The sequence below is a fragment of the Acinonyx jubatus genome, chromosome X (genome assembly GCF_027475565.1).
Source record: "Acinonyx jubatus isolate Ajub_Pintada_27869175 chromosome X, VMU_Ajub_asm_v1.0, whole genome shotgun sequence".
Classification (NCBI taxonomy): domain Eukaryota; kingdom Metazoa; phylum Chordata; class Mammalia; order Carnivora; family Felidae; genus Acinonyx; species Acinonyx jubatus.
In genome coordinates, this window is record NC_069389.1 from 96,117,437 (window position 1) to 96,189,525 (window position 72,089).

The window sequence follows — 72,089 nt, forward strand, 5'->3', positions numbered from 1 at the left end:
CTTACTGCTTTTGACAGTCTTGATTCATAACTTCTAGCTCTTTCTCCAGATTTGGCTTCATACCATTGTTCCTACTGTTTTTACTATTATTTCTTAAGTCTGCACCCTTGGGTTGGCTATGCAGTGAGGACCTTGGACCCGTCAAGTCTCTGCAACCATGAGTTAGCGTCACTTGACCGATGTGCTCTCTAGCAGTGTGTCAGGGAAGAGTATCAGGCATAAATGTAGAGTATCAGACAATTGGTCACCGATTCTAAGAGAAGGATATCTTCTTACATTATTATGGGGGAGAAACATGTGTCTACCACACACCTAATTGGATCCAGTATAAAAGGATATTATAATACAGAATTCAGAAGGGTTGAAGAATCATAGATTATCCATAAAAGAGCTATAAGAGCTGAGATCTGGCTCTCTCCACATTAGTCAGGGGACCCAAACTCTGCTGCATGTTAATCCTTGAGAGCAGAAAAATATCCAAACTTTTTTTTTACAGAAATATTTAAATTTTTTTTAACATTTATTCATTTTTGAGAGACAGAAACAGAGCACAAGCAGGGTAGGGGCAGAGAGAGAGGGAGACACAGAATCTGAAGCAGGCTCTAGGCTCCAAGCTGTCAGCACAGAGCCCGACGCAGGGCTCGAACTCATGAACCGCGAGATCATGACCTGGGCTGAAGTCGGACGCTTAACTGACTGAGCCACGCAGTGCCCCGAAAAATGTCCAAACTCTTTAAAGAGTGAGGACTGTACAGAGAAGATAAGGCAACATGACAGGCGACTGTGGGGAATTACCTTGGACAGGAAGGAAGCACTTTCAGTGCTGCTGGGTGTTCACCACAACATGCTGCTGGTTCTTGACTGTGTCGCCACATAAGGCTGAGGCCATCTGGAAGGAGTAATGCATTTGCATCTGTGACAGAAAGTGACTCTGGAATGAAAGGCTTGCTGTGTTCCAACTGATGCTGTAGATGACAGCATCTCTCTCACTTCCTTTACTGCCTAAGGTTGTGGTATCTGCTAAGGAAGGCTGAGAATCTCTTTTTCCTTCTTCCTTCTCTTCTTGTGCAATTCAATGAAATTTCACTGAGTAATCTACTCTGGGCCAGGCCCTGCACTAGACACTGGGGAGTGATTGAAGGGTGGAAAAGACTTTGTTCTTATTCTTGGGAGCATTTTCAACACAGTCTTATTTCATTGCTGCCTTAGCCTATTTATTACTTTATGGAAATGTGAGTGCCTCAGTCTGCATTGGCTTCTGGGGATATTTGTATGTATGTATATATGTATTTATTTATATTTTTTAATATCATTTATTGTCAGATTGGCTAACATACAGTGGTTTTTGGGGTAGATTCCCATGGTTCATCGCTTCCATACAACACCCAGTGTCCTCCTCAATGCCCATCACTCATTTTCCCCTGTCCCCCATCCCCCATCTACCCTCAGTTTGTTCTCTGTATTTAGGAGTCTCGTATGGTTTACCTCCCTCCTTCTCTGTTTATAACTATTTTTTCCCCTTCCCTTCCCCCATGGCCTTCTGTTAAGTTTCTCAAGATTGGCTTCTGGGGATATTGAAGGAGCCTACATGGCATAGAGACTCAGGATTTTATGCTCAGGTTTCCATAGAGGAAGTGAGCTCTGAGGAGCCATGTATGAAAGGTATAGATTTGACTGAGGGAAACAGGGCATGCTCCTGTAAGAAAATCTTCCCTCTGCCAACCAGTATATAGTTGTATGTTCTTAGATTATTGGGCTTTGATAATGTATTGATAAATAATAATAATAATAATAATAATAATAATAATAGTAGTAAAAACAGTTAACAGTGGGTATTTACTTTTGTCAGGCACTGTATTTAGCATTCTACACGTATGGACTCATTAAATGTTTGCTTCAATCATATGAAGTGGGTGCTTTTATCATCCCCATCTTACAGATGAGGAAACAGAGGCACAGATGGATAGACTGGTTTTGCTATCTGTGGGTTTATATAAATAAAGCAGCACCTTTGGAGATAGACGTTTTCCTCTCAAGGGGGTGCCAGTCCAGTCGAGCTCTGCCTGGATTGAGGTTATACTTATTGCCTAAGAATGTCTGGCTACCATGTTGATTGTGTTGGCATGGATGATGTCCTGAGGGCTCTCTGAACCCTCTTAGGAAACCATGCTTCTTGTGCCTTTACTAGGAACTGCCTCTTGCTTAAGGGGCTATGAAAAGCCTTAGAAACATGTTGGTTGATTTTAAAATGTGATCAGACAGGTGAGGCTAATGTCAAATCTTAGGAAAGCAACTTGTTATAACTGACTTAACTTCATTTGAGAGATCTAGGACATTAGGATTTTGAAGTCATGGGTACTAACTCTGTAAACACTGAATAACTAAGCAAGTTTTCACCTAATCGTGCTTTGGAATTTTTTACCTGTCCAATTTCTCTGTCTAGTGAATTTGTTAACTGTTAATGTTGAGTGTTATGTATGTTATGTTATGCAACCATTGGCCAAATGGTATCCTTGAAAGCTTTCTTGGGGGGCATGGGGGCACTGAGTAACAAATCAAAACATTCTTGACATAGAACATTCCCTCTCTATCTTCCTCTTTCTATTTTCTCTCTCTTCTTTTTTTTCATAAAAAAGCCCTCATCCCAGTGCTATCCCCAAAATACACAGTCTGCCTTGCAAGTGGATAGAAACTCTGTTTCGATAGCCCCAATTCCCTCTTCAGTTGCAATGTGAACGGCAAGCTAGTTTTGCAAGTTGCGCCAATTATATATTGAAAAAAGAAACACCAGGTAAACTATTTTTAAAGTAGGACAGAAAAAATAATTGTATTAAATCTCTGCTGCTGGAAATGTAGTAAGTCAGCAAGTATGTATATTTCTCTTATATGCAAAGCTCTCTGAAATGCTACAGTGTAGGAGATGAGAGAAGAATAAGACAGTCTATGCCTTCCACCAGAGGCTTAACCTCAGTCTTCTCTGTTCCTCTCAAAATCGCCTCAATTGCCTGTTCTACTTCATTCTCACTGACAAGGTGGTAGTGTGGGCTGCTGTGCCACCAGAGCTGCTTTGCTGCCGCCTGTCTCCCAGCCCACTTCCATCTCATTTCAGCCTCTCTTGTACACCATTGCCACATTCATCTTCCTAAAGTCATGTCTCCTAAATTGTGCTTTTGGGGACCATTAGCCCTGATACATACTCCCTGTTAAAAAGAGGATTTTGTGCTAATGCAGGTTCAGAAACCAGGCAACATTCAAATCCCTCCTTGAAGATTCACAGGGTACCTATTAGCATGTTAAAGGATCTGAAAAGTCCTTAAATAAAGAAACATCTTTAACTTCCTTTAAACTCAATTGACCACAGAACTTCTTTTTCATGTAACATCAATTAGCATTACATATAACGCTTTTTCAGAAATGCCATCCTAAAACATCATTTTTTCATGCCATTTTCCCAATTTTAAAATCTCCAGTGCTTCTCTGTTTTCCCATGGGAGAGGGATATCTACCTTGTCAGCCTTATGTCAAGTACCTTTGCAACCTGATCCTAACTTAATTCAACTCAATTTCATCTTCTACTGCTTCCCTACTTGGGCCCTTTTCCCCCCAACTAGACTGCTCTGCTCATCATTCTGTGCTGATCCACTATTACAGTCCAGATGAGGAGGTAGGCCAAGAATGGTTGGGGACAGAGATGTGAGGCTTTCAGCAGCAGTCATTTGTGAGTAAGTTCTACTTGGAAGGCTCAGCAGCAGAAAGCTGGGAGTGGGACAGCCCAAGTAAGATGAAATGGAAGTAGAATCCAGGATGAGTAGGTGTGGGAATACCCATAGCTGAAAATGGCTTCTCATTTCAGATAGAATCATGAACATGCAGGGCAAGGCCAGATAGGCAGAGAAATGAACGTCAGGACAGGGAAGATTTCAAAAGTAAGTGCCAAAAAAATGAAAAGAAGCAGTGGTGAGATCAGGTCAACTATTTCTCATGTACAGAAACAGTAACATCAGAAATGAAGTGTGTGTGTGTGTGTACATGTGCCTTTGTTTAAGGCAGTGGTTGTTGATATTCTTGGAGAATCTGATGGAAGTTATGAGGCCTCTCTTCAGAAAAATGTACATACACACAGAATTTTGCATCAAATTGGGGGGGTTTTAAAGACTCTGAAATCCATGGGCCTAAGTTTAATAAATCCTTTTTATCTAATGTTTAGGGGAGAGAGACAAAGAGAGAGAGGGGGGCAGGGAGAGAGTGCCTTCCAAACAGAGGTCCTACCAGGCCAATCTCTTAGGTATAGTTTTCTCCTTTATGTCTTCAAAGCAGCCCCAATTACAAAAGCTAGCAGCATGGCATCAACCAAATTGTACTTCATTTTTGCTTATTGATTTACTCTGCTACCCCTTCTAGAACCGATTCACTGACCTGTTCTCCGTTACACTTTTTAACGTCCCAGGGAAATCCATACTCTGTGACCTTTCGATCTGTGAAACACACATATGCATTCACACTCACACACTCACACAGAGTTGCTTACATACCTCCATGTCCACTTAGTATCCTGGAGAGAAGGAAACACATGAAACAAAACAAGGTGGTGTATAAATCAGCTCCCCATCAGACTTTAAGGAGAGGGTTTTCTGTGTGTGTAGGGACAGGGTACAAATGAAGTTGCTGTGCTGAGGCAGTGATTAGGGTGGTGATACTTGCTTCAAGGAACAAGTGTGCTTGGAGTGGTACTCACAGTAAAGTGCGAGGCTTGAATTTCTTATCACTATTCTCCCAAAGCAATGGTTGTCAACCCTGGCAATGTATTAGAATCACTTGAAAAGCTTTAAAATTATGCCTCAAACCCCAGGGATTCTTATTTAATTGTTCTGAGGTATAGTCTGAGCACAATTATATTTTATAAACTGGAAAACATTTAACTTAAAAATGCTACTCTACATATATTAAAAATAGCTTTTATAAACATTTATAATGTATTCTCTAGCTACCTAGTTTCCTTTACCTAAAAGTATTTTATCTATTATCTATCTATGTATCTGTATCTATTATCTAATCATCTAAGGAAACTGTAAGTTTCACCTATAGAAAAGCCTGTATTCCATCACAAACATGTATGGCCAGATTCCTTGGATATCCCCCCTCTCTTTTTGGTAGAGATATTTTAGATTTTGCATTATGATACAAAAGTAGACAACAGTATAAAGAATCTCTGTGTTCCCATCACACAGCTTTAATAATTACTACTACTACTTAAAAAATTTTTTTTGAACGTTTTTATTTATTTTTGAGACAGAGACAGAGCATGAGCAGGAGAGGGGCAGAGAGAGAGGGAGACACAGAATCCGAAGCAGGCTCCAGGCTCTGAGCTGTCAGCACAGAGCCCGACGCAGGGCACGAACTCACGGACTGTGAGATCATGACCTGAGTAGAAGTCGGACGCCCAACCAACTGAGCCACCCAGGCGTCTCTACTACTACTAAATTTTAAAAGATTTTATTTTTAAGTAATCTTTTCACCCAACATGGGGTTCAAACTCACAACCCTGAGATCTAGAGCTGCACACTCCACCAACTGAGCCAGCCAGGCGCCCCTCAGCTTAAATAATTAATTAAAACAATTTTAAAAAATGTTTATTTATTTTTGAGAGAGAGAGAGAGAGAGAGAGAGAGAGAGAGAGAGAAAACAAACGAGTGGGGGAGGGGCAGAGAGAGAAAGAGGGAGACCCAGAATCTGAAACAGGCTCCAGGCTCTGAGCTGTCAGCACAGAACCCAGTGTGGGACTCAAACTCAGAAATGGCAAGATCATGACCTGGGCTGAAGTCAGACGCTTAACCAACTGAGCCACCCAGGTACCCTGTTAAATAATTATTAACCCATGGCCAATCTTGTTATATCAGTATCTCCACTACTCCCCATGTACTCGTGTCTTAGTCTGTTTGGGCTGCTGTAACAAAAATACAATAGACTGGGTGACTTAAACAACAAACATTTGTTCTTTACAATTATGGAGGCTGGACAAGTCCAAGATCAGGGCACTGGTAGATTCTGTGTCTGGTGAGAGCCCACCTCCTGGTTCATTAGATGAGTGTCTTCTCACTGTGGCCTCATATGACAGAGGGGAGATGGAGCTCTTTGTGGTCTCTCTTACAAGAGGGGGCTCCAGCCTCATGACCTAATTACCTCCCAAAGGCCCTACCTCCACATACCATCACACTGGTGATTAGGTTTCAAGATATGAACTATGATTTTTTGGGGGGGACAACTTGGAGATATATATATATTCATTCAGTTCTATTTTTAAAATAGGTTATTGAGGTATAATTTACCTTCCTTTACTGTAAGCATCTATAAGTTTTGAAAAACTAATACAGTTGTATAACCATCACTATGATCAGATATAGCACATTTGCATCACCCCAAAATATTCCCTTATGCCTCTTTTTAGTAAGTACTATCACATGGTAAGGATGTACCACAGTTTGTACATCCATCCATTGAAGGACTCTGGGGTTGTTACCAAATTTGACTATTACGAATAAAGCTGATATGAACATCTATGTACAGGTTTTTGTGGGAACATAAATTTTAATTTCTCTTGGATAAATATCTATAAGAGGTGGGGGGGGGGCCCTGGCTGGCTCAGTTGATATTGGGGTCATGAGTTCACACCCCACGCTGGGCGTAGAGCTTACTTTAAAAAAAATCTAAACGTGGGATTTCTGAGTCACATCGAAGGTGTTTAACTGTATTAAGCAACTATTGTCTTTATAAGTACTTGATATTGTCAGAGTTTATTATTTTTATTGTAGCCATTCTAACAGGCATGTGGTTTTATGTTGTATTTCCTTAATAACTAACTATGTTGAGCATCTTTGATGTGCTTATTTGCCACCTGTAGTGGGTTGAACAGTGTCCCCTCTGAAGTCATGTTCACCTGGAACCTGTGAATGTGACCTTACTTGGAAATAGGGTCTTTGCAGATGTTAATCAAGTTAGGATAAGGTCATACTGGATTAGGGTGAGCCCTAATCCAATGACTGTTAAGGATATCAGGATATCAGGATATGCCTCCTTAGGCATCACAATCCCAGACTTTAGCCTCTACTACAAAGCTGTAATCATCAAGACAGCATGGTATTGGCACAAAAACAGACACATAGACCAGTGGAATAGAATAGAGATTCCAGAATTGGACCCACAAAAGTATGGCCAACTAATGTTTGACAAAGCAAGAAAGAATATCCAATGGAAGAAAGACAGTCTCTTTAACAAATGGTGCTGGGAGAACTGGACAGCAACATGCATAAGAATGAAACTAGACCACTTTCTTGCACCATTCACAAAAATAAACTCAAAATGAATAAAGGACCTGAGTGTGAGACAGGAAACCATCAAAACCCTAGAGGAGAAAGCAGGAAAAAACCTCTCTGACCTCAGCCGCAGCAATTTCTTACTTGGCACATCTCCAGAGGCAAGGGAATTGAAAGCAAAAATGAACTATTGGGACCTCATGAAGATAAAAAATCTTCTGCACTGCAAAGGAAACAACCAACAAAACTAAAAGGCAACCGACGGAATAGGAAAAGATATTTGCAAATGACATATCAGACAAAGGGCTAGTATCCAAAATCTACAAAGAACTCACCAAACTCCACACCCAAAAAACAAATAATCCAGTGAAGAAATGGGCAGAAGACATGAATAGATACTTCTCTAAAGAAGGCATCCAGATGGCCAACAGGCACATGAAAAGATGCTCAACGTCACTCCTCATCAGGGAAATACAAATCAAAACCACACTGAGATTATCACCTTACGCCAGTGAGAGTGGCTAAAATGAACAAATCAGGAGACTATAGATGCTGGAGAGGATGTGGAGAAACGGGAACCCTCTTGCACTGTTGGTGGGAATGCAAACTGGTGCGGCCACTCTGGAAAACAGTGTGGAGGTTCCTCAAAAAATTAAAAATAGACCTACCCTATGACCCAGCAATAGCACTGCTAGGAATTTACCCAAGGGATACAGGAGTGCTGATGTATAGGGGCATTTGTACCCCAATGTTCATAGCAGCACTTTCAACAATAGCCAAATTATGGAAAGAGCCTAAATGTCCATCAACTGATGAATGGATAAAGAAGTTGTGGTTTATATACACGATGGAATACTACATGGCAATGAGAAAGAATGAAATACCGCCTTTTGTAGCAATGTGGATGGAACTGGAGAGTGTTATGCTAAGTGAAATAAGTCATACAGAGAAAGACAGATACCATATGTTTTCACTCTTATGTGGATCCTGAGAAACTTAGCAGAAACCCATGGGGGAGGGGAAGGAAAAAAAAAGTTAGAGATGTTGGGAGCCAAACCATAAGAGACTGAGAATAAACTGAGAATAAACTGAGGGTTGATGGGGGGTGGGAGGGAGGGGAAAGTGGGTGCTGGGCATGGAGGAGGGCACCTGTTGGGATGAGCACTGGGTGTTGTATGGAAACCAATTTGACAATAAATTTCATATTAAAAAAAAGGATATGCCTTCTTATAAAGATTAGGAGGGAAAAATTTGGTCACTTACAGTGGTCTGCCCTTATCTGTGGGAGATATGTTGAAAGACCCCCGGGGATGCCTGACACCATGGATAGAACCCCCATATATAGTATATTTTTTCCTATGCATAAATACCTGTGATAAAGGTTAATTTATAAAGTAAACACAGTAAGAGATTAACAACCATAGTAAAATAGACCATTTATAACAATATACTGTAATAAAAGTTATGTGAATATGTTCTCTCTCTCCCTCTCAAAATATCTTACTGTACTCCACTCCCCCTTCTTGTGATGATGTGAGATGATAAAATGCCTATGTGACGAGATGAGGGGATGGGAATGGCATAGGCCTTGTGACGTAGTGTTAGGCCACTACTGACCTTCTGGCGCTAGGTCAGATAGGGGAGCATCTGCCTCTGGACTGTGGTTGACCATGGGAAAACTGTGGAAAGCGAAACTGCAGATAAGGGGTGACTGTTCTTACATACACAGAGGGAGGACAGTCATGTAATGATGGAGGCAGAGGTTGGAGTTGTGCTGCCACAAGCCAAGGTAAGCCCAGGATCACCGGCAACCGCCAGGAGCTGGGGAGGTGCAAGGAAGGATCCTTCCCTAGAGCCTGCAGAGAGAGCATAGACCTGCAGATACCTTGATTTTTGGACCCCTATCCTCAAAAACTATGAGAGAATAAATTTTTGTTATTTAAGCCACCAGGTTTGTGTTGCTTTGTTATGGCAGCTCTGGAAAAGTAATATACCATCTGTGTATCCTCTTTGGTAAAATGTCTGTTCATGTCTTTTGGCCATTTAAAAATTGGATTGTTTGTTTTCTTATTGTTTATAGTTTTGTTCAACACTCTACTTTCAGATAGCAGGGAAACCTGTACATCTAACTTAATGTCTTTAATATAATCAAATACTTGTTCATGGATAAATTTCTGGTTGTCTCATAAATATCATATTTTTTTTCTGTTTGCTTGTTTGAGTCCAAATAAGGCCCATACACTGTAATTGTTTGATGTCTCTTGTACTTCTTTAAAATTTTTTTTAAAGTTTGTTTGTTTATTTACTTATTTATTTTGAGAGACACAGAGACAGCATGAGAAGGGGAGGGGCAGAGAGAGGGAGAGAGAGAATCCCAAGCTCGATGCAAGACTTGAACACATGAACCATGAGATCATGACCTGAGCTGAAGCCAAGAGTCAGATGCTTAACTGACTGAGCCACCCAGGCACCCCTCTTGTATTTCCTTTAATTTATAGGTTCCTCTCATATCTTTTTATTCTTTAGAGTGTATTTGTTGAAGAAACTGGGTTCTTTGTCCAGTAAAGTTTTCCACAGCCTGGATTTTGCTGAAAGCTTTCTTATGGTATTGTTTAACATGTTCCTCTGTCTTCTGTATTTCCTGTAAATTAGTAGTTGGATCTAGATGCTTACCCAGGTTCAGGTTCATTTTTTTTTAGCAACCACAATTATTAAATACTTGGATCAAGCCAGAAGCAATATTATTGCAAAAGGGCCCTCTACGTGTTTAATCAGTTCTAGTATTGTACTTGTAACCCAACAACTCACTAATATACAGAAACAGACATCATGAGGAGCAAGAACTATCACTCATCCATTTTGTAGAAGAGAAACTTGCAACTCCTGAACAACAGTGCTCACTTCACTGAATCTGTTCAGTCCCTTCTCATTCATCTTGAGTGAATCATGGGATGACTTAAGCTCAAATGCAACATATAAACATTTTCTTGCAAAAAAAGTACAAGTTAAAAACAAAATATTTGTATAATTTACTATTTAACACCATAAAAATTGCCTTAACTAATAAGCTCTTTCTCACTATATTGAGCAGGCTAATAGGACATCTTAGGGCATGATACAGACCCTCTTATCACACATGACTCACAGGTTAAAATCTTTAAATAAAACCACCATGTATGCTTCACTGACTTCCTGAAGTACACTATGGCTGCACTCAGGAAGCTGAAATCTATTTTCAAATCCTGGATAATGTCCCTTACCAACTTCTGGAAAGAAAGCTTTGGATTAGAAGCTCTATTTCCAGCCTGTAAGACAAGACTTTTTAAGTTTCTGGCAGCCTTAGTGGCCAGCTGTTTTCATGGGGGTTTTCCAGCCAGTGGATTTGTGAGTGTAGTGCTTTGTGTTACCCATCTTCTTGGACCCAGCACCAAAGTCTTGGGTTGCTTCTGTGTCTGTCTCTGCCATGCTCTAGTAACCAAGCTAAGAAAAAAAGTTGCTCTTCAACCAATACCTAACCTTTCCACTCTTACAATCAGTGTCTTTTAGAAAAGTTTGGTATGTATTTATATGGATACACACACATAGTGTGCATAGGTACACACGATACATAATTTAACGTTAATAATTTAACTTTTTAACAATATTTAAAAAATTTTATTTATTTACTTTTTGAGAGAAAGAGGGGAGGAGCAGAGAGAGTTGGAGAGAGAGAATCCCAAGCAGGCTCCTCACTGTTAGCACAGAGCCCAATGCAGGGCTTGATCCCATGAACTTGTGAGATCACTACCTGAGCTGAAACCAAGAGCCGGATGCTCAGTCAACTGAGCCACCCAGGCACCCCTAAATAACTTTTTAGAAACAGATAAGGACTTTTAAAACATAACTATGATGACATCATCACTTCTAACAAAACTGACAATAATGCATTAATGTGGTCTAATACCCAGTCCATATTCAAGTTTCCCTGGCTTTCTCAAAAAATGGCTATTTTGAATCAAGATCCAAACAAGAGCTACACAATTCATTTTACGGCCATGTTTCTTAGGTCTTTTTTATTCTATAACAATTTCCCCTCTTGCCTTTCTTCCCATGTATAATGGACCGAATGTTTGTGTTCCCCCCCCCCCACAATATTCATATGTTGAAGTCCTAGCCCCCAGTGTGATGGTGGGGCCTTTGGGAGGTGAGTAGATCATGAGGTTGGAGCCCTCCTGAATGGGATTAGTGCCCTTATAAAAGGGCCCTCAGAGAGCTTTCTTGCCCCTTCCTCTGTGTGAGGACACTGCAAGAAGATGGCAGTCTGCAACCAGTGGGCAGGCCTTCACCAGGAATCCAAGCACGCTGACACCCTGATCTCAGACTTCTGGCCTCCTGAGCTGGGAGAAAGAAGTTCCTGTTATTTATAAGCCCCGCATTCTATTATATTCTTTTAGAGCAGCCTGTACTAAGAAACCATACTATTGGAGAAATTGGGCCATTTGTTTCTCAGAGTGCCCCACTTTTCTGCATTTGGCTGATTACTGCCTTCTAGTACCATTTAACTTGTTCCCCTATCTCTTTTATTTCCTATACTGGGACTTGGATCTAGACGAGAAGATTGATTTGTTTCAGGTTCACTGCTTTTGGCAAAATACTTTCTACATGGTGCTGTGTGAATTCTATTGCATCAATCAGAAGGCACATCATATCTAGCTGTCTCACTTTTGGTGAAGAGATTTATTTTGTGGTGAGGTGTGGTTGGCCTATTCCTTGTTAAACTTTCAGCTAACAGGTTTGGCATTTATTGATGATTTTTGCCTTAATTATTTTTCCTTAGGAGTTGCAAAGTGGTGATTTTATAATCCTGTCATTTCTTTTGCAATGATTAGTGGAATTCTCCATAATGAAGAACTTTTCTTATCAACTTTTTACGGACCCTGAAGTACTGTTTGACCAGGAAATGAAGAATCAGTGCTTAATGGTTTAGACTTATTAATTTTTAATGTAATGAGTTGTTGCTCTAGAAACTTCCAGTGATGATCAATGAGTTTTTTCTTGAGTGTCATAATGAACTTACAGAATTTTATATATTTGACGTACTTAAGTCAGCTACAGTCATTTTTTAAATGCTCAGTTTGATCATCTTTGGCCAGGAGAAGCCCCTTTAAGTTAGCTCCTCAGTCCTTTTGGTGTATCCTCAGTAGTCTTTGATAGTGTCCTTGCTTTCTGGTGTGACAACATGCCCTAGGCTCATTTTGAAAATTCTCTACTCCATACCTGGAATCAGCCATTTCTCCAGGGAGCCATGGATCCTTTTAATGGGAAGTGCAATGGGCACAGGCAATTTTGTTTGTTTTTGAAATGGAATTTATTATTTTGTTTTTTTTGATGTTTATTTATTTTTGAGAGAGAAAGAGAGAGAGAGCATGAATGGGGAAGGGGCAGAGAGAGAGGGGGCAGAGGATCTGGAGCAGGCTCTGCATTGACAGCACCAAGCCCGATGTGGGGCTTGAACTCATGAACCATGAGATCATGACCTGACACAAAGTCAGACTCTTAACCAACTGAGTCATCTAGGTGCCCCGAAGGAGACTTTATTTTTTAGAGCAGTTTGTGGTTTACAGAAAAATTGAGCCAAAAGTATTTAGAATTCCCATATATCTCTTCTCCCCCTTTTCCAGTTTCCCCTATTAATATCTTGCGTTAGTGGGGTACATTTGCTACAACTGATGAACCAATATTGATACATATTATTCACTAAAATCCATAGTTTACATTAGGGCTCACTGTGTGTTTTATAGCTCTATGCATTTTGAAAAACGAGTATTTCATGTGTGCACCATTATAGTATCATACAGAGCATTTTCACTGCCCTAAAAATGCCCTCTGCTCCACCTGTTCATCCCTTCTCTCTGCTCCCTGAAATCCTGGTATGGTAAGCATTGATGTTTTCACTACCTCTGTAGTTCTGTCCATAAATATTTTTAAAAATTTCTATCAGATGAAGAAAATTCCTAAAAGACCAAACGTGAGGATGAAATGTTACCCAGAGGAGACAACTGAAAGACCCAAGTCCCTACAGAGGCAAGAACAGATGGAGTCTGGAAGGGATTAGCTTCTGATAGAAGCAGCTAAATAATCAGGAAGAATGTGGATAAGAGTTAAGATCAGAGGACAGCGGAGCCCGGGGGTGGGGGGTGGGGGTGGGGAGTGGGAATACTGCCCCAGGCAGAATTTCTACCACTGGTCTCCAGGTTTTGAGCCGGAGTGGGGAGGGGGGCACAGTTCCCAGATGCTCTCTGAACCTTCCTCTTGCACCTTTGTGTGCCTGGGGTTAAGGGACCTAGCCCTTTCTTTCTTTTACTCTCAGGTCTTCCTCTTCTTTTCTCCTCCTCTTGGAGTCCCCGACTCTTAGTCCAGCTCTACTACTCATCCATACGGTAGCTGTGAAGCCTAAGTGAGATAATACGTGTAACATGTCTTACACACAGAAAGCACTCAATAATAATCACATGTTGTTGTTGTTACTGAGTTAAGGCCTCAGGACATTCAGATCTTGAGGTCCTTTACCCTTTTATTTGTTCTCAGGTTTAATGAAGTACCAAGGCTTGAAGGATTTTAATTAGTGTCAATCTGTGACGAGGCCTCACCCAATTCCCTTACTTATATTTACCTCTGTACAGTAGCCCATCTTGGAGGACCCTTTTGCTTGGAGCCCAGGACAAATGACCACTGCCTTCCTTCTACCCTCTAGGTTTTGCAGAGGATCTTCAGAGTCCTGAAGGACTAGACATTCTACGACACTCTAGTCCATGGCTAGAGTGTGAGCGAACCTTCTCTTTTACAGGAAGAAGGTCAATAAGGCAGCTAGTCTTGCCAAATCACTTATAAAAGAGCTTCACAACTGGCTGAGTTGTATTGAAAGGCTGTCCTTTGGTATATGTATGGACAAAGCTGTGGTATTCTCGTACCCACTGAAAGTTCTCCATTCTAAATAGATACTCCATCCCTTAAGATCACCCAGCAGGGCTCGAGATGAGGGATGTGGATACTTGTCCCTTCACCATCACTTATTTAGACTTTGAGCAGGAGTAAAACTGGGGCAAAACTGAATTTTCTGTGATTTTTTTCTGTCTCTGAGAGAGTAACTTGCTTTGAGGAGATCCAGCCCCATGGTACAATTATAGCTCCTTGAGAAATGATGGCAGAACATCTGGTCTTGAGAGTTTGCCCAGTAGAGAAGACATGGAAATACCAAACATCATGAGTTCAGATAGGATGGGCTGTACTGCTGCTATTTCTACAGGCCATAGGCTCTGTGGACAGAAGTCACAAACCTACTACTCTTCAGAGCTCCAGGTCTGGACCTAGAACCAGACCTTTATCAGGTACCAACATAGGAAATAAAGAATAGCTGTTCTGCCTGTTTCCCTGCCTGGGTACCTTAGATGTTCAAAGGCAACATCTAGGTCATCTGAGTCCCTACAGGCAGTGATGAGATGCTCCTGTAGAAGTACTGTGTGCTGACAATGTCTCTGGGGCTGTTTCTGGAAGGGTGGGGCTTTGTGTCTGCCGAGTCAATCTTTGCCAACCACTTAATAAATAGGCTGATGCCATCAAGAAGAAAGGGTAGCTTCCTACCTGAGCTCTTGTGATAACTAGGGTTGGGAATGACAGAGTTAATGTGAACTCCTCCAGGAGCTGCCTTTAGCACAAGTAGCTCATGGAATGATGTCTGGGTCTGGCCAGTGAAAGCTGGGCAGGCTGGGTAGGAGGACCATTTTGGAGGGAAGCATGTGAGTAAAAGCATATTGAACTCCAGGTCAAGCTGGATGGGTGATACCCAAAGTGTTAGTGAGGTGGAGATCCAAAGTTAGGACTCCATTACTGGCCTCAGTGTGATGGGCTTCTAGGTCTGTAAGCTCTCCAGACTAGAGACTTTGTGTTGCTCCAAACTAGAGAGGAGTTAGAGCTGAAAACTGAGGGACCAGGCGACCAGGATTTAGAAATCTGCAGGGGAGGAAGCTAGGTAGGCTTGAACCTAATCTCTTTGGGCATTCTTCCAAGAAGCATTTCAATGGCCCAACTGGCATCCTGAAATCTAGGCCCTCTTCTGTTACCACCCCTCCTCCCTTTTCTGGACAACTAGTTATTTTGTAATTAATAACTGGTTAATTGCTTGGAAATATTTACTTGACTGAGCCGAGATTTAACTTGCTTCCAGGAAAGTATCTTAGGAGGGTCAGAAGCCTACAAGGGGTAGTTGGTTGCAAAATGGAAATTGGATGGAGAAGGATCCATCTCTATTATTATTATTATTATTATTATTATTATTATTATTATTTTAGTAATCTTTATGCCCAACATGCGGTTTGAACTCAAGACCCCAAGATCAAGAGTCTCATGCTTCTCTGAGCCAGCCAGGTGCCCCGGGATCTGTCTCTATTAATATCCGATTAGGTAGAATTATGAAGAGAGCTAAGAACTTAATTGTTCAGTATCATCAGAAAATCACTTATTTTTATTTTTTTTAATGTTTATTTATTTTTGAGAGAGAGAGCGCACAAGCTGGGGAGGGGCAGAGAGAGAGGGAGACACAGAATCTGAAGCAGGCCCCACGCTCCAAGCTGTCAGCACAGAGCCTGATGCGGGGCTCAAATTCACGAACTGCGAGATTGTGGCCTGAGCCAAAGTCGGATGCTTAACTGACTGAGCCACCCAGGTGCCCAGGAAGTCACTTATTTTAATCTCTCTTCAATAGTTAGCTATTAATTAAGTGGGAATAAAGAGGAGAATAATTGGAGATGGATTTGCTCAGACTATCTTGTGCCTTGTAGAGTCAGTATTCTTGGCTATTAATGAGATCTTGGGTAAAAGGGAGTAGGTGCAAAGGGAGGCAACCAGCTACAGGTGATGCCTGCCTAAGAGCGATATGATGGGCTAGATGGACTCCAAGGATTCTGCATCTTCTCCGAACTTTTTCAGCAGTCTTTTCCTCTGGGCTCTACAATAGGAGTCCCACCGCTGGGGTTATCTCACTATAGACGGAACCCCATGATTTCATATGTAATGATTAAGAGTATGGGTTTGGTGTCATATCTGAGCTAGAATCCCAGCATGGCCACTTACTACCTGTGTGACCTTGAGTAAGTTACATAATCTCTCTGTTTCCTCAGCAGCAAAATGGTAGCAATAATAATACTTAGATCGTTCAGAGAATTATATGAAATTAATGCACATGAAGCACTTAGTGTACTGCCTGATAAATAAAAGGTACTTAACAATGAATATTTCTTTAAAAAAATTTTTTTTAATGTTCATTTAGTTTTGAGAGAGAGAGAGAGAGAGAGAGGGAGGGAGGGAAGGAGGGAGACAGAGTGCAAGTCGGGGAGGGCAGAGAAAGAAGGAGACACGGAATCCAAAGCAGGCTCCAGGCTCTGAGCTATCAGTATGGAGCCCAATGAGGGGCTCCAACTCAGGAACCAAGAGATCATGACCTGAGCTGAAGTCTGAGGCTTAACCGACTGAGCCACCCAGGCGCACCATGAATATCTGTTTCTTTTCATGCTTTCCTATATCAGGAGTGTACGGTGGTGGGAAAATCCCAGTTGCTCTGATATTTTACACACATTTCTTCTGATAAGGCTGCTACCAGTGAATGCCTGATGAACCCCCAGGCCCTACTTACGGCCGTGGCCTGGAAGCCCCTCTGTCTCTGACAAGCCCATCTCTGCTTTTTGCAATATGGTGTAACAGTTTTAGGTGTGGGCTCTGGAGTTAGATCCGGGCTGGAATCCCAGCTCAACTACTTCCTGGCTGCATTACTTTGGACAAATTATTAAACTCTTCTATGTCTCAATTTCCTCACCTATAAAATAATATTAAGTTACCTGATGGGATCGTTGGGAGGATTCAATGAACTGATGCGTGTAAAGCACTCTGAACAATGTCTGGCACATGGTAAGTGCTCAAGAAGTGGTAGCTATATTATTATCTGTATTATTTTCTCCCTCCTGGCTCCCATTCTCTCAGTGACCTGAGGGGTGTCAAGAGTTCATCCGGCAAAATCATATAAGCTGACACTAAATGGTTTAAGTGTGCCCTCCTTCCACTACCATGAAACCAAAGGCACCATTAACCAGTTTGTCACAGGTTATGAGTCCTAAACTGTGCCATTTTAAAACATGGTTCCCAAATTTTCGGCACTTCTCCCATTGAGAGGTGATGTCTAGTACCCTCCCCTTGAATCTGGGTTCTGTGAATGCTTGGTCAATAGAATAAGGCAGAAGTGGCACTGTGCCAGTTTCTGGGCCTATGGCTCAAGAAACTGACAGCTTCCTCTTCCTGTCTCTAGGGCGTTTACTCTTGGAAACCAGTCATATGCTGGGAGGAAGGTCAAACAGCCCATAGAGAGGCTGCTGTGCAGAGGAACTGAGGCTGCTGGCCCTCAGCTCTGGCTAAGCTCTCAGTTGACAGCCAGCACCGGTTTGCCAGTCAGTGTGAGTGAGCCATCCTGGACCTAGATCCTCTAGCCCCCCATTGAGCTGCCCAACCTGACACCACATGAAGCAAAGATTAACCCACTTTGCCAAACCTTGTCCATTGTTGTGACCAGTATAAATGTTGTTGTGTTGAGCCACTAAGTTTGGGGTGGTTTGTCACATAGCAATAGATAATCAGAACACAGATTATGGGCAGCTGGCCAATAGGTGGGGGAGATCTTTTGGGGCAGGTGTTCCACATATTGTGAACCACATCATGCAAGTGGTAACTGGTTTATTCCAGGTGTAGGACTGGCCGTTGGCTGAATTATGGAATGGAATTGTTGTGGGATGTGGTTATTAAGTTTAATGCTTCAATCTTAAAAAATGGACCACAAACAAAATGTTTTTGACCAAAATTGTTGGACACTATGACACTAAATATTCATCTCCTCGCTGCCAAATATATTCCTCCCCCATACCCTATATCTGAGAAATGGTATCATGTCCTATCCAGTTACTCAAGTAAAACACCAAGGAGTCATCCTTGAATCCTGCCTTTCCCTGACCCCTCACATCCAGTTAGTTAGAAAATTCTATTGGTTCTATCTTCAGAATGTATCCTAAATCTGTTCACTTTTCTCCATCCCCACTGTTACTACTCTAGGCCAAATTATCCTTTTGTCTTACTTCAAGTAACCTGTATTGGACACAGACTTGTGTGCCTTCTCAGATTCTTTTTCTTTTCTTTTTTTTTCTGGTAGGCAACTTTTATTTATTTATTTATTTATTTATTTATTTATTTATTCATTCTTCTTATTTTTTTAATATGAAATTTATTGTCAACTTGTTTTCCATACAACACGCAGTGCTCATCCCAACAGGTACCCTCTTCCATGCCCAGCACCCACTTTCCCCTCCCTCCCACCCCCCATCAACCCTCAGTTTATTCTCAGTTTATTCTCAGTCTCTTATGGTTTGGCTCCCAACATCTCTAACTTTTTTTTTCCTTCCCCTCCCCCATGGTCTTATGTCAAGTTTCTCAGGATCCACATAAGAGTGAAAACATATGGTATCTGTCTTTCTCTGTATGACTTATTAAACTTAGCATAACACTCTCCAGTTCCATCCACATTGCTACCTAAGGCCGTATTTCATTCTTTCTCATTGCCAAGTAGTATTCCATTGTATACATAATCTCAGATTCTTTTCTAAGGTTCTGCCCACTTTCCACATTGTGCTGCTGCCATGAGCCACATGGTAGTCTAAATCGAGGTTCTGCTCTTGCATGACTCTCATGTCCTAAACACTGGGCTTATGGGTGCCAAGTTCTCACTCCACTCCCACACTTGGGTAAAATGCCATACCATGGGTATGGGGTCGAGACCAAATGACGAAACTTGGGAGTGAAGGGGAGTGAGTACCTTGTCAGATGAAACTTGACTAGTGGAAATGAGGAGGCATGAAGGATCCCAGCAGCTAAACGTGTGCTACTTTCTCCCTTCGTGTACAACACTGAAACGTGCATGCGCATTTTCTTTTCAGCCATTTCAGCATTTGTTCAGCCAGCAAACGTACCTGGCAAGTGACCTGCAGTTTTGTGAAGCAGTGTCCAGTGTGGTCATGCAGCCCCTCACACTGTTTTACATCTTTCTGTGCATTACTTACCTTTTCCCTTCCTCCTTGTTGCCTTAGGCTTGCACGACTCCCAAATGGTTAGTACGTGAATTTCTGACTCTGGCTCAGTTTTAGAAAAACCTGGCTAACACATTTGGTATTAGAAGTGGTTCCAGAAAGCAGACTATCAGGATGGGGTTTTGGAGTTGGATTGTTTACCCATCTAAAAGCAATAGGGACCCTGTATATGGTGTTAAGTGTATGGAAATAACCCCTGGCATGAAGTGACATTGCAATTACTTGAGCTTTCACCTGTGGTGTGTAGTGTTTTATTGGTACAATGTGGAGGTGCAGGGCAAGGTATGGGAGGTAAAGTGGCTCTGGCACTTAATCGATATACAAACAATGTTATTTATAAGGATCTTGGAGTACAATGACTGCTTTTGACTGCAGCAGAAGCTCTGCCTGTCTGGCAAACTTAATGGAGATTCTTATGTCCTGCAGATGCAGGACAGACTGGGCTAAAAATCAGGCTCAGGATCTGATAATAAGGGTGACAGAGATGCAAAAAAAAAAGACAAAATATATAACCTTGTAAGGTCTGGTTTTTAAAAATCTGGCAGGGAATGATTTGAACGTGGAGATCTGGGATGGTTATTTAGGTGGATGAATCCAAGTATTATGAGCCTTTCAGTTTCCTCCTGGATTTCTCTTGGTGGCAGAAGCATCCCTTTTCCCCTTGCCAGAGGAGAATAACTTCCCTTTTCATGGAGACCGTGTCATGATTTCACCTGAAGCAGTCGCCTTGTGAGATGATATTTTTTTTCCAAGATGTACCCCCACCGTCCTCATTCCCTCCAGGTCACTAACTGGAATCCTGTCTCAGCACAGCTTGGATACAGAAGTACACACCCTGTCCTGGAAACTTTTTATGTTCATTAATAGAAAGAATCAAAAGCAGTTCACAACCTCAGAAACATTATTTGCATGCAAGAAGCCAGATACACACAAAAATACATACCACATGATTCCATTGAAATGACTTCCAGGGGCGCTTGGGGGGCTCAGTCGGTTAAGCATCCAACTCTTGATTTTGGCCCAGGTCACGATCTCGTGGTTCATGGGATCAAGTCCAGCATCCAGCTCTGCACTGACAGTGTGGATGGAGCCTCTTGGGATTCTCTCTCTCCCTCTCTCTGTCCCTCTCCCACGTATGTACTTTCTCTCAAAGTAAATAAATAAACTTTAAATGACTTTCTAGAACATACAATACAAGTCTGTGGAGCAAGAAATCAGAAAGTGGTTGCCTCTGGTTGGGCATCAGGGGATTAGCTGGAAAGTAAAGGAGGGAACCCTCTGGGGTGATGGAAATGTTTTAAGTGGTGGTTACATAGGTAGGTACAACTGTCAAAACTAAGGTCTTTATATCTTTTGTATGTAAATTATATGTTAATAAAAAACTAAACAGTTTACCCTTATACGGCAAGGACACGCTCACTGTCTTACCTTGGGGCTAGTTTAATTCTCATGCTTTCTATAATAATGTATGTAGGAAACTTAAACATCTTCACACTCTGCAGAATATCACACTAGTCCACTTTATTGAAGAATATATTTACATCGTGAATTTCTATAGATTTGGGGGTCTGGGGCAGAACATCCTCTCTAAGGTAAAGGACAAAAGACTACTTTGCACTCCCTACCACTAAGAAAGTGGCACAGCACTGGTGGATCTCGTGGGATTTTGGATACAACACATGGGAACACTGCTCTGATCCATTTATTGGCTAACCTAGAAGCTGCCAGTTTCAAGTGAGGGCTCTGCCCTCTTGCCAGGGCAAGAGAGGGCTCTGCAGTAGGTCTAGCCCACATGATGAGCTGATGTAACTCCTGGATGATATGATGTCTCAGATCCAGTGGTGCTAGATTAAGTCTCTGGCAAACCCTTAGGAAAGTCACAGTGCAGTTCTTGAAGGTTCTGTAGTGAGGCCATGCCCTTGGTGGCAGAGAACTGTTGTTTTAAAAACACCTCCTGGGGTGCCTGGGTGGCTCAGTTGGTTGGGCGACCGACTTCAGCTCAGGTCATGATCTTGCAGTTTGTGGGTTCGAGCCCCGTGTCGGGCTCTGTGCTGACAGTTCAGAGCCTGGAGCCTGCTTCAGATTCTGTGTCTCCCCCTCTCTCTCTGCCCCCTCCCCTGCTCACACTCTGTGTCTCTCTGTCTCTCAATAATAAATAAATGTTAAAAAATTATAAAAAAATAAAATAAAAACACCTCCCAACACCAGAATGCAAGCAATGAGGCTTACCCAGTTCCCCCATAAGCAGTTGATTAAAGAAACTTTCTTTGGAGAAATTGAACAGCTCAGTGATGTTAACGTTTAAGCGAACCTACCAAAAAATGCCAAAAGGCCACATATTTGTTCTAACATGCAGCCCACTATTTGGTAAACTCTGCCCACACACAGAGATTCCATTCAGCATTTAGTAGTTCAGTTTCGTTTTTTAAGTTTTTATTTAAATTGCAGTTAGTTAACATACAGTGTAATATTAGTTTCAGGTGTAGAATATAGTGATACAACACTTTAAGATTAAGTGAGCAACCGAGGATGGCTAGTCATTTGAAAAATGCATCCAAAATGAAAGAGACAGGGCCTTCTGGGTGGCTCAGTCTGTGTTGACAGCTCAGAGCCTGGGGCCTGCTTGAGATTCTGTATCTCCCTTCTCTCTGCCCCTCCCCTGCTCACACTCTCTCCTAAAAATAAACAAACATTAAAAAAAACCACAAAAACAAAATGAAAGAGACAAAAAGAGCACAAGAGAAATGAATAAAAAGAATAAGAGGGGCACCTGGATGGCTCAGTCTGTTGAGCATCTGGACCTTGATTTCAGCTCAGGTCATGATCTCACAGTGAGTTTGAGCCCTGCGTCAGGCTCTGTGCTGACAGCATGGACCCTGCTTGGGATTCTCTTTCTCCCTCCCTCTCTGCCCCTCCTCTGCTTGCAGGTGCGCGCTCTCTCTCTCTCTCTCTCTCTCTCAAAAATAAATAAATAAACATTAAAAAAAGAAAGAAACCTTCAAAGAGAACATAACATTCTTAGAGTGGTAAGATATTCTATCCACTAAGCTGGAACAGGTTGCTATATAAAAGGAACAAGTGAGTCTAGAACTCGTTCTAGAACACAATTTTGTTTTTTGTCTTCTAGTCCTACACACCATGATGGAAGCTAAGAGTGCAAAGTTGTGAACCTGAGTACCATCCCGAGAATAGGGGATGTAAGTGGCCAAAATGTGTACTGAATGTTATACGAAGATACATTCCTACATTTTTCTACATTGTAAACAACCCATATTTAATTTTCTTTAAATTGTATAAGAAAAAGTATAAATTGTCAGCCAGACATAGAGCTTAGGGTCTTCTCAGCTATCTTTCTGAGCGTGCACCCTGTTCTGAGCATGAGTGTGGCCTTCTAGATTCCCAGGAGTGTGTGGAATCTTTTCAAAACCCTTACTCTTCAATGAATCTCATGGCCCAGCCTTTCCTCCCAAGATTTTTGGTTAGTCTATTGTTGGCCCCAACTGTTATCTCTTGATGGTAGCAACTAATTTGATTGTTCAAATGTTTTTTTTGAAAAATATTGATTTGTTTTTGAGAAAGAGAGCACAAGCAGGGGAGGGGCAGATAGAGAGGGAGACCAGAATCCGAAGCAGGCTCTAGGCACTGAGCTGTCAGCACAGAGCCCTACTCGGGGCTTGAACTCACAGACCACAAGGTCATGACCTGAGCCAAAGTTGGATGCTTAGCTTAACTGACTGAGCCACCCGATACCCCTGTTCAAATGTTTTTGAGAATCACCCCCTGGGTAGTCTCAGTCTCAGCCCCTGGAGAGTTTTGAGTTAGGCTAAATAAAGGCAAGCTTTCCAGGACAGGGGGGTCATCAGGCAAGTCAAAAGAGACACCATTCTTTGAGAATAGGTCTGTTCTGCTCTCCCTAGTGTTGGGTATTGAGTATTTGTACTAGGAGTGTGGGCTGTTACCTTCAAGGTTGCTGCTGAGCTGGGAGCAGGGATTGGGTCCAGAGTAAGTTAAAATGCCACAGAGCCCTCTTACCACAATCCAATGGCTTTTTCTTTATTGAGCATACCTCTGTTTCTGCAAACTTTTGATTAGTATCCAGAGTTCTGAGAAGTGAATTTTTTTTTAAAAAATTATTTTTAAGTAATGTCTACACCCAACATGGGGCTTGATGCCATAAGCCCAAGATCACGAATTGCATGCTCCACTGACTGAGCAAGCTAGGTGCCCCCTGAAAAAGTGAATTCTGATGGTTTTTGTCAGTTTATTCATTGCTTTTGTGGAGAGAGGGGATTTTGGAGTTCCCTACTCTACCATTTGCACAGATGTTACCTGTGTTATTTCCTTGTTGTTGATGACCTTGACAGTTTGGGGGAATATGGGTCAGGTATTGCCTAGAATTCCTCTAGACATCTGTGTGCTGTGTGCTGTTATGGGCGTTAACACCATAGAAGTAAAGCACCATTATCACCACATTATATCACTGTGTGTGTGTGTGTGTGTGTGTGTGTGTGTGTGTGTGTATGTATATATATATATTCTCAACATGATTTGTTGCCATTAAGAAGTGTAGAATTAAAGTGTAGTGGTTTAGGGGTTTGGGCTGTCAATCAAACACAATAGAATTCAAATCCTGTCTCCTCCAATTGCTTGAATAAGTGATGGGACTTTTCTAAGCCTCAGTTTTCTCATATGTAAAACAGGAATAATGATAGTAGCTACTGCATGAGGTTACTGTGGAGAATCAAATGAGAAAATGGGTGTGAAGTAATTATCATGATGTCTGGCACATAGTAAGTGCTCAATATATGTGAGCCAGTGGCATAAGAGGATGTGTGTATATATGGGTATACACGAGAAAAAGTTTAAAAATAGCATCAAGAGAATCTGAAGTGATTTTCACAATATAAAAACGTGCCATAATTTCTCGGGGAGATTTGATGGGAAACCCAGAGTTCCTTGGAATTAGATATGTTTGGGTAAAATGGGAAATTGCACACATGGGGCATTATTCCTGGGGGCAGGCCAGATGGCTACTATAGCTGGAGTTCCTGGGTAGCCAGGGTGGTCAGGGAGGGACCCTGGAAAGAAAGGAGGGGGTGAACACTATGTAATAGTTAAGAGCACAGCTATTGGAATCATACAAACCAGGGATCAAATCCTGACATCCCTTTCACAGGCCCTGTGACCTTAGGTAAAATGACTTGATTTCTGTCAGCTGAAGTTCCCTCATCTGTAAAATGGGGATGATAAATTGAGGATTAAAAGAAATAACCCCCGTCAACGGACCAGAATATTCCCTGTTGCATAGCTGGCACTCAGTGTTAGCTGCTCTTTACTACCTAACAATGGTGCGTTGGTCAGGTTGGGAGATACACCGTAACAGTCGTAAATCTTCAAGTCTGGGAGGACATTCTGTGGCAAGAGGTGGCTTTAGAAAGCTTCACCTTTCAATATGGAGGACGTTTTGGGCTCCTCCCCTTTCTAATGGTCTCTTCCTTGCTCAGGCCTGTTGCAAGCTGCCCTAGGGGAGGGCAGGGTGCTTTTGTGATATTGGCTAAAAATCTGAGAGGAAAAAAAAAGGCTTTCCGAGTAGAATCAGAAAGAAAATGGAAATCACATGGAAAATTTAGGCCATTCCAATGTGTTCTTAGTCTCCTTATTCTACATCCTGCTAGGCCCTCTTCTGCAGATGATGGCTGAGAATATCCTCTTTAGAGTAATAAATCACAGGAACATTAAATCCATCCCTGCAGCTGCACCATGGGCTAGTTAGAGGCCTATTCAAGAAAAGGGCTTATGTGGAGGGGTTTTTTCCCTCCTCCTTTTAAGAAGCCACCTGTACCATTTTTGTCTTGGTTTTTTAAGTGGAAATGATTTTAAGATGTAATTTTCTTCCTCTGCTTGTGTTTATGAGGTACAAATAGTTCTTTGTTAATAGGAAAAGAAAAAAAAACCCAAACCTAAATGCCAAACCTAATTAAGGCTCTTTAGAGAAAGTGTGCCTCTTTAACTTTCCAACTTCCTTTCTGAGTTAGTAATTTAGGGGCTGGACAAGATGCAGGTGGAAGGAATTGCTTCCTTGACAGCTGGCCCTGAAATCTTTCAAATTCCTGGAAGTGTACCAGTTCATGGGTAGAGCGCTATCTGGGAGAACTAGGGCTAGTCTGGAAAGAGCACATACTGTAATCTAAATCCTTTTCCTGTTGATTGGCAAAATCCCAAAAGTTCTTTGAGGCTAGAAGAGATAGCTTTGAGGAGAAAATTGGGACCAGATAATCTAATCCAGATGTCAAAAACCAGGCCTTGAGGAGGAAAAAACCTTTTTATTATAAAGGAGGCCTTGAGGGGAAAAAATCCCTTCTTTATAAACTAGACCTTGAGGAGGGAAAATCCTTTCATTATAATCATATCAATTCTAGTTAGATTCACATAATGAGGTTAGCTGTGCAATTTGGCGAAGATGATGATCAGCCACGTAGAATGATTTAAAGAGTTCCGGAAGGGCTCCTGCTGCACAATATAATCATCCCTACTCAGGTTCATCGTGCCTGATATTTCTTCATCAGTGATTCTTAACCCTTTTTTGGTTAAAGACTTGCTTTAGAATCTGGTGAAAGCTACTGACCTTTCCCCCCCCAAAATGCACATGTGTATTCACACACCACTACACATTTTTATGGGGTTTGCAGACTCCTGTGAAGGGGTTTTTGGATGGTCAGTGTTTTTCATAGTTGATTTTTAAGAGCTACATAATGGGCACCTTGCCCACACATAGACCCCCATTGAGGTAAATTGAAAAGAAGCTCTACCACATTTTTATCACCATTATATTAAAATAGTTAAAATAATCTATTTAATAATATCTTCATTTCAGGGAGAAGGATGGTGGTATTTAGGGACAATATTTCATCAATATATATAAGTCTACCTTGGTGATGCACAGCTGAATCACAGGTCAACTTCCATTTTGAGTTGCCTTCTTTCCTTCCTATTTCTAGCAACTTTTAAAAAATATCCAAACTTTAAAATACTTTAAAATACTCTGGGATAGGGGAGCCTGGCTGGTTCATTTGGTAGACATGCGGCTCTTGATCTCAGGGTTGTGAGTTCAAGCCCCACATTGGGCATAGAACTTACATACGTACATACATGCATAAAATAATCTGGGATAGCTGAGAAAGAATGGCAGTAGTTGATAACTATTTGTCTTAGATCTCCCCCAAGTAGCCTCTGAAGCAAGGAATTGGGTTAGATATGTTTGGGGTGTTGTCTCAGGAAGCAGGAGTGGTAGAAAAGGAGGAAAAGTCAATGCAACGGTGCGGTGTGATGTTGCTGCATTGGGCAACAAGGGCTTGATTCTCATCAGACTTCCCGAGAAGGATATAGAACATCTCCCAGAACTGTTCCTGTGATGGGTGAGAGTCTCTGATCCATTGGTTCCTCTCTTCCACTGGTTGAAGGCTATCCCCAAAGGTATTAACACTCCCACACTTCCAGGCTGTGTTTTCCTGTGCTTTCCTTTCCTTTGGAGAAGGCCCTGAGGTAGAAACAGAGAGAGAGAAGCTTGATCTTAAGGTAGGATGTTGTTTGAGCTTGCACAGAACTGTCCATTACAGCTCTGGCTGAAATCGGAGGCAAACTGATGGGCTGTGATGTAGGGCATGAGCGGCGGGCATTTGTTACACTATTGAATCTGTGTAGTGGGTACATGGGGGTTCATTATGGTGTCCACTCTACTTTTGTATATGTTTGAAAAATTTCATAACAAAAAGTTGAAAGTCCTAACTCAGAATCATAGGCCACTGGGAACTGCCTCAAGTATTTAGTGGCTTTATTGTATAATTTTGGGTGTTTGGAGCAAATTGCAATGACAGCTCCCTGATAACTCTTTGAAGCATTCTATCAGGTGCTAAAGTCCTTGAGAAAATCACAAAGGCTGGAAGGTTGAGTAGTTCAACTCGGGAAGTAGATGCATGTGGATTCCTAATCACTTCTTTGATTGCATTCAGTTCTAGAAAGCATGGGGGCATGTGCTACTGAGAGACTTAGATGTGATGTTTAAACATAGCCAATAATACGTAGTCCATTTCTTTTTGTGAGAAGTGAAGAAATCTCCATGTGTTGGGGGAAGAATCAGACTCTTAGTGATAAAACTGCACCAGAGTTTGGTCTTTTTAAAGAAACTCTGATTATTTTAACATTAAATATAGTGATATTTTCCCACCAAAGTAATTACTTGTAGCCTCTTCACCATTCTGAACATATGGCTAAGACACACCTCTTGAGCAATGCATGTAAAATCTGAGAAATGATCTTTAGTGTCATTATCATTGTCGTAAAGTCTTTGTTTTCCGTGTCTTGTTTTTAGTAACTTGTGGGAAAGCAGTTTCTCTCAACAGCTGGTGTGCTTAGAGCAGAAAAGTGGAGTTTGGCATTTGCCCCTTGCTTCTTTTACAGCATGCTGTGAAGACATACACTTTAGGGGCTCCAATTTGATTATATTTACAATTTTTAGTTTTCTTCAATTCTGAATTGCGGTCAGCACACATTGCTGACCCCTGTTATCAGTGACTCAGGCAGCAAGTGGCTTGGCATTTCGATGCAACCTCTATTATTTTTGCATCATGACATATTTCGGGCCTGTGCTCATGAGTAATTCTCCTCAGAATTGATCCCAATGCCCCCTTTCCAATCTACTTCGTGATTCACATACCCACAAAAAACACGTTAACTAAATTAAAAAACCTTTTCTCTTATGGGGAGAAACTGGATTACTCTAACCTTGCTGTGAAAATATAGAATAGTACAGCCATTCTGGAAAATAATAGGACTTTTTAAAAATTGACATATAATTGTCCTACAGTATTATATTGGTTTCAGGTGTAGGACATAATGATTTGACATTTACAGACATCATGAAATGCTCACCATGGTAAGTGTAGTTACTCTCTGTCACCATATGAGGTTATTACAATATTACTGACTATATTCCCTATGCTGTACCATACATCCCTGTGACTTGCTTATCTCATGACTGGAAGTTTGTAGCTCTTAGTTCCCTTCACCTGTTTTGCCCATCCCCTCACTCCCTCCCCCTGAACAACCACCAGTTTGTTCTATCTATCAGTCTGTTTCTGTTTGTACATTTGTTTGTTTTTTTTTAGATCCTACATGTAAGTGGAATCATACAGTATTTGTCTTTCTCTGTCTGGCTTATTTCACTTGGCGTAATACCCTCTAGGTCCATCCATCTATGTTGTTGCAAGTGGCAAACATCTCATTCTTTTTTATGGCCATGTAATATTCGTGTGTGTGTGTGTGTGTGTGTGTGTGTGTGTGTGTGCGTGCGTGTGTGTACACCGCATTTTACTTATCCATTCATCTGTTGATGGGCACTTAGATTGCTTCCATATCTTGGCTATTGTAAATAATGCTGCAATAAACATAAGGGTGCATAAATTAGTGTTTTTATTTTCAGATTAGTGTTTTAATTTTCTTCAGATAAGTGCCCAGAAGTGGAATTGCTGGATTGTACGGCAGTTCTATTTTTAATTTTTGGGGGAACCTCCACAGAGTTGGGCAGTTTCTTATGAAACTAAACACACAACCACTATACAACCCAGCAACTGCAGTCATGGGCATTTCTCCCAGAGAAATGAAAACTTATGGTTACACAAAAACTTCTACACATGTATTCCCAGAAGTTTTATTCGTGATAGCCCCAAGCTGATAACAACCCAAATGTCCTTCATCAGGTGAATGGTTAAATAAATTGTGGTGCATACATATCATGGAATACTACTCAGCAATATAAAGGGATACATTATTGATACAACATCTTAGGTAAATCTATAAAGAATTACTCTGAGTGAAAAAAACCAGTGTATCATTCCAAACATATAGCATTCTGGAAATGACAAAATTATGGAAATGGAGAACAGATTAGTGGGGGCCAGGATTAAGGGGTGGAAATGGGGTAGTGGATGTGGCTATAGAAAGACAACATGGGGGATTCTTGTGATGATGGGAATGTTCTGCATCTTGACTGTATCAGTGTTGATATCCTGATTGTGAAATTGTGCTGTAGTTTTGCAAGATACTAAAATGGGGGAAAGTGGGCAAATGGTACATGGTTTCTGTCTTTATTATTTCTTACAACTACATGTAACTCTACAATTATCTCAAAATTACAAGTTCAATCAAAAAAACCCTTTCCAGGGCGCCTGGGTGGTTCAGTTGGTTGAGTGTCCGACTTGGTTTCAGCTCAGGTCATGATTTAATGGCCTCGTGGGTTCGAGCCTCATGGCCGTCTCTGTGCTGGCAGCATGGAGCCTGCTTGGGATTCTCTGTCTCCCTTTCTCTCTGCCCCTCCTGCACTTGTGCTGTCTCTGTCTCTCTCAAAATAAATAAATAAAATTAAAAAAAATAGAAATAAAAAAAAACCCTCTTTCCTCTTATGGCATGGGACTTCAGGGTCACAAATTCAAAAAAGTCATGGAACATTTCATATATATATATATATATATATAGCACTCTTATGCCAAGACTCTGTGTGTCAGTGGTTTTGTCTGACTCCAAAGTAAAATATCCACTCGTTTCCACATGTGTTAGTAATTGCCCTTCTACATGGTGTGCCGTAGATATTACAGATGACCAATGATGTTGTTTGTTACAGGAATTCTGCCAATAGCTCATTCTGCTTTTTTTAGGTCGTTTGTCATTACTGTTGTTCCTGGTTTTACAAGCTTCTTGGCAATAAAGTGACTTGTATTCGTTTTGCCAAGAGGTCTAACAACTTTGAAGGATACCCCTATAGCTCTAGTATATTTTCTCACAATATTCATCAATTTCATATGGCAAAGAATTACTTCATGCTTGCTCATGACAAATTCAATTGGGTCACCACAGGGTTCGCTGTACTTTGTTGAATGATTATGTAAAAGCTTTGATGACTTCATACTACAATTTTCAATATGTTTTATTCCAGATAGCATGCTGGAGACTCATGGTAAATGGATGGCAGGTCTAATAAAGTCAGATTTTCAGATATTTATCTTCTTGCTTCATATTTGCAATTTTGGCTAGCTTGTGTGATCTTGTCACATGCACAGATTTATTTGTCCCAGCACATACAGATTCACATTTGTATTTATACTGGAGTCCTGTTCGCTATTTATGTTCATGGTGTTTACTGAGTTGTAGCATTTCATTTGCTATTTTTATTACTACTTTAATATTCAGTGAACCATTTTTGAGTGGTTGACTTGGTTGGGGGGTATAATGGTACACAGTAGTCATAACACAAAATGCAAATTTAACAAGCATAAGCAATAACATGCGAAAGGCACAAATATATGTTAACAGATGAATTGTACCCTGATAAGTGAGTGCTGACAGAGACAAATACAGTTCTCGTTCATTCCCAACCTTTAAGAACATGAGGGTTGATAAGAAGGTAATGTGATTGTTGTGAAAAATAATAATTAGCCCACTTAAAATAGGTGGAAGGCATATGAAGAAATAATCTCATTGTTTTTTCCTCTGCCACTTGCTAGGTTTCTAGGGGACAGACGGTGGCCCTCGACTACCCAGAGGCCATGCATCACACTTTGAGAAACAATGCCTACAGGAAAGGTATATGATACACATTGAACACGTTTATTCATACCTTAAGTTTTGATTCTGTTTAGGTTTGTTGAACTTGATTGTATTTGATGGTCAAGTGTCCATTCTGGGTAGGAAATTGTGATGGAACATATGCCTTTTCCTCATAGGAAAGAAGTATGGTATCTTCCATGATAATAGAATTGTAGCTGGGATAAGGCTGTCCTGCTGGGAACTACATTTCCCAGCCTCCTTTGTGGTCAAGTGTGGCTTTGTGAGCAATGGTATGTGAGTAGAAGTGATGTGGGCTCATTCTATGCTCAGCCCTTTAAACTTTGCACATGTGCTCCTCTATGCTTTCTTCCTCTTTCTGTGAGCAAGAATATGGATGTTCCTGGGGCACCTGGGTGGCTCAGTTGGTTAAGCACCTGAATCATGATTTCAGCTCAGGTCACGATCCCATGGTTGTGAGATGGAGCTTTATGTCGGGCTCTGTGCTGACTGTGGAGCTTCCTTGGGGTGCTGTCTCTCTGTCTCTCTCTCCCTCTGTCCCTCTCCCTTGCTCGGTGCTCTCTCTCTCTCTCTCTCTAAAAAAAGATGGGGTGCCTGGGTGGCTCAGCTGGTTAAGCATCTGACTCCTGATTTCGGCTCAGGTCATGATCTCATGGTTCCTGAGTCCAAGCCTCACATTGGGCTCTGGGCTGACCCTGTGGAGCCTGCTTGGGATTCTCTCTCTCTTTCCCTCTCTCTCTCTGCTCCCTCCCCTGCTCGCACTCTCTCTGTCTCTCTCAAAATGAATAAATAAACTTTAAAAAAGGAAAAAAGAGAAAATATGGATGTTTCTGAAACACAGTTTCAGTTGGGTAGATGAGACTGTCACCCCAGAGGAGAGTGGAGAGACATGATGAGATGCAATGAACCAAGTCCACTAATGACTGAATGGAGCCAAACAGCCCATCTCTACACCCTGGACTGTCCCATGGAGAGAAACTTCATTGTTCTTGACCCACTGTATTGTTGGGTCTTTATATTAGCAGCTCAGGCCTTTAACTCTGATGAAGGGAAATCCTGGAGGTCTGAAAGCTCTGGTTGGTAGGTTGTTGGAAGAGTGGCTCTCAGTGGCACAGGGCAGGTGGGAGGGAAAAGGGAATCAGGCCTTGGCACAAGAGTACCCACTGTGGTAGGTGAGTATGGCAGGTGAATGCGCACCTGATTTTTAATGCTGAATCTGATAGTGCTGCCAGGTAGGGGAGACAGGAAACAAGGGATAAGCTGGGTTGTGAGTCATGCAGAAATGTCGGGGAAAAGAATGACTGACTTACGGGAACTAGTGACTCAGAGTCACCCTGTTTAAGATTAGAAGGAAATAAAACCAAGGGGGCCACATCAGGCCAGGTCATCCCTGGGCCATCTCTTGTTAGATCCAGGAGACTGACAGCACCAAGCTCCTTGAGGGTGACTGGGAATCTTGCCTTACTTCAGTCATGATTGGTGTAAGAACCGCTGTGGAGCTGGGTCTGCAGGTTGTGGCTTCAGCTATAAAGATTTGGGGCTAGGAGAAATCAGAGCAAAATCCCCTTCACTTTACAGTCTGATTTACAGCTGATCCAGTGCCTTAGCCACTGCTATGGCACCTTTGAGTAAACTAGAAAAAGTGCCCCTTTTTCTGGGCACATGGTTGAGGCAACACACAATATATTAAACTAGAAAAAGAAAGCGTGGCTGGGTGAGTGCAATGCATTTTGGATTTCACATTTGGATTTTGTATTTGACTTCATGACTGGGTATCTTTGTGCAGTAAACAGCATGCACAACTGTACATGGTGGCCTTGCAGGCTACCAGAAGTACAGTGAGACTGAAGAGTGAATTTGGAGAGTGAAGGACCAATCCAAGTGTGACTTGCTGACCAAGAAAGGTAACAGGAAACTATTTTGGAGAAAAAAGGTGAAGGCTGTTTTTTAAAAGTTTAAAATTTCTTTGCAAAGGGCTATCCCTAAATACACAACATATTTTCTTTTATGAATGTACCTTTGCTCAGGCTGTTTTCCATCTGAAACATCGTCTCTGGTTATAAAATCCTTACTCTGCTTCAAGGCTTCAGCTCTAGACTTAATTCTCCAAAAAGTCTTCTATGACCTCTGTGGCCCACAGAGATCCCTCCTTCCCTCTTTCCACTAGACCCTGACCATACTACACTTGTTTCTGCCCTGTATTTAGTGCTTAGCCTGGCCTGCTTTCCTTTTTGGCTGATGATCTCCTGTCTGAAGCTTTTCATCCTTTCTCTTGTGCCTCCTCTGTACCTACAGGAGTTTATTACACTTATTTGTTTACATGTCCATCTCTCCTTACTGGATCTTAACTCTCTAAGGACAGGGACTGTGGTTTATTATCTCTGTCCCCACATAGTACAGGGCTTAACAAATGTTCGTTGAATAAACAAATGGGTAATCTGTGCTCAAAAAGATGTCTGTTTGAGTGACCGAACCTGGAAGATTTCTTCTCCGGTCCCAAACAATGTTTAATTTCCACTTAGGGAACCCCCAACAAGCTCCTCACAGCAGGGAATGGGGACTACTTGTGACCCTTAAAATCTTTCCCCAGTTCAGACGCTATTTTTTAAATATTTATTTTTTGAGAGAGAGAGAGAGAGAGAAAGAAAGAGCAAGCACAAGCGGGGAAGGGGCAGAGAGAGAGGGAGACACAGATTCCGAAGCAGGTTGCAGGCTCTGAGATGTAAGCACAGAGCCTGACACAGGGCTCCAACCCATGAACCGTGAGATCATGACCTGAATGGAGCCACCCAGGAGCCCCATTAACAAATTCTTGTAGTGCAAGGAACACTAGGCTCACTGCTGGTTCTAGTCCAGTATTGCTGTAAACTAGCCACATGACTTTGTGCAGGTCAAATCACCTCACTGGCCAGCCTTAGCTCCCTACGCTGTAAAAAGAAGAAATAGCTTTACTAGTCTACCATACTGTAAAGCAACACATTCAACAATGTGGTAATTGAGCTGAGCTGTGAAGATGTATTAATGTCTATAGTAATACCTAACTTCTAGCTCAACCTGAAGCAATTTTTCTTTGGTGGTAAAAGGTCACAAGATTTATGTATGTCTGATGATGAATAAACAGCTGTAGGAAACTTGAGGAAAATATAACTCTCCCTCCTGACCTGTGTAATTTTACTGGTTGCTATTATAATGGGTTGCCACCACCTCATCTTCCTCCTGCAAGAAGTTTGTTTGTTCATTCATCCATTCTATTTAGGGTTGACAGATTTATCAAATAAAAACACAAGATTCTTTCATATTTGCTCAGTACTTCACAGGTTATGAAGAGGCAGAGCAGTGGAATAGAATGCAGGAAGGCAGGAATAGTCTTGCTATCTAAATTGTGTCTCCCCACCCCTACCCTGGCCTCCTGGGTGGCTCGGTCGGTTAAGCTTCTGACTCTTGATCTCGGGCTCAGGTGAGTTCCAGCCCCACAGATAGCATGGACCCTGCTTTGAATTCTCTTTCCATCTCTCTCTGCCTAACTCATGCACTTGCTTGCACCCCCTCTCTCTCTCTCTCTCTTTCAAAATAAGTAAGTAAGTAAATAAACTTAAAAAAATTAAAAAAACAATAAGAGTGTCGTCCCCCCCCCCAACTGTCAGCTTCAGGATTACCTGGGAGCTTGTTAGAAATGCCAGCTCTGGGCCCCACCCCAAACCTATTGAATCAGAATTTGCATTTTAACAAGGCCCCTAGGTGATAAATTGCACATTACATTTAGCTTGAGGAGCCCTGGGCTAGCTGCTAATCTCCTCCACCATCTGCTCAACAGCTGTCCCTAAACTCTGGAGTAGGGAAAAGGGAGAAGAAGAGTTGCCTAAAATATGAACTCTTCATTTGGCCTCTGCATCACAGGGACTGTAACAGATTCAGGGGTTTTGTAGGGCAGTACCTGATAAATAGCAGGTAATGTTGAGTTTTCTGCCTGGGCCATGTGCTAAAATGAAGCCAGAAACCACATCCACGGTGTGATAAGAGCTCTGTGTCTAGGCAAGGCTGGACCTGGCTCAAGTTGTAGTGTGTGCCCAACCTGCTTGTATCTATGCCTGTGAGTACTCTTGGGCTCCCCCTTTTGGCTCCATTTTGTCACCTACAAGGCCCTCTCCCTTTTCCTTTCAGGTGCTGGGTTCCTCCCCAACCAAAGTGAACACTGGGGAAGGGAGGTGCTCTAGTGTAAAATTAAGCACATGTTTCTCCGTCCCGGGCTCACCAGATTCTCAGTTGGCTTCTTTGCAAACCCCTTTTAAAAGGGATTTCAGTCCTTAACTAGTATTGGAATGGAGTATTTGGGGAGGGGTGGGTCATACACTCCTCTCCTTCTAGGCTCTAGCCCCAGCCCTGCCATATTCTGAAATCTCTCCACTTGACTGGCCTCTCACACAGTTGCCCCTCCTGCCTTCACAAGTGTGTCCCTCCTCCTGCCCCGCTCCCAGTTTGGGCTTTGGCGGGCAATGGTTGAGGCTACAATGAAGATGGCTTAGGCCCCAGAGACCAGTCAGGGACACAGAGGCGCTTAAGCAACTTGGGGATGCCAGGAAGCCAAAATAGGAAGAAGTGCAGTGAAGTAGGCATAGTGCAGTGCCCATGGATCTAATAAGAGGGAACTGGGGACTGGGATTCAGAGGGAAAAGGGGCTCCAGATTTCAGGACATTTAGGGAGTTGGCCTCAGATCAGGGAACCTGATGTACTGACCAGGGATCCAGAGAAAAGAGTCATGACTGGGCACCAGTGATTAGCAAGAAACCAGGAAGTGGACAGAGGTTCTGAGGTCACAGAAGGGCCAGTAGCTGGGATGGATTTGGACCTATAAGTGGGGTTGGTGGCTTCAAGGGTGAAGGCTTGAGTCCTGTGCCAAAGCCTCACCATTAGCTTTATTTGTTTGAGTGATAGACCTGGGCATTACAAGGGGAGTTAAGAACGTGGGCTCTAGAGCCAGATGGCTGGAGTTTAATAATCTCTCTGTGCCTCAGTTGCCATCCTTTGACAGATGCTGTGGGGATCAAGAAAGATAATACATAGCAAACACCTGGCACAGTACTGGCACACAGTACCTCCTGGATAAATGTTGTGCATTATTTTTTTAAATTTATTTTTAAAATTTATTTGTTTTAATTTACATTCAAGTTAGTTATCATATAGTGCAGCAATGATTTCAGGAGTACATTCCTTAGTGCCCCTTACCCATTTAGCCCATCCCCCCTCCCACACCCCCTCCAGTAACCCTCTGTTTGTTCTCCATATTTAAGAGTCTCTTATGTTTTGTCCCCCTCCCTGTTTTTATATTTTTGCTTCCCTTCCCTTATGTTCATCTGTTTTGTATCTTAAAGTCCTCATATGAGTGAAGTTATATGATATTTGTCTTTCTCTGATTAATTTCACTTAGCATAATACCCTCTAGTTCCATCCATATAGTTGCAAGTGGCAAGATTTCATTCTTTTTCATTGCTGAGTAATACTCTGATATATATATACATATATATGTGTATATATATATGCATATATATATGTATATATATATGTATATATATATATATATGTATATATATATATACCACACACACCACATCTTCTTTATCCATCCATTCATCGATGGACATTTGGGCTCTTTCTATACTTTGGCTATTGTTGATAGTGTTGCTATAAACATTGGGGTGCATGTGCCCCTTCGAAACAGCACACTTGTATCCCTTGGATAAATACCTAGTAGTGCAATTTCTGGGTTGTAGGGTAGTTATATTTTTAATTTTTTGAGGAACCTCCATATTGTTTTCCAGAGTGGCTGCACCAGTTTGCATTCCCACCAGCAGTGCAAAAGGGATCCTCTTACTCTGCATCCTTGCCAACATCTGTTGTTGCCTGAGTTGTGAATGTTAGCCATTCTGGCAGGTGTGAGGTAGTATCTTATTGTGGTTTTGATTTCTATTTCCCTGATGATGAGTGACGTGGAGCACTTTTTCATGTGTCGGTCGGCCATCTGGATGTCTTCTTTGGAGAAGTGTCTATTCATGTCTTTTGCCCATTTCTTCACTGGATTGTTTTTTTAGGTGTTGAGTATGATAAGTTCTTTTTAAAAATTTTTTTTTACATTTATTCATTTTTTGAGAGACAGAGGGAGAGCACAAGCAGGGGAGGGGCAGAGAGAGGGGGGAGACACAGAATCTGAAGCAGGCTCCAGGCTCTGAGCTGTCAGCACAGAGCCCAGTGCAGGGCTTGAACTCATGAAATGCGAGATCATGACCTGAGCTGAAGTCGGATGCTTAACCGACTGAGCCACCCAGGCGCCCCGAGTTTGATAAGTTCTTTATAGATTTTGGATACTAACCCTTTATCTGATATGTCGTTTGCAAATATCTTCTCCTGTTCTGTCGGTTGCCTTTTAGTTTTGCTGATTGTTTCCTTCCCTGTGCAGAAGCTTTTTATTTTGGTGAGGTCCCAATAGTTCCTTTTTGCTTTTGTTTCCCTTGCCTCTGGAGATGTGTTGAGTAAGAAGTTGCTCCTGCCAAGGTCAAAGAGGTTTTTGCCTGCTTTCTCCTCAAGGATTTTGATGGCTCCCTTCTTACATTTAGGTCTTTCATCCATTTTGAATTTATGTTTGTGTATGGTGTAAGTGAGTGGTCTAGGTTCATTTTTCTGCATGTTGCTGTCCAGTTTTCCCAGCACTACTTGCTGAAGAGACTGTCTTTATTCCATTGGATATTCTTTCCTGCTTTGTCAAAGATTAGTTGGCCATACGTTTGTGGGTCCATTTCTGGGTTTTCTATTCTGTTCCATTGATCTGAGTGTCTGTTTTGTGCCAGTACCATACTGTCTTGATGATTACATCTTTGTAATACAACTTCAAGTCCAGAATTGTTCTGCCTCCCACTTTGGTTTTCTTTTTCAAGATTGCTTTGGCTATTTGGGGTCTTTTCTGGTTCCATACCAATTTTAGGATTGTTTGTTCTAGCTCTGTGAAGAATGCTGGTGTTATTTTGATAAGTATTGCATTGGATATGTAGATTGCTTTTGGTAGTATTGACATTTTAACAATATTTGTTCCTCCTATCCAGAAGCATGGAATCTTTTTCCATTTTTTGGTGTCTTCTTCAATTTCTTTCGTAAGCTTTCTATAGTTTTCAGTGTATAGATTTTTCAACTCTTTGGTTAGATTTATTCCTAGGTATTTTATGGTTTTTGGTGCAATTGTAAATGGGATCTATTCCTTGATTTCCTTGATTTCTGTGCTGCTTCATTGTTGGTGTTAAATGTGCAGTATTATGATTAACCCCCAAACTTCATGCTTCCATCCGCTGCTCCTCAAACTCACCTGTGGTCATTGGTACACATTCCCTCTGCTTGGATTCCCTTTTCTATCAATTCCTTTTCATCTTTCAGGCCTCAGTTCAGACATCGTTTTCTGTGGGGGTCTCTATAGGAAAAATGCAGTATTTTCCTCTATTCTCTTGCATACAGAACTTCAGACATCAGATGTGTGGGCTTTCCACACCAAGCGATTCTCTGACATAGGCTGGGTGTCCTACAATTCAGTTCAATTCTAACACTAACCAGAGTCATCCTGGGCCCCACAGGTTAAGGGGTCAGTCCCACAGGACTACCCACATCTGCCCACCTCAGGCACTAGTCAGTTGTCAGGCACCAGTCTAGGTTGTCGGGGAGCCTGGGTGGCTCAGTCAATTAAGTGTCTGACTTTGGCTTAGGTCATGATGTCATGGTTTGTGGGCCCAAGTCCCGCATTGGGTTCTGTGCTGACAGCTCTGAGCCTGGAGCCTGCTTAGGGTTCTGTGTCTCCCTCTCTCTCTCTGCCCCTCTCCCTCTCACACACTCTTCCCCCCTCTTAAAAATAAATAAACATTAAAAAATATTAAAAAGGGATGCCTAGGTGGCTCAGTTGGTTAAGCGTCCGACTTTGGCTCAGGTCATGATCTCATGGCTCATGAGTTCTAGTCTCACGTTGGGCTCTGTGCAGACAGCTCAGAGCCTGGAGCCTGCTTTGGATTCTGTGTCTCACTCTCTGTCCCTCCCCTGCTCACACTCTGTCTCTCTCTTTCTCTCAAAAATAAATAAAACATTAAAAAAATTTTTAAAGTCCAGGTTGTCATCTGTGCTTCTTACCAACTTGCTATAAATTGGGAGTTTCCCATGACCCTGTCGTAGGATTCTATCGTTTGCTGAAATAGCTCACAGAACTCAGGGAAATACTTACTTATGTTTATTGGTTTATTATATAATAAAGGATGTGATAAAGGATACAGATAAATAGTCAGATGAAGACATATATAGGGCGAGGTCTGGGAGGGTCCTGAGCACAGGAGCTTCTGTCCCTGTGGAGCTTGGGTATACCACCCTCCTAGCATGCAGATGTGGTCACCAACCTGGAAGCCCCCCCAACCACATACTTTTGGGACTTCTGTGGAAGCTCCATCATGTACGCATGATTGGTCATTACTTCAGTCTCCATCCCCTCTCCCCTCTCCAGAGGATGGGGATGGGGTGGGGCTGAAAGTTCCAAGCTTCTGATTATGACTTGGTCTTCCTGGTGACCAGCCCCATCTGGAAGCTATCCAGGAGTCCAACAAGACTAACCTCACTAGAAGAAAAGATACTTCTATCACCCAGGAAACCCCAAGGGATTTAGGGGCTCTGTGTCAGGAACCAGGGTCAAAGGCCAATATTAGAACAAAAGGTGTTCCTAGTGCTCTTATCACTTAGGAAATGACAAGGGTTTTAAGAGTTCTGTGCCACGAACAGGAGCAGAGACATACATATATACATTCTGTTATCTCAGAGGGTCCCTTCCCAGGCTGTCTTGCGATGGGTGAGGTGTGCTCCTTCATGCTCTGACAGCACTTGTACTTCCGCGTCATGCATTGTAATTGCTCATTTCCTTGTCTGTATCTCCCGAGAGACCCTCAGCTCCATGAGCTTTTGGATTACATCACTTTTTCCATTGCTGTATCAGCAGTGCTGACACACAGTAAAAATTCATTAAATGTTTGTCAATTAAATGAAAAATGGTGAGAGGCTCCAGGCTTAGATCCTTTGGGGAGCCATAACCAGGCAGGATTTCTCTGTTAAAGCTTAGTCTAAGGGCAGCTAACAATTGTAGAGCCAGAACCCCAAGGCCTGAAGTCCCTTTGAGATGAAGTCCCTTTTAGGAGGTGGCAGGGAAACCCACCTGGCTCCCGCCTTACCTGTCCGCTTCCTGTGTGCTGTGTGGGCCACAGTAATGTTGGGCAGAAGAGCCTTCAACTGGAGAGTGCCTCACACATCCTCTAAGCTACAATGGCAGCCACCATTTTTCCCAATCAAGTTTGTGTAATGATGCCTGGAGGCTAGTAAAGAAAGAATAGTCCATGGAACACCTGGGTGGCTCAATGGATTGAGCATTGGACCCTTGATTTTAGCTCAGGTCATGATTCCCAGATTCGCAGGGTTGTGGGATTGAGCCCTGCATCTGGCTCCACGCTGAGCATGGAGCCTGCTTGATTCTCAGCCTCTCTCTCCCTCTCTCCTCTTCTGCCCCTCTACCCCGCTCTCACTGTCTCTATAAAATAAAATAAATTAAAAAAAAAGTTTAATACCATTCAAAGCATTCTGGAAAGTATAGTATGTATGTTCCTGCTTCTGGTATGTGAATATGTCTTACTTCATCTGAGATCTACTTTTTTGAATATTCATAAACTCTTGTGTTAAATTTATTTTAATAGACCTGTCAATCTGTCTTTGTGAGCAAGGCAATAGCTTCCATCAGCAGAGCTGCTGGAGCCAGGATGGGGGCTTGAAGGCTACAGGGGCCTGAAGAGATGGGCTTAGAAGTCACAGGGCATGGGGCACCTGGGTGGCTCAGCCAGTTAAGAGTCCAATTCTTGATTTTGGCTCAGGTCATGATCTCGCTGTTTCATGGGTTCAAGCCCTGTATCCAGCTCTGTGCTAACAGTGCTGAGACTGCTTGGGATTCTCTCTCTCTGCCCGCCCCCCCACTCTCTCTCTCTCAAAATAAATACATAAACTTAAAAAAAAGAAGTCATAGAGCAAAGCTGGACAATAGGCCCCTCCTTCCTCTTCCTAAACTATGCTGATTCTGTGGGGAACAATCACAGAACATTCTCAGGGCCTCTAAGTGACCATCGCCCCCTGCCTAGACACTTGTAGAGACATTCTACGCAGTCCTCTTGCAGGTGGTAAGGTGAACCTGGGAAGAGTTCATTCTGTGAGAGAAAGGAGGACAGGTATCCCAGAGCAAGTGAGAATTGGAGCCAGGAGGTAGCCAGTTGCTCTCAACCTGAGAAAACTAGCCATGTGTACTTACTGCAGGTTTGGGGCACTGGGGTGAGGACTCAGGAGTCTGGCCCTCATTAGACAATGTGGAAAAAAGCACTCATAAACTCTGGAGACCCCGATTTCTTACCCCATTTTCAAAGGGCAAGTTAGAGTCACATTGCTGCTGTAGGATGCCTGGGTAGGGTTTGCTAAATTTTCCAAATTTGCCAGATTTAGCAAATAAAAATAAGGGATGCCCAGTTGAATCTAAATTTTAGAATAATAACAGGTAAAGCTCTTTGTATATTCCAAATATTGCATCCCGTAATTTATCTGGCAACCCTATTCTCAGGTCATTATGACTTGGGGCACCGTGCTGTTGGTCTGCTTAATAAGGCAAAATGCCTGAGAAACCTCCCATTACTGGGGCATCCTTGCAGCTAGAGTCCGTTCGTCTCCCCCAGCACTGCTGGAAACTCTGACAGGCTAGCAGAGCCCCTAATGAGCTTAACTCTGTGTGTGTTTGTGCGTGCATGTGTGTGTGTGTGTGTTGTCTTAATTAAGCCTCTGCTGCTGGTGTATATAAAGATGGGGTTGGATGTAACAGCTGGTCTTTCAACTGCCCTGGCCCCCACTTTTTTCTCCTTGCAGTATGCCTCCAGAACCCTACTAGTTCATTTTCCTCTAAACCTCTTTTCCCAGCAGCCAACCCAAATCAGTCAAGGCTCTTGAAACTTTCAGCCTGAAGTCCACTTATTCTGATAAACAGAAAATGTGGGATTCACAAGGAAGCTACTGCATGTGGAGTAGTCAATGGAAGAAGGAACAAGAAGGGCACTTGCTTAGAGTCCCCATGTCTGTTCACAGGGAAACGATCCAAATATGGGAATCTGACGGGACCAGCAGGGCCTCCTTGGTCAATTAAGTAACAGAAGTGATGCAGATGCACGTGAAAGAAAAATTGAACTGGAAGCAGCATGGGTGTTTGGCAGAAGTGGTTTTTGGACCAGTGAGTTGCAAGGAGGAGCTGTTTGTTTCCCTGCAGATGTCTTGCAGGCTCCTTTAAGGAAAGAACTTTCCCTTTGTGTTCTTTGGAGTTGGACTGGAAGGGTTTCTTGCTAAGTGACCTATCTTAGCCTGTTTGCAGCAGTGAAGGGCACTTTGGCCCACTTAAGACTGAGGCCCCTGGGAGGAACTCAACCTGCCCTCTGTAGCCCTGAAGTATTTTTTCCAAGGTCTAGAGCTCAGGGAGCTGTTTGAAAGGTACAGACACTGGGTGGTTTTATGGGCTGGCAAGAAGATGGGATGGGGTAGGGTGGGGATAATTTTGGCCCTTCTGTTTGGTTCCCAGGGAAGCCTGATTTGGAGACACTGTTAGGCTACTTAGGTAGAAATGAATGGTCTCTTCTTAATTTCCTCTCATTTCAGATAATGAGGGCTGGGTTGACAAAGAATGGTATGTATAAGGCTTAAGAAGAAAGGCCTGGTGGGACTGAGCCAGACTGGGGTTAAAGATTTGTCAGCATTGTTAGACCAGGACACTCTGGCCCTTCAGGTGGGCCCCCTAGGCTTTCAAGAGTGAAGCCTTGACCAAACCTGGGATAATTTGAGGACCAACATAATTAAGTACACTAATGAATTATAAACCATTGGGGAAAAATTGGAATCCATGAGTCCATACTGACAATAAATAGATGAATAAACGAGGAAGGGAGGTCTCTCTTGGCTATAAGAGTAAGCAGAATACTGAGGACCCAGTGATATGTGAAGGAGTGCTCAAGTTGGAAAATCATCATTTCGCAGCCATCATAGTAAATATTGGATCAGGTAACAATTATCAATGGATGGTAAATCTAGGGGAAATATTTTATGAGGAGCAGGACATTTGCGTGTCCTTAAAGTGTCTCCCCATAGAATTGCTTATTACTTACAAGGGAGAAAAATTAAGTAATCACAAGGTGGAGAAATTGGACTCCACCTTGTCTGGATAATCAGAATTAACATTACCAATGAAGGCCAGATGCACATCCTGTGTCTCCAGGTGTGATGCTGTGAGAATACAACATCATGTAGGCAGTGTTCCAGTTGGGAATGCACAATCTGAATCTGATCATGAGGAAACATCAGACCAATCCCCAGTGGGGAATGTTGTATTTTTTAAAATGTATTTGTTTGTTTGTTTGTTTGTTTATTTATTTATTTATTTATTTTTGAGAGAGATTGAAAGAGAGAGAGAGCGAGCGAGCACGTGAGCAGGGGAGGTGCAGAGAGAGGGAGGGAGAGGATCTGGAGTGGGCTCTGAGCTGTCAGCACAGAGCCCGATGCGGGACTCAAGCTCACGCACCGTGAGATGATTAACTGAACTGAAATCAAGAGTCTGACCCTTAACCAACTGAGCCACCCAGGTGCCCCTGTTTTATTTATTTTTTTTAAAGGAAAGAGACTATATTTTTCAAAAATGTCAGTGTCATAAAAGACAAAGAAAGGCTGCGTCAACCAACAAATTTGAATACAGGGAGTAAATTACATAAAATATTGTATCAATGTTGAATTTACCAAAGTTGATTATTGTAGTTATATAAGAGAATATCCCTATTTTGGGGAATACACACTGAAGTATTTAGAGGTAAAGGGGTATGGCATATGTAACTTACTTTCTAATAGTTCAGAAAAAAACTTTTGTATGTGTATACATACACACACAGACATAGACATACACATGTGTACACACACAGGGAGAATGATTATCTTTTTTTAAGTCTATTTTTTTATTTTGACAGAACATGTGAGTGGGGGAGGGGCAGAGAGAGAGGGAGAGCAGGCTCCCCACTGTCAGTGCAGAGTCTGACGTGGGGCTCGAACTCACGAACCGTTGAGATCCTGACCTGAGCTGAAGTCAAGAGCCTGATGCTTAACCGACTGAGCCCCCCTGGCACCCCAGGGAGAATGATTAATTAATATTAGGTGAATCTGAGTAAAGGCTAACGAATATGTGAGTGTTCTTTATTTTTTTTTTTCTTCCTACTTTTCTGTAAGTTTGAAATTATTTCCAAATGAAAAGTTAAAAGTGGGGCGCCTGGGCGGCTCAGTCAGTTAAGAGAGCGACTTCAGCTCAGATCATGATCTTATGGTTCGTGAGTTTGAGTCCCATGTCGGGCTCTGTGCTGACAGCTCAGAGCCTGGAGCCTGCTTCGGATTCTGTGTCTCCCTGTCTCTCTCTGGCCCTCCACTGCTTGCACTCTCTCTCTCTCTCTCAAAAATTAATAAACGTGAAAAAAATTTAAAAAAATAAAGTTAAAAGAAAAAGAGTGGAGCCTGGAAGGGAGGTGTTGATCCCCACAGAAGGCAATGCTACTTTCTTGGGGCAGTTTGGAGGCTGGGGGGAGAAGGCTGGTTCTCCAGGAATTTGGCTCCTCTTTCTCTGACCCCCAACATGTCCTAGGCCAGAGAAGGAGCTTGTGTTGAGTCTTGACAAACTCTCCCTCTTCTCTTTCCCTCTGTTCCTTTTATACTGTCCTTAGCAATAGTGGGTAAGGCAGCAGGCTCTAAAATCAGACTGCTCAGGTTTGAGTGCTGGCTCTGCCATGGTGTGACTCAGCACTTAATTCTTAACATCTCTGAGTCTTAGCTTCCTCACTTGTAAAATGGTATTTATAGGGCTATTGTTAGGTTTAAATGAGATAATACATATACAGCACTTAGAAACTTAAGTGTTCAATATACGGAGCTATTATTTCTTCCTCTTTCTTACAAAAGACCTGCTTATCCTTACCAAATATTATGAGTTGGGGGAGGGAAGAAGAGTGAGGAGAAAAAGAAGATTTTTAGGGCATGAAACTACTCTGTATGGTATGTTTTAGGGTATGAAACTACTCTGTATGCCATCCATGTCAATATAATACATGGTCTTAGATGTTCATCCAAATCCACAGAATGTACACATGTGGGGAACGTTGATAGCTGGGGAGGCTATGCATTGTAGGGGCAGGGAGAATATGGAAAACCTCTGTATCTTCCCTTCAATATTGCTCTGAATCCAAAACTACTTTAAAATTTTTTTTAACGTTTATTCATTTTCTAGAGACAGAGACAGAGCATGAACAGGGGAGGGTCAGAGAGACAGGGAGACATAGAATCCGAAACAGGTTCCAGGCTCTGAGCTGTCAGCACAAAGCCTGATGCAGGGCTCGAACCCACGGACCATGAGATCATGACCTGAGCCGAAGTCGGACGCTTCCCGGCGCCCCCCAAAACTACTTTAAAAAAAAGTCTATCAAACACAAGAAAAAAAAAAACAAAAAAGGAAATCCCATGTAGCCTTATTATTAACCATAAACCAAAGGAGCACCTAAACATAGGAATTTCATGCTCATAGGTCAGCAGAGGCAATACCTGGAGATAGAAGAGTCTCATGGAAGCTCCTCACTTGGCAATGGATAGAGTTGAGTCTACTACTTGCAGCAGCGTAACACACTGGTGGAGAAATTCAGGATTCGGAGGCCAACAGGTCAGGGCCAAAGTCTTACTGCCACCTCCCAGTGGCATGGTCACAGGCAGGCTACTTGGCCTTTGTAACCCATAATCTCTTCATCTGTAAGAAGAGATGATGGCAGTACTTGTCTCATAAATGTTAGGAAGATTAAATGAGATACTGTGTATAGAAACCTTAGAGCCTTGCAGATGGTAAGCACTCAGTGAACATTAGAAATGAGTAATATGTGCCCAGCACTATATTAAATAAACACATATGTGTCTGTTCACCATCACCCAGCTGGTAAATGGGACTCAGTTCTGTCTGACTTCATAGATCAAGTTGTAAACCATGAGCCCATCATTTCTTAGCCTTTAGTCTCAAGACTTTTGCCATATCATGCATTATCTATACTATTATTTCCTTGATAGTTTTGAAATGACTTTCTCTTTAAAAAATATTTTTCAATGTTTATTTTTGAGAGAGAGAGACAGAGACAGAGACAGAACATGAGTGGGGGAGGGGCAGAGAGAGGGGAAGACAGAATTTGAAGCAGGCTCCAGGCTCTGAGCTGTCAGCACAGAGCCTGACTTGGGGCTTGAACCCACAGACAGTGAGATCATGACCTGAGGTGAAGTCACATGCTTAACCAGCTGAGCCACCCAGGCGCCCCTGACTTGCTCTTTTAAAAATAAATTTTATTATTTTTAAGTAGGCTCTATAACCAACGTGGGGCTCGAACTCATAACCCTGAGATCAAGAGTGGCATGCTCTACTGACTGAGCCATCCAGGCACCCCAATATTTTTTTATTTTTTTAAAGTAATCTCTACACCCAATGTGGGGCTCAAACTTACAACCCTGAGATCAAGAGTCACGTGCTTTACTGACGGAGCCACCCAGGAGCCCTTTGACCTGCTTTTTTAATATTTAAATACATTTTCATTAAAAGGAAATATTGTTATCATATATTGAAATCCAGTACCAAGTGCCCTAAATAAAACTACAATAGTAAACCTGTAACTGTTAATTATAAAGGTTCATCTGGGTATGACTAACAGTCATCTCACATCTCACTGGTGGTTTGCCTAACGTACTCTGGGCAACAGTACATTGTTTTTTTTTTTTTTTTTTAATTCTTTTTTAACGTTTTATTTATTTTTGAAACAGAGAGAGACAGAGCATGAATGGGGGAGGGGCAGAGAGAGAGGGAGACACAGAATCGGAAGCAGGCACCAGGCTCTGAGCCATCAGCCCAGAGCCCGACATGGGGCTCGAACTCACTGACCGCGAGATCGTGACCTGGTCTGAAGTCGGACGTTTAACCAACTGAGCCACCCAGGCGCCCCAACAGTACATTGTTCTAAGTAATTTCTCCATCCTCAGGATTATAACACTCCTTAAAGGTCATCTACTGAACCTCCCTCCCCTATGCAATCCTGAAATAGCCTACACAGTGTTTTGATTGATACTCTCCTGCCTCATCTTGAACTTCTCTTATGAGGAAATGGAAAACCTTTTGCTTCTGACCAGAAGCTGCCATCACACATTCTTCTTTGCCCTTTGATGTTGACATAAGTATATAGCCTTTGAAGAACTTTTACTACTAGTGGAAACCAGACATTAGGCCACGGGGGTGTCCCCACCTTTGCACTTCCTTCTTTCTCCCTTGTCTTTTAACTTAGCCCTTGTAGAGAGAAGGAGAAAGGAGTGTCTGGGTAATGCTGGTATGTTGAAGAGTATGCACAGGATGGAAGTTTGATTTATGTGCTTCACTCCAAATGAAAAGCCAGGTACAAATGAGCTGAATCTAGTAGAAGGGGAAATGCTGTATGCAGATGTGCATGTCTTCTAGTCCAGCTGCCTTTCAGATCATTTCTGAATTTTCTGAGAAAAAGGAAGTGGAAGAGAAGGGAAGAGTCTGTAAGAAAGACCCAACAAAACCTTCGTAGGACATCAGCACATTAGCAAGCAAGCCTGCTTGTTTTTCTCTAACAAAGGGTATCACAAGGGCAAGAGGCACTCCCCTTCATCTACAAGAATACGTGGCGCGGCAGCTTTGGCATTTGAAGGGCCCTAGTGCCTCAGCTGTAGCAGCAGATAGTAGTGCCCAGCAGACATCCAGGTACTAAGGAGGGCAGCAGCAGCAGCCCCTGATGGGAGCTCTAATAATATTCAGGGGTCTTTTGTTAGAGGCTGAGTTCTGCGTGAGAGATCAAGGCCAGAGCTAATAAAATTTGGGAGGGGTAGTGTGACTCTTTATACCCCCACAGGCTGGCAAGACCTAGGGAAGCTCAGGTTCCATGCAGTTCAGAGGAAAACTTTGTGCTAAGGCAGACGAAGCCAGTTCCAGACCTCGCAGAACAAGGGGTCCATACCCTTATAATGAAGGTGTCTTTCAAAGTTCTCAGAAAGGCCTTTAAAATATAATACATGGAAGCAAAGCCTGCAACAAAGACGTGGGGTGTCCTGCCCCATCATTATTGTGAATTAGCCACTTGATCACCAGCCATAACTTGAACACAGTACGTACTGCAAATGGACCCAAGTAATTGGAGGCCAGCTATTTGTTCGCTAGGGAGACAGAGCTATTAGAGTGATGTCTGGGTGAATTATTGAAGGGGAGGGATGCATTCATGGAACAAAATGGGTCCTCAAAATAGTTTCTTGTGTGATGGCTCAGAAAGAAAACTAGGACTGCAGCCCTTTACATGGCAGCAGTTACCATTTGCTAATGTGTGTCGCATCCCCACTGGAGTGGGGTCTGTCAGCAAGTTGCATGTTGACACAGGTGCTAGGGGAGGCTGGAGACAAGGAGGAAATAGGCTGGCAGCGCTGCTGTCAGGATCAGCACTGGGGTGGGGAAGTAGCTGCTTTTGGCTGGTAGAGGTGGGAGGAGAAGGAGCAGAAGCTTGCTGGGTTCTGTGTGTCTTCCACAGACAACACTCACCAGCCCAGCTGTGCCCTGAGGGCGTGGGATAATGCAGCCTGGGCAGCCTCTGTGGGGAGAGGAAAGAGTTCTCGCAAAGCATGCCAAGGAGCTACTCTCTTTCCTCATTTTCTTGGGAGAAGAAAGGAATAATCATGAAAATCTATATTTGGTGAATTTTCCATGAGCCAGGCATTCACAATGATCTTGATAGGTAGGTATTAATAGTGGCCCTATTTTACAGATGAGGACAGTGAGAATCATTTACCCCTGCTTATTTTTTTTACAACACTGATGACAATCTTTAATTGTCTTGTTTGTTTGTACCCTTGTCTGTCCACTCCTGTAGAGTGTATACAGTATGAGATAGGACTTTTGTCTCTTGTTCGCTGTGATATGTCCAAAAGCCTAAAAGTGTATGTGGCACATCACAGCTTCTCAATAGGTTATATCTTCTGTCAGGTCTGGGGTTTGATTTTACCTTACCTACAGACTCATAATTTAGCCTGTTGCTGTTTCATGGGTGCTGGAAGAAAACAGAAGACTCCTGGATCAGAGACAACAGACTGTGTTTCTCATAGCACAGCAAGCAGCATGAGCACTGGCCTGTCTGTGTCAGTTCCCCTTATCCCCAAATCCCACAGGGGCGACACAGAAGATCCCAGATGCATGCTTTACACATAGTCGGTTTACATCACAGCTGACGGACACCGATCTTGGGGAACCCAGCATTTTATAGCAAGCAGTAAGCCTGCCTACTCTTTGTCCCAGAGGGTGACATTAACTCCTTCCACAAGATTGCTTGCTGCAAATATAACCTTGAGAAATGTCCAGATGAAGAGTGGTTATGGCCTTGCATTTTTGGCATAGCCAGCAAGAAATATAGAGGCATAACAGACCCATGGCAGAGTGTCTCTCAGCATCCTCTCCCTCCTTGCACTTCTGAACAATGTGTAGGCACTTGGCAGAACTGCCCTGTCTCTCTCTAATGCATAGGCCTTGTCTCTATATCTGGTTTAGACCATGAACTTATTGAGGACAATCCTCCTGTGTAATTACTCTTTATAGTCTTCATAACTGAGTGATTTGCATACAGCAGCTCCTTAGTAAACATCAAAGACCATGACAATAACAGCAGCAGCCTGTGGAGTCACAGGCTTAGGTTTGAATGTCAACTCTGATTCTAACTCATTTTATGGCCTTGGGCAGTTTGCTCTACTACTCTGAACTTGTTTTCTCATTTGTAAAATGGTTACAATACAAGGTACTTATTTTAGAGGGTTCCTGTAGTTTAAATGAATTTATCCAAATTTGGTGAATAGAAGAGTGTCTGGCATGGAATAAATATTTAATGAGTATTAGCTATTTATCATTGCTATTATTATTGAGCCTCTGTGTGCCAGGTGCTTTAATATTCAGGTTTTTAAAAATATACTCAAGCACAATAGTTGTTATCCCTTTTTTATACACAAAGAAATAGGCTCAGGTAGATGAAAGTAACTTTTACACAGAGTAGCAGAATGGAGTTTTGAGTCCTCTGTGGTATTTCTGCTTCGTGAATTGAATGGTTTCATCTCTTCTGAAGGAGTGGAATGGTGAGCTTCCCCACTTAGGCCATTTCTTCACTGAAGTGCTTTGACCCTCAGCCACTACGGATCTTACAACCTGCCCCAGAAACCTGGCTTGGGGTAGAAGCTGAGAGGAAGAGAGAGGGCTGGCTCTCTGGGGAGCTGAGGGTGAGAACAGTGTGTTGGGGGAGGGCCAATGCAGAATGAAATCCAAATGCAGGTGATTTCACCGAGGCCAGGGAAAAATAACAGCTTTCTGGCAGAGAATGGAAGCTCCGCCCACCAGAGGCCAGCAGGGGCTGGATCCCAGCAGCTGGGAGGACTTCTGCACTCCTTGCAGCCAGTTCTCAGGGATCCAATATATGCGTCTCTTTCTCCGGGGATTTGTGCAGAGAGAGGTGTAGGGAGGGGTACAGAGCAGATAACCCAACTCAAGGCCAAACAGATGCTCTCTTCTTGAAGGTGTTCAGGGTGACTCGATCTGCAACAGGGCCCCTTGTCACCCCTAATTTAGAGGCTTCATGTTGGGGGAGAGCTCATCCCCTTCTCCTAGGACCTGAGCCTGCTTCACTAAAAGCCATGTGTGCACTTTGTCCCAGATCTGAGCTTGCTGTGAAGGGCCTTTGAACTCTTCAAGCAACTCCAGGAAGTGGAAGAGGATCAAAGAGCATAAGAGAATCAAGGTTTAAGCTTCTTTTCAGGTCTAGTCTGGATGTACTGTGCAGAGGGAGGAGGCAGCTTCCTTGCCCAAGGGCATTCACACAAAGAGAAGAGCTGTGAGTCCTCACAAAGGACCACTTGCCCCATAAGTACCCAGGCGGAGGGGAGGTGGGGCTAATAACTTGAAGATTATTCGGCCCCCCTCAGACCCTCCAAATCAGAACCTCAGGGATCGGGTCCCAGCAGTTAGCATGTCATACAAGCCCCTCTGATGATTCTCTTGTACAAAAACATCTGAAGACAACTGGGCTAAGCTATGGGTTTTAGAGAGTTCCAATCCTGCCTCTACTACTTACCAACTGTGTGATCCTGGGCAAGCAATTCAACCTCTCGGAACCTTAGTCTCTTCCTTATAGAAGGGGATAATAGTACCGTCCTCGCAGTGCTGTTGGGAGGATTAAATGAGATAATATGTGCCTAATTAAAAATGGTAGTTCTTATTAAATGTCTGTCCCCCCACCCATGTGTTTTTTCTGCTTTCCATTTTCAGTGGGAAGCGCAAACTTACTTTGCTCTACTTGATGCATCCCCTTTTCCTCTCACCATCAGGTATTTGGCACCTCTGAGCACTTGTTTAAAACAGGATTTAAAGCCTGGGCAAAGCAGAGGCTCCATATAGTGGTTCCAGATGCTTTACCATCTGACACACCTCCCTGAGAAGTGGCTACCTGGGCACTGTCCCTTTTCAGATTGCCTTCTGTCCCCTTCCTTCCCCTTAAATTAAAACTTCTGCATCCAGTACTCCTTCTCTGTATGGCTCTCCTGTCAGGGCTATGTTACCATGAATTAGTCATGTAGCTGCATAATAATGTGGCCTGTGTTATTAGTCTCTTGTGAGTTTGGTGAAAGGGAGCTAATCCTCATGAAGATCCCCTCTGAATGGGCTGACAAAATAGTTTGTTAACCTCTAACACTGAAAGCTGGCTCCTGGACCCTAGGTGGTCCTGTGGAGGCATAGGGCACACAGAGGCATAGCCTCTCTGTGTTGCCTCTTAACCATAGCATACTCAGTAATGCCCCACAACTCTGACTTCGGCATGCTTCACTGACTTCTCCCTTCAGTTTTGTCCCCTTGGTGTTCATTGGAACCTGATCTCATCTAGATTCTTTATTTAATGAATACTTAATGAGCTAAGAAGGGTGCAGTTGGTTTCCGCTGTAGAAGGCTTGTCCCTGTTATTCGTAAGATATGAAGAACTATTTGACTTTTTGAACCAGGAATTAATGCTGGATGCATATTAGGATTACCTGGTTAGCTTAAAAAAAAAAAAAAGATTCCTGGGACCTACTCCCTGAGATTCAAATTTAATTGATATCAGTAGGTTTTAAAAGCACACTACTCAAGTGGTTCTAAATGTACAGCGAGGGCTGGGAGCCACTGCTTTAAACTATGTGAATTTGCTCATTCTACAAATCTTGAGTGTTTATCATGTGCCAGGCACTGTTATAGGCTCTGGGAACACAGCTTTGAAGATAACCAACAGACAATATAAAACTAATATAACACTCTCTATTAATTAAAAAAAACAACAGAGGGGCACCTGGCTGGCTTAGTCAGTGGAACATGTGACTCTTGATCTCAAGGTCATGAGTTTGAACCCCACGTTGGGTGTAGAGTTTACTTTAAAAAAAAAAAGAAAAAAGAATTTTTAAAAAACCATAAAGGGGCAACCGGGGTGGCTCAGTCAGTTCAGTGTCCTACTTTAGCTCAGGTCATGACGTCGTGGTTTGTGAGTTCGAGCCCCTCATTGGGCTGTCTGCTGTCAGTGTGGAACCTGCATTGGATCCTCTGTTCCCCTCTCTCTCTGCCCCTCCCTGGCTCCCACACCAGGGGGATGTTTATTTATTTATTAATGTTTATTTATTTATTAAAAAAATTTTTTTTCAACGTTTATTTATTTTTGGGACAGAGAGAGACAGAGCATGAACGGGGGAGGGGCAGAGAGAGAGGGAGACACAGAATCGGAAACAGGCTCCAGGCTCTGAGCCATCAGCCCAGAGCCTGACGCGGGGCTCGAACTCACGGACCGCGAGATCATGAACTGGCTGAAGTCGGACGCTTAACCGACTGCGCCACCCAGGCGCCCCAATGTTTATTTATTTTTGAGAGAGAGAGACAGAATGCAAGTGGGTTAGGGGCAGAGAGAGAGGGAGACACAGAATCCAAAGCAGGCTCCAGGCTCTGAGCTGTCAGCACAGAGCCCGACGCAGGGTTTGAACTCAGGAGCTGTGAGATCATGACCTGAGCTGAAGTCAGTTGCTCAACTGACTGAGCCACCTAGGTGCCCCAAATATATGTTATTTTCATATGATGATAAATACAATACGAAAAATAAAGTAAGGAAGGGGGGGATAGGAGATGGCAGGGGTGGGTGTTGCATTATGCGTTTTGGATTGGGTGGTTGTCTTCGTCCCTTCAGGCTGCTATTAGAAAAAATACCACAGACTCGGTGGCTCAAACAACAAGCATTTATTTCTCAATGTTCTAGAGTCTGGGAAGTCCAAAATTGAGGCACTGGTAGATTTGGTGTCTGGTGAGGATCCTCTTCTTGGTTCTTGGTTCACAGCTGTCATTTGGCTGTGTCCTCATGTGGCAAAAGGGGTGAGGAAACTCTCTGGGGTCTCCTTTATAAGGACACTAATCCCATTCATGAGGGCTCCACACTCATGAGGCTCCAGTCACCTCCCCCCAAAGGCCCTGCCTCCTAATACCATCGCACTGGGAGTTAGGATTTCAACATAGACATTTTGGCCAGGGGACACAAACACTTAGTTCAAAACAGTGGTCAAGGAAAACTTCACAGAGAAAGGGACAATTAATGAAGACCTGAAAGAGGTTGCTGGAGTGAACCATGCAGATATATGGAAGAGTATTCTTGGCAGAGGGAATAGCCAATGCAGAGAGCTCAAGTCCAGAGGTCGCTTGCCATTCTAGGAAAAACAAGGAGCCTCCTGTAGCTGGAGGGAAGTGAAGGGGAAAGCAGTTGGGGGTGGGCAAGTTGCTTAGGGCCTTGTAGGCCCTGGTCAGGACCAGGACTTTTAGTGTGAGTGAGATGAAAAGACATTGGATGAGCAGCATCACGGGCTGCAGGGAAAGAGACTGTGGATCAGTGGCCTGTACGTGGAGGATGGACTGGTGGCAAGGATGGAAGGAGGGAGGCTACATTGGGGGTTTGGGGAGTAATCAGATTTGCCTCCGGTGTTCTTGTCTGCTCTTATCCTCTCCCCTTGTGGGGATGGGGGAGTGGTGAGATTCGTGACCCTGGACTTTGTGCCACAAGGGTAAAGGGGGAAATAAATCAGATATGAAAGTGTGCCCAACATTTGCAGATGTGTTTGCTGTAGGCTAAGAGCCAAACACACCCTGGCAACTTGAATCTCTCCCTCTTTTGTCCCTTATTCTACCTCAGAAAATGCTCCCAATCTATTCCTTGAGGATTCTTAGGCATGTCCCCCTCCTCCCCCAGCTCAGTATGACCTAGGTCTTTTGTCCTGTTTTACCTCCTGCATTTGACAGAGAAAGAGATAAAGACTTCTGCATTGATGTGAGTGGAGATCTTATTATAGCAGCCACCTGTGAAACAGCAGCGGGAGGTAGAGATGCTTAATGTGTAAAATGTTCATTGTCCTGGAAAAAATCAATACCAAAATGTGGACTTAATGGCACCCCTTGGGGAATGGGAGTCTGGGCAGTGTGATATTCTAGTTAATTGGAAGGTAACCCATTCCTCACCCCTGCTTTCCCCCACTTTTCTTCACATTAGCTCTTGTGTCTGAGTATAAAAATAATGGTTTTTACTGGGCCCTTATAAAGGGCTGCACTATGCTAGGTGTTTTATAGACATTGTCTTATGTAATCCCTGTAATCACTGATGATGCAGACTTATCGCTCTCCCCATTTGAAAGTTGAAGAAGCTGAGGCTCAGAGAAAGTAAATTACTCGCCCAAAGTGTCCCAGCTCATAAATGGCCAAGCCAATCTGTCTGATGCTGAGGATCAGCCTCAGCAATCAGCGTTTGTCCTTCATAGATTCTATTGTGACTGGTTTTGGGGGCTTTAGACAGGGCCTGAGCGTTACCATGTGGGTAGTCTAGGGAGACGGCTCAGGGCAGCAATGCAGGCAGAGAGGGAAGTCAGGAGCTTGGGAGGTGCCATGGAAGCCTTGGGAATGAGGTGCATTTATTATTTTTTAAAAAGTAAGAGACCCAGCATCAGCTCATTTTCTTATTGTTATGCTCTTGCAGTGGACTGCAGACAAGCAATGTTCATCGAGAACAGTGTTATGTTACTATAAGCATTAAACCTCCTTAATTTAGTTACCTAGTTTTTATTTGGGGTGGGGGGGGATGCAAGGAAACCAACCTGAAATAGCTTTAAATCCAAAATTCAGACTATTTGCATGGGCGCATGAGTGGCTCCGTCAGTTAAGGGTCTGACTCTGGTTTTAGCTCAGGTCATGATCTCACGGTTTTGTGAGTTCGAGCCCTGCATCAGGCACCCCACTGACAGTGTGGAGCCTGCTTGGGATTCTCTGTCTCCTCCTCTCTCTGCCCCTTCCCCACTTGTGCTGTCTCTGTTTCTCTCAAAATAAATAAACTTTAAAACAAACAAACAAAACAAAATCCAGGCTATTTTCAATAAATATCATTTCATTCCTTTCAGTCACACTTACTGATATGAGCTAATGCTAACAAAGTGTCAAAGTGAGACCTATTTTAATAAACAGATAAGAAAAATTGTATTCATTGTCCTACACAGATGGAGTCTTACATAGTTTAAAAATGTCTGAAAATGTTTACTTTCTTCCAGAGGATTCAAAGCTCTTTTTTGCCATTTAGTTTATCCTCCTTATTTGGTTCACAAAGCCAGTTTTCACAGACCAGTGAATGATACCTTGATCTCCGCTCCTCTCAATTACTGCAACATTTGAATGAGAAGTTCTGTGCTCGATAGCTTGCCTCTCCCCCTCCAGCTCTTCTCTCCATCCTTCTCCACCCTGCACTCGGCCTCTGGAGGCTGTCCTGTAGGGATGACATAAAGGGCCTCTGCTTCTTTAGTTGGGCCTGGATGGTAATGGCATCCCCAACTCCTGTCACTAGCCCCGGGCACCCGCACCTTTATAAATAGTCCATTTACTAACTCTCTCTTTCCAAAATACTTTCTTGAGTATGCCATCTAATTCCTGAGGGGACACTGACTCATGCAGGTTTTGAATGATGTCTGTATCTTTATTTCACCTATGGGTCTGAAACCGATTTCAGGGTGATATAATCAACTACCAATTTGAACGTACAAAGCTCCATACAAGTCCGGTGATTGGGTAGTGATTGGCCATCGGATTTCTGTGACATGAGTTTTAGGAATCTGGATACAGAGAGATTGTGACTGGGAAAAAGGACCAGAGCAAAGGGTAATGGTGACTAGTCTGGCCTCTTTGTTTCCCTATCAAGATCCTTCTAGCCAGGCTTGTGTCTCAGGCATGGAGTTAAGGCAGGAGAGCCCTGTCAACTGGATTCAATGCCTGCAACTGGTCTAAGGAGTAAAGTAGAAACATCTGGCGTAAGTAAGGGGCTTAGGAAAGGAATCTCGGTCAAGAATCAAACAGACAGCATGACCCAGGAGAACACTGGATTGTAAACTGAGGGAAGACGTTGGGACTACCTTGTTCATTGCAATGTGATTACCTGTCTCATTAGTCCCTCGCCAATAGACTGGCAGATAGCAGGCATTCTATAAACATTTGAATGAATGAATGAATGCTGGAGGATAAAAGAGCATGATGACTGAATACACAAAGAAGTTAGGGGGCTACCCTAGGGAGAATCCTAACTCAGGTATCAAGATCCATATTTGGGAATAAATGGTAATTTGCCTTCCATGGCTAGGAAAGCCCCAGCTGTGCACTACACATAATCCTTTGGGCAAGTTAGACTGCTGGAGCCAAGGACCAGAACCCACAGTCAGTTTGGCCACTACTAGTTATTTTTAAGTTTATTTATTTAGTTTGAGAGAGCATGAGATGGGGGGAGGGGCAGAGAGAGAGGGGGAGAATCCCAAGCAGGCTCCATGCTGTCAGCACAGAGCCTGACACGGGGCTTGCAGGGATCAATCCCAGAAACTCCAAGATTATGATCTGAGCCGAAGCCAGCAGAGGTACACTTAACTGACTGAGACACCCAGGTGCCTCTGGCCACTGCTAGTTTTAAATAGAGAAGAAGAGCAAATAGGGATCTGATTTGATGAAGGTCTTCTTGGGGCATAAGTAGCTATTTGAAAAAGTAGGGAAGTTTTTTCCTACTGAAAACAAAATGTACTCATATAGTCTCTTTTACTAGAGACATGGGACATATCATTTTCAGGCATTCTTGCCTAAAAACACAAGATCACATGGAAGATCTAGTTGCAGATTTGTGCCTTATAGTTCTTTTGACACTTGTACTGGCACAGCCAGTGGTTTTACTTGAGTATAATGTAAAAAAATAGGGTGTAATGTGCAAGTGAAATGTTTTGGGGTTTTAAAAGTGAGGGGCGCCTGGGTGGCTCAGTCGGTTACGGGTATGACTCTTGTTTTCGGCTCAGGTCATGATCTCATGGTTCATGAGTTCGAGCTCCACGCTGTTAGCATGGAGCCTGCTTGGGATTCTCTCTCTCCATGTTTCTCTGTCTCCTCCCCTCCTCTCAAAAATAAATAAATAAACTTTAAAACAAAAAGTGAGTGTGCATGTGATTAGAGGATCTCTGTTTTATCATTTCTTCTTAGGTCTCTTGAGGACTTCTCCTTGGCAATGATTGGTGGGGAGAGGGACACTTAAAGTCACACCCTGTGCTATAAATTAAGAAGGCAAATTACAGTACTGGAAGGCTGGATGTTTTAGATATATCAGATATTGCATCTGGAGAGCCTCTCCGAAATTCAGATACCTCCCTATCTCCACATTGATCAGAATCAGTTGGGAATCACCAATTTAAACTTTGTATCAATTTGGACCAGCCTCTTTCCTTCCCACTATCTGAAATGGAAAGTTACCCTGAATTCCATGAAGCATGAAAAATGGTGTGGGAGACATTGGGTCAGTGAGGTTTTAGGCTCAACCAGTGGTAACAGATTATGGTGATCCAAAGTGAATTGTTCCTTTCCACTCAACCCCTGAATTTTTTAACATTTCAGGTCAGCCTTGGTCTAGAGTTGGTGGGAGAGAGCACCTTCACAGCCCTGCTGAGCACCAGCTGACAAAAAAAAAAATGAGATCAGGTTTTTCTTTTACACAATTTTAATGTAATCCTCACTAGCATTAGCGAAAATTGCTTTTTGGTGGCTGGAGGGAAGCAAAGAGCACTCGACTGTCTTAACATCCTCATCCCTGACAGCCTCTGTTAAAATGGAAAATTGTTGCGTTGGGAAGATCAGCTTCAGAGACTCTGACAGAGGGAAGCAGGTTCAAATCAACCTTGATTAATCCATCTTCCTTGAAAATTGGCTGTGTAAAATGGTCAAGGTCATAAGGAGACACTTCACTCCCTGATCCTGTTCACAGAGTGATTGTTCTGTCTTGTCCATGTAGGACACTAAATGTGCCATAATTATGGTGGGGGGGAAGGGATTCAGAAAAGGGGGGGGGAAGGGATTCAGAAAAGGAAAAGGAAGGGACGGGAGGGAGGGAGAAGAGTTTTGGGAGCAGAGATGAAAGTAAAAGAGAGCGGATGCGAAAAAAGTAAGAGGTGACAAAAGAAATGAAAGGTGGGGGAAAAGGTGGTTATAATTCAGCCCCAGCAGGGTATTGATAGAGCCTCCAGGGCATGCTGGGAGCACACTCTAGGGAACTGAGGAATAAAACCTAGATTAGGAGGAAGGGGAAAATGGTATAAAATCTGGCTTCTTGGATGTGGGGGAAGCTGACAGTGCAAATATCACGTCCCAATGGGAAGGGGACAGTTTTACTCTCGTGGAGGCTCTGGGGCTCTGTACTTATGGGAAGTATGACAGGAGTGCATTTCGGGGAGTACAAGGCCAAGATGGTGACAATTCCCATTTCTGTACCTGTTTGCTTAGGAGTTTGGTCGGAAAGGGGCCAGTCTAGCCCCATGTTTAGCATCGTATGGGGTGGGGCTTAGGGGAGACAGAAGCTGCCAGTGCCCACAAGTCCTAGGTAGGCATGGAGAGGCCAGTGGCTCAGGTATCTGTGCTGTTTAGGGGGCCTTCCAGCCGAAGAGGGCTACAAAGAGGCTGTGTTTGGCATTGGCTGAACTGAGTGGTTCCCAGGACCTTGGCAGCTGTGGGTGCTTCTCCCGGGTCTGCAGTGGGACAGGTGCCGCTGGAAGACCCCACCCGAATTTCAGGCTAGGACAGGATGAGAATTGTATTTGGAGGAGGGTGAGTCTAAGAGAAGGAACAAGGTACAAGAGAGGGGAGGCATGGAGAAAAAAAAAGCTGGAATAAGGGAAAAAAAAACCAGTGTGTAAAAAATATGTTTTAGAATCATAGATTCAGGAAACTGGAGAAAAGGAAAGATCCTTATGGCAAGAGAAGGAATGAGCAAAGCATCCTTTCTTCTTCACCTTCCCACCATTGAACCTGTTACTGATGTCTGAAAAAGTCTTGTTTTCTATGGATGGTTTATGGGCAGAACAGTTTTATGTATTCTGCGCTAATTCGACCTTGAGTGATTTCTTGTGCCTCAGTGGTGGCATACTGCATATTCTAGTTCTAAGTGTCCTAAAAGCTATTGCTCAGATACCATCCCATGTACTGTATCTAGGATTTTTCTGCATCATGTGGTGGTGGTGGTACTAGAGCGCTGAAGACACCAAGTGAATGGTTTCTGGACCCTCACCCTTTCACATATACAAATCAATTTCAACGTGATCAAAGGAAGTGGTCTGCCCAGCCAGCCTGGCCCTGCCTGTGTATATGGGTCCCTTCCTGCTCCACTAATCAGGATCCTTTTAAAAGATTTGCCTACTCAGTTAGCTGTTCTCCAGGGTGGTGAGGCGTGGCTGGCCTCTCTTGCCAGATGTGCTAGCTGCTTCTTGTAGCACCCCAGGGAGCCAGGTTTTAGTGGCCGCTTACTTGCTATTTCTGAAAGGATTGGATATGTCTGTATTCTGTGCTTTATGCGTTGCTTCTGGCTGCTTGCAGAGGTGGAGAGAGCCAAACGCCACGGATATTTGTCTAAGGTGGTTGTTACCCACAATCTCTGATGTCAAGGGAGGCAAAATTAATGCTAAAAGCAGGAAGAGTCCCTTGTTGGCCTTTGGAATGCACTTGGCTGTACTTGATTCATTCCATATGTTTGGTAACCTTCCTGAGCTTATTGGAACACTTAATAGCATTTTAAGCTCTTTCCTAGTAGAAGGAAGAGGTTACTCCCCTTTCCATTGGTAGTCAGCAAGCACGTTTCTGGAACTATGTGCTATAATGGAAGAAGGACTGGATGGAGGGGGCAGAGCACTAGTTCTATCAGGTATCAACCTGGTGAACTTGGACACCTGGGTCTCAGTGTTCTCATCTGTGAAATGGGAATGTTGGGATAGTGTAAGTGTTTCTCAAACTTCCACATGCGTTGGAATCACCTGGCAGGCTTGTTATAGCACAGCTTTTTAGGTCCATCACTCAAGAGTTTCTGATTCAGGTGGAGCCTGAGAATTTGCACTTCTGTAAATTCCCAGGTGATGCCAACATGGTTGCTCTGGGGAACCACACTTTGAGAACAATTGGACTAGACGATATCACCAAGACTGTCTTCTTTCTTAAATGTTGTGGTTGTGTAACTCTGTGGAGCATGGAGCATGGTAGAGAGTAGCCAGAGGGAATGGACGGCCGGCTCTGAGCCTGTTTTTTTTTTAAATAAATTTTAATGTTTATTTCTTTTTGAGAGAGAGAGAGAGAGAGAGAGAGAGAGAATATGAGTGTATGAGTGGTAGAGGGGCAGAGAGAGATGGAGACACAGAATCTGAAGCAGGCCCCAGGCTCCAAGCTGTCAGCGCAGAGCCTGACGCAGGGCTTGAACTCATGAACCGTGAGTTCATGACCTGAGCCGAAATCGGACACTTAGCCAACTGATCCACCCAGGCGCCCCTGAGCCTGTCTTTTAGTCAGAGTTAGAGGTAGCCCAGGGGCACTGAAAATTAGTTCTTTTCCCAGCCCTGAGCCTGAAATCTGTACCAGAAGTCTCTTGGTTGTCTTTCGGTCCCTCTTAGAACATAAATATGCTACCGGGGAAGAGAAGGCAGATACTTACCAGTCATTAGTTTCCTGAATTCAGTCCTGTCACTCAGCAGGTCCTGTAGGACTGGGATAGAGGACAGACAAGATTTAACTAGGTAAGACAAGGGCTATAGCAAAGCTTGCTTCTTGGAGAAGGCCAGCCTAGGTAAGGTATAGTGGTGGCTCTGGCTAGCATGAGGACAGTAGGGACCTAGGGGGTTGAATGGTGATGAAAACCAACCTATTTTAACCAGGTGATCTTGGAAGCAGTGTATATTACAAGAATATAAATGCTGATAGTTATTGGAAAAGTAAACTAATACTTACCATACAGTCTGCAAAGTTCTAGAAGAGAAGAAAATAGAAGATAGAGGAACTACACAAAGCAGAACTGTTTCATAAAGTCTAGCATCAGTGCTTTCCTTATCTACCCACTTTTATTTATTGCAAACTCACTGTGTGCCAGATACTACACTAGATGCTTCATGTGAATCATTACATCTAACATTCACAAAAATCATACAAAATATTATTAACTGACTTTTATATATGAGGAAACTGAGATCCAGAGAGGTCAGGTGGCTAGCTCATGGTCACACAGCTGGTAAGTAGCAGAGTTAGGAGTAAAACCTCTAATACTAAAGGTAGAAACTTTTTAAAAAAATACTTATTTTTGAGAGAGAGAGAACAAAAAAAGAGAGAAAGAGAGAGAGAGTACTTGAGAGCAGGGGAGGGGAAAGAGAGAGGGAGACAGAGGATCCGAAGTGGGCTCTGTGCTGACATCAGAGAGCCTGATACGGGGCTCAAACTCACAAACCATGATATCATGACCTGAGCCGAAGTGGGACGCTTACCTGACTGAGCCACCCAGGCACCGCACCAAAGGTAGAAACTTTAAAGATCAACTTTATTGAGTAATAATTTACATATTATAAACTGCACCCATTGAAAGTACACAATTTAATGAGTTTTGGCATATGAATATACTTGTGAAACCACCACCATGATCATAATATCGAACATATATATCCCTTCTAAAACCTTTCTCCTTCTATTTTGTGGTCCATCCCTGCCCCTGCTCAGCCTCGGGAAACTACTGATCTCGTTGCTGGTGCTCCAGACTAGAATACATTTCCTAGAATTTTATATACATTATGTAGTATTTTTTTGGTCTATCTTCCTTCACTCAGAGCGCTTTGAGATTCATTTGTATTGTTGCATCTATTAGCAGTTCATTCCTTTTCATTGCTGAGTAGTATTTCATTGTAGGGATATATCACAGTTTTTATTCATTCACTTGTTGATGGAGATTTTTCCCTCGGTTTTTGGTTGTCATGAATAAAACTCTGTGAATATTTGTGTACAAGTCTTTGTGTGGACATATATTTTTGTTTTCTTAGGGAAGTGACTTTCAGTATCAGCTCTGATATGTGTAAAGAGATTGGAGGTCCCTGCTCCCATCCTTACAGGAAAAACTGGGCAAGCTGAAAATCAATGACTTTATTTGGACCCATCAGAGAACTAAGGTCAGAGGGCAAATTGCTACGCCCAAATTTGGAGAGACAGGTCCGTAGGGAGAAAAACAGCATTTGAGATTTGCTTACATGGAGCAGAAGTCACTGGACTCCATAAATAGTAGGACCACTTACGTGGCTAGTAATTTTGACAAATTACTGGACTCTGTATGTGGGCTGGCATGAGAGTGAGAAACTCCTGGGGCCACAGTTACAGGTGGACCCCCACACTTGCATGAGTTTTCCCTCCAGGAACTCCACCAGGCTCTCAAAGTGAGGATCTGAGAAAGGTGCCCTCCTAGCCCTGGCTGGGGAAGAAGAGGAGCCATTGCAACACACACCTGAAGCCTGCTCCATGACAAAGTCCTCCTTTCCAGGGAAAAACTTTTACCATTGGGTGATACTGAAACTGTACCCCACCTGAGAGAAGGGCCTTGCTCCCTACCCCCATTCCAGCTGACTCTAGAATTCCTATCACAATTAAGACAAACAAAAACAAAAACACCAAGACAGTCATGAGGGGACAGGGTTTCAAGGAAATAGATTGGGAATGGTGCAGCTAGGGCAGGGACCGGGGGACAGGGTGGGGAAAAAAGCTATACCCCTGGATGAGAGGCAGAAATGTTTGTGAAGGCCATATCCAAGAGATGCTGGACCACTGAAAGACCGGGACTTAAACAGAAGAGTGTAGAACGGCCCCCTCCACACCAAACTCCTGCCACATCAACCAGCCTCCAGTATACTAAAAGGGGGTTACAGCTGAAAGAGCCACGAGGCACAGATGCTCTCTAAGGAGGAGTACTTGGGGAAGATCAAAGTTAAGGAGAGACAAAAATAAGGGCACTAGAAGAATTTGAGGCCTTTAGTACCTATAGTTATAACACACCTTAAACACACTCTAGTTTCTACCATATTAACATAAATACACTAAAAATCTATTTGCTTTGTTTCCTATTAACATAACATGGCTAGTGTTCAGACCAAAATTGCAAGGTATGCCAAAAGGCAATTAAGTAATTTGAAGAGAAAAAGTAACCGTCAAAACCAAATTCATATATGACACAGGATTTAAAATATTTAAAGCATTTAATTTAGGGGCATCTGGGTGGCTCAGTCGGTTAAACGTCCGACTCTTGATCTTGGCTCAGGTCTTGATCTCACAATCATGAGTTCGAGCCCCATGTTGGGCTCTGTGCAGAGTGTGGAGACTGCTTATAAATAAATAAATAAATAAATAAATAAATAAATATTTAATTTGAAGTAACTGTGAGAATTTAAAGTAACTATGATATGTTAAGGACTAATGGAAAAAGTAGACAACATGCAGGAACAGATGGGTAGTGTAATCATAGAGATGAAGATTATAAGAGAATCAAAAGGAAATAACAGTACAAGAAATAACACCAAAGACAAATGAAGAATGCTTCTGATAGGCTCATTTCCAAACTTGACACAGCTGAGGAAAGAATCAGTGAACGTAAAGATAGGGCAGAGGAAACTTACCAAACTGAAATACAAAGAGAAAAAAAGTAATGATTAATAATAATAATAATAATAATAAATAGCAAATTTAAGAAATGTGTTACAGTATCAACGGGTGTAACATTTCTCTTAAGTACCTATGATAGACAGAATTCTAATATGGCCCCCAAGATTCCTGCTCCCTGGTCTATGTATCCTATATAATTCCCTTTATTGAATGTGGTTGGGCCCTGTAAATATGGTGGGAGATCATGCCTATGATTAGGTCACATGATATGGCAAAGGTGAAAGGATTTTGCAGTTAAAGTCCCTAGTTGGTTGACTTTGAGTTAATCAGATGGAGATTATTCTGGGTGGGCCTGACCTAATCAGGTGAGCGCTCCTAAAAGCGTGTCTAATAGAGAGGCAATCTTTTGGCTTGCAAGAAGCAAACTGCCATGAATTATGCAACTGCAAAGATATGAATTCTGTAGACAGCCACATAATCTTGGAAGAGACCCCAAACTCAGATGTAATTGCAACTGTGGACAACACCTTGATTGCAGCCTTGTGAAATCCAGAATAGAGCACCCAGTTAAGCCACACCCACACTCCTGAACTGTGAGAAATATACTATTCTAAGTTTGTGTTGTTTTAAGCTACTATGTTGGTAGTAATTTATTATGCAGTGTAGAAAAATTAATGCAGTACCTATGGATTGAATTCTGGGGTCACATGATAATTGTGTATTTAACTTTGTAAGAAACTGCCAGTTTTCCGAACAGGTTGTATCTTTCTATATTCCCACCAGCAACATATGAGAGTTTCATTTGCCAACATTTGTTTGGTATTGTCCATCTTCTTAATTGTAGCCATTGTAGTGGGTATGGAGTAGTAGCTCATTATGGTTTTAATCTGTGTTTCCTTTTTTTAAAAGTTTTAATATTTAAGTAATCTCTACACCCCATGTGGGGCTAGAACTCATGACTCTGATATCAAGAGTTGGAAGCTCTTCTGACTGAGCCAGCCAGGCACCCCAGTCTGCATTTCTTTGTTGGCAATATTTTCATGTGCTTATTGGCTATTCATGTATCTTATTTTTTCAAAAAAGTTTATTTTCAGGGGACAGGGCAGAGAGAGAGAGAGAAAGAGAGAGAGAGAATCACAAACTAGGCGCCACACAGTCAGTGCAGAACCTTATGAGGGGGTTGAACCCATGAACCATGAGATCATGACCTGAGCCAGAGTTAGATGCTTTTCTGACTGAGCCACCCAGGTGCCCCCATTCATGTATCTTCTTTTGGGAAGTGTCTGTTCAAATATTTTGCCCATGTCTTTATTTATTTATTTATATTATTCTTTATATACTCTGTATAAATGTCCTTTGTCAGCTTTATATAATGCAAATATTTTCTCTCATTCTGTGGCTTGAGTTTTCCTTTTCTTTTTTAAACTTTTTTAACGTTTGTTTACTTTTGAGAGAGAGAGCCCAAGTGGGGGAGCGGCATAGAGAGAAGGAGACACAAAATCCTAAGCAGGATCCGGGCTCTGAGCTGTCAGCACAGAGACCGACGTGGGGCTTGAACTCACGAATGGTGAGATCATGACCTGAGCCAAAGTCAGACGCTTAACCGACTGAGCCACCCAGGGGCCCCAAGTTTTTCTTTTCTTAGTGGGGTTGTGAACCAGGTGAGAGTAAGTTATATATATCATCATGATCATACAGTGGATATTCACAAGAATAAGAATATTCTCTTACATAACCACAGTATAATTATCAACTTCAGCGAATTTAACACAGATACAATATTTTATCTAATTTACTGATGCTGTGCCAAGTTTTCCAGTTGATTAAGTAGTGCTCTTAATAGCATTATTTGCCCCTCCAGTACAGGATCTGATCTAAAGTCAGGTTCCTTTTAGTTGTTGTGTCTCTTTAGCCTCTTTTAACCTGGAATATTTCCATAGCCTTTGTTTTTTTATAGCATTGACATTTTCAAAGAATAAAGTCCTTTTAAAAAATAGAACATTTCTCATTTTGGGTCTGTCTAATGTTTCCTTATGGTTAGATTCAGGGTATGCGTCCCTAGCATGAAAACTACTTCAGTGGTGCTGGGTCCTTCTCAGGGCATCACAGAGGCACGTGATATCCATCTGCCCCTCGTTGGTAATGCTAATCTTGCTCACCTGGTCGAAGTGTTATCCAATTTCTCTAATGTATGCTTACAGATTTTTTCCCTGGCAAATAATAAGCAATCTGTGGGAATAGTGTTCCAGGCAAAGGGTATAGCAAGTATAAAGGTGCTGAATCAGGATTATGCCTATCATGGTGGAAAAACAGGATGGAAGCAGTATGGCTGGGGCAGAGTGAGTGAGGGTGCAGACAGTAGGGGAAGAGGTCAGAGAGGTAAGAGGTGGCTGACCGTAAGAGCTCTGGAGGCCATTCTAAAGAGTTGGCTTCATACTGGCCAAAACAGGGAGCTACTGAAGGTTAAGAAGGGAGCCATTTGTCATTTTTTGTTTGGTTATTGCTATTAGTATTTAAGGGCCCCAAGTTTGGAGGGCCCAGGTTTCAGTGAAGCAATCCATTTCCCAGAATTGGGCAGCAAGTGGATACTTGAATTAAGGGACAAGACAGAAGCCAAAAGAAGGGCTGGGACCCAAGATCTTAGGTGGACCAACAGGATGGGGTGGTGAGCTCCTGAGCACTGTTAGAGGGCTCCTTTGGACTTCCTGCCATTGGTCTGCAGGAGAGTTAGAATCCAAGTGTGGCTCAGCCTGTGGATGGGAGCAGTGATCCGTTTGGGAGGAGATGGGGGCCTCAGGGATCCAGAACCAGGCTGGTCCTGATCTCCAGCAGCTGACCCTGTTTTCTAAGGTGAGAACCGCACAAATTTGATTTGTCTAGCTATCCTCCTGGTAGAAGTCCAGTTGCTTCCTCTCTCATGCCAAGTACTCATTCCCACTTTCCACTCCCTCTCTCAATCTCCAAATGTGTAATAGGTACCAATTGTGTACCAGATGGCACCTATCTGTGGAAACAGGTCCTTGGGGATAATGCCTTGCTGTTGTTAGCCAACCTTTTAAGCAGTGATTTAATGATACTCATTCCAGGATCAACTAATAACTAGTAAGGGCCATATTTTTAGGTGGGGTAGAAGGTGAGAAGGGTGTGGGGGATGAGGGGTTTTCAGTAGATACAGTGTAGGGTGGAGATCAAGAGTTTGGGCTTTGGAGGTAGACTGCGCTCAAATCCCAGCTCTGCCACTTATTAGCTGTGTGCTCTTGGGAAAGTCCCTTAACCATTTTGTTTCTGTGTTTCTTCATCTTTAACATGCAGGTAATAATAATAATACCTATCTTATAAGGTTTTTGTGAGCACTTAATGTGTTGATATATGTAAAGTACATAGAACAGAGCCTGATATTAGTTATTACTTGTAAATATTAGCATTATCATTATTAATGCCCATCTTTGATGGCATGGTTCAGATGCAAGGGATCCACAGTTACTCCTTGTTCCTCCTTTTCTTCCATCCTTAGGAAGAGTCCTGGGGCCCAAGAGCCTGTGAGCTAGACTGGCAGGTTCCTCAGTTCCAGCTGTGCAGAGCAGCTGGGCATTAAGCGTGTGCAGGACTCAGGAAGCCTTGCCAAGCCTGCAGACAAAACATAAGTCAGTGAAAGCATCGTTTGTAAATTACATCAGCTGCAGATCCCTGGGTGAGTTCAAAAGGGGAGAAAAAAAGACTCCATCTATTTAACTCTTCTCTGAGTCCACTCAAATGATCACCTCACTTCTCAGAACAATCACAGTGCATTTGTATCTCTTTATATCTCAGTCCTGATGAACTGCACTTGGCATCCCCAAACTCCCAAAGACCTTCACACTCTCAGAGTCAAACCCAAGGCCTTCTTCCCTCTGGCTACCCTTCTTGGATGCAATAAAGATGGAAGAAGATGTACTTTATTTTTTGTTTAACTTGTTATTATGGGAAATTTCAAGCATATAATGTAGCAGATGGTGCTCCCATAGCATCCCCCCTGCCATCCGTCTCTGATTTTAGCCACAGCTCTAACAGCCAGTGCCAAGCAAGCTTGGACCGATCTCGTGGTGACAGTATCCTACCTTCAGTATGTTACTCTTCTTTCTACTTTCTGCCCCAGGCCCTTTTCCTATACTCTGGGTAGCCCACAGCCATTGTGGATGGACGAATGTGTTTTTCTACCATACTTTAGGTAGTCAGTCTTGGGAGCCATTCTGTATGCCTCTCAGGTTGTCCTAGCATCTTTGAGTCTCCACTGCCCACAGTAGTGACCTCAACAGCATTCTTATATTTTCCACCTTCTCTCTTTCACTCTTCCAACTCCCTTAATCCTGCTCCCTGGAATCGAATCCCAAATAAACTACCAGCACCCACGTCTTTGTCTTAGGCTCTGCTTTTAGGGAGTCTAAACTAAGAAATATGTAAAAGTAGATAGAACTGTATAATGAATCTTCTTGTACTTCTTACCCAGCTCAACAATGATCAACTCGTAGCTAATCTTATTTTATCTATACCTCACTCTTAGCCCCACTGCCAGATTATTTTGAAGCAGATTCAAGACACCATATAAAGATGCACTTGAAGCTTCCCTGAACCCCCTTTCTAGTCTGGAGGGTAAAATGATCAGATTAAATTGTAGTCTTGCATTTGTTATTTAGTTTGCAGATGTTGTATACCCAGATTTTATTCTTACTATACAGTAGTAATACCTATCTCCTAGCTAAAAATTCTGAAAACATTAACTTTTCCTAGTTGCTTCTGTATGCAGTGATTCCTGTGGTTCTCCCACTGCCCAAAGGTTAAAGTGCCTCAGCCCAGAGATGCTCTGATGTAATATAGCACTGAAGAGCCAGAATGTCTCCGTTTCTAATTAGTAGTGTGTCCTTAAGCTAGTTACTTGATGGGTCAGAGAATCCACTTTTTCATCTGTCTACCCTGCCAACTTTATAGGGTTTTAGAAGATCAAATGAGATCAGTATTTGAAAGCCTATTAAACTGTAGGACACTCTAATAAATGTAAAGATCCTATTCAAGGGCCTTCATAGTTTGGCCCTCCTCTCCCTTTCGGGTTTTATTTTGCAGTGTACTCCAACAGACACTTCCTGTTCCATACCTGCTAGTGCATTCATTCATTCAATAAACATTTACCGAGTGCCCAGGTGCTGAGGTTATGGGCATGAATTGGCAACAATTCCTGACTTAAAGTAGTATACTGGCTGGTAAGGGAGACAGACAAGTAGACAATGACAATACAGTGTGTTAGTAGACAATGAGAAAAGTAAGCTGAAGCTGCCGCTTACTTGGGAAGCTGTGCTGGGAAATGGAATCTAGGAAGACTGCTTGGTGGAGGTACTAGGTGAGCTAAGAATGAAACAAAACTAGGCGTTCACCAAGCAGATTGGGGAGAGAGGGCATTACAAGCAGAGGGAACAGTGTGAGCAGAGGTCCAGAAGTGTGAAACAACTTGATGTATTCAGGGGAACTGCAGCCGGTTTGGCAGAACTGGAGGAAGGAGTGACAGGGAGTTGGCATAGCTGGAAGAGTAAGCAAGGATCACCTTCCGGAGGTCCTTCTCGGCAAGGAATTTACCCTGAAGGCGACTGGGAACCTTTGGAAGGCTTAACCCTCAGTATATTAACAGGGTCTTTTGGACCCAATTTTATGTTTTTAAGCGTCTTATTTTCAATAGCTGTAACTAATGGTGAGGATTGGTGTTTAATGATTTTTATTTTTTTCTTAGAGGTTTTCAAAAGAACAAATAGAAACTTACTTATTGTGTTGCAATTACCATGTGAGCCCATTGAACCCTTTTATAAAGTTAAGCTACATTACAGTATCTTACTGATCTTATTTTTTTATATCTTGAAACACTTTGCTATTTCAACATCCCAGGAATTATTTCTTTTCTTTTTTTAAAAATTTTTTTAATGTTTATTTATTTCTGAGACACAGGGAGACAGAGGAAGAGTGGGGGGGGGCAGAGAGAGAGAGGGAGACACAGAATCAGAAGCAGGCTCCAGGCTCTGAGCTGTCAGTACAGAGCCTGACACGGGGCTCGAACCCACAACCCCGAGATCATGACCCGAGCTGAAGTCGGATGCTCAACCGGCTAAGCCACCCAGGCACCCCCCAGGAATTATTTCAATCATTACTCATCAATTACTCTCAACCATGCTGAAAAGACTAAAATAATAAGAAAATAGAAGAATCATGGAATATTCTGGAAGGATAATGCAGTTCTGGAATAAATCATGAGTATTATACCACCTTCTGGCTTGGTTTATTGTGTTGTCCAAAGTCCTTCATCACCCTTCAAAAATATAAAAAGTTTGAAAACACATCTTTGTAGGTTTTTTAAGGCTTTTATTAAACAGTTGAAAATTCAGAAATTTTAATTTTTTACTAAGAGAAGAAAATTGAGAGGATGATGTTTTCCAATTATTAGATAAATCAGAAGGGAAATCCAAAGAGACAGCAGCACTCTAGACTAATGGTGATGGTGAAGTTGATCATATAAGTAAAATCTCAGACCGTGGGTCTAGAGATGTCAATATCTGAGATATAATTTTCAGTCGAAAATCTATGAGGGAACAGTGTAATTTCAAGGACAAACAGGAAATATAGTGTTCTTATCCAGCTAGTCATGCAGGAGGAAGGAGTTCACCAGGCCATATTTTGTGACAGGGACCTGGAGTACCCTGTTTGCTAAAAGGGCATGTGCCATTATTCTTTCCTCTTTCATAATGTAGGTATAAACCAGGAAAACCTTCAAGACCAGGAACATATAGAATACAAATTTGATATACTATGTCTAAATGCTTATTAAAGTTCCTAATCAGCATATTTAAAACACAAGAAACTAGAATGGCTAAAATGAAAAGACTCATCATCCAAAGTGTTGCCAAGGACACAGAGCAACTGAAAGCCTCGTATACCGCTGGGTGCGGTGTGAATCATACAACCTGCTTGTAGCACTATGTAACAAAATTGGGCATCCATATACCCTATGACCCAGAAATTTTCTGTCTTCAGTCTATACCCAGAAGAAATACATACACACATCCAAAGACCTGTACAATAATGTTCAAAATGGTAGAGTTTGTAATAGCCCCATGCTGAAAAATATCATATATTCATATAAGTAGTGAAAACATGAAATTAAAGAAGCCAGACATAAGTGAAAAGAGTTCCTAATCAAATGGTTTTTCATGACCCCTTTATCCTTAGTTGGGTTAATTATTTGTAAAATTACTTAAAATACAGAACTATAAAAAGATCCATTGGATCCAGATAGTAAGTGATTATGATGATTTTTCTGGGTATACTGAGAGTTAGGCAGGAGAATAATCTGGTTTCAAAGTTAGTAAATGACATGCAGGGGGTTTAACTCAGATTTACCAGTCTACTTTTCTATGTTATGATGTCTGAACAATCCTAAATTATTTAGAGTCCTTGCAAGTTGGGCATTTCCAATGGTGGAGATGGATGGACAGACTCTTCAGGGCAGTAGGATGGCATAACAGTGGCTATCAAATGGATAAGTTTGTCCTAAGACTTGTATTTGGGAGCTGAGGATTGCTGGTACTTCTCTTTCTTTTTTTTTTTTTTTAATGTTTATTTATTTTAGAGAGAGAAAGAGACAGAGCACAAACGGGGGAGGGGAGGGAAAGAAGGAGACACAGAATCCGAAGCAGGCTCCAGGCTCTGAGCTGTCAGTACAGAGCCCGACGCCAGGCTCAAACTCACAGACCAAGATCATGACCTGATCTGATGTCAATTGCCTAAGGGACTGAGCC